The sequence below is a fragment of the Odocoileus virginianus genome, chromosome 15 (genome assembly GCF_023699985.2).
Source record: "Odocoileus virginianus isolate 20LAN1187 ecotype Illinois chromosome 15, Ovbor_1.2, whole genome shotgun sequence".
Lineage (NCBI taxonomy): Eukaryota > Metazoa > Chordata > Mammalia > Artiodactyla > Cervidae > Odocoileus > Odocoileus virginianus.
In genome coordinates, this window is record NC_069688.1 from 42,120,978 (window position 1) to 42,193,066 (window position 72,089).

The 72,089-nt window shown below is 36.2% G+C and overlaps 1 protein-coding gene across 3 annotated transcripts; it reads left to right on the forward strand.

Annotated features, from left to right (window-relative positions):
- Positions 1–10,899: 10,899 nt before the first annotated feature.
- Positions 10,900–55,196, forward strand: EIF3E (eukaryotic translation initiation factor 3 subunit E). Of its 3 annotated transcripts, none has more exons than XM_070477245.1 (14): positions 10,922–11,010; positions 14,715–14,818; positions 16,318–16,432; positions 17,978–18,095; positions 21,928–21,970; positions 23,022–23,126; positions 28,995–29,120; positions 29,765–29,889; positions 40,865–40,991; positions 42,010–42,111; positions 43,416–43,525; positions 53,447–53,549; positions 53,835–53,969; positions 55,025–55,196. In XM_070477245.1, exons 3-14 carry the CDS (start codon positions 16,375–16,377, stop codon positions 55,061–55,063), a joined length of 1,191 nt encoding a protein of 396 aa, XP_070333346.1. In that variant the 5' UTR covers positions 10,922–11,010; positions 14,715–14,818; positions 16,318–16,374; the 3' UTR covers positions 55,064–55,196. The 3 variants fall into 3 exon arrangements, with proteins under 3 accessions (XP_020767340.1, XP_070333346.1, XP_070333345.1); XM_070477244.1 differs by lacking the exon at positions 10,922–11,010 and adding an exon at positions 13,065–13,116; XM_020911681.2 differs by lacking the exon at positions 14,715–14,818 and having other exon boundaries at positions 10,900–11,010.
- The last annotated feature ends 16,893 nt before the right edge of the window (positions 55,197–72,089 follow it).

A 72,089-nucleotide genomic window follows, 5' to 3' on the forward strand; every position in this document is an offset into this window, starting at 1 on the left:
GATAGGTGAGGTGGTTTGGTATTCCCAATTCTTTAAGAACTTTACAGTTTGTTGCAATCCACACAGTCAAAGGCTTTAGCATAATAAAGGAAAGCAGAAGTAAATGTTTTTCTGGAATTCCCTTGCTTTCTCTGCTGCTGCTAAGTCGCTTCAGTCGTGTCTGACTCTCTGTGACCCCATAGACGGCAGCCCACCAGGCTCCTCCATCCCTGGGATTCTCCAGGTAAGAACACTGGAGTGGGCTGCTATTTCCTTCTCCAATGCATGAAAGTGAAAAGTGAAAGTGAAGTCGCTCAGTCATGTCCAACTCTTTGCGACCCCATGGACTGCAGCCCACCAGGCTCCTCTGCCCATGAGATTTTCCAGGCAAGAGTACTGGAGCGGGTTGCCATTGCCTTCTCCTTGCTTTCTCTATGATCCAACAAATGTAGGTCATTTGATTTCTGGTTCCTCTGGCTTTTCTAAACTCAGCTTACACATCTTGAAGTTCTTGGTTCACATATTGCTGAAGCCTAGCTTGAAGAATTTTCAGCAATACCTTACTAGCCAAGAGAACACACTGGTCAGAGCAAACACCCTCTTCCAGCGACACAAGAGAAGACTCTACACATGGACATCACCAAATGGTCAATACCGAAATCAGACTGATTATATTCTTTGCAGCCAAGATGGAGAGTTCTATATAATCAGCAAAAACAAGACCAGGCACTGACTGTGGCTCAGATCATGAGCTCCTTATTGCCAAATTCAGACTTAAATTGAAGAAAGTAGGGAGAGTCACAAAACCATTCAGGTAGGACCTAAATCAAATCCCTTACGATTATACAGTGGAAGTGACAAATAGCTTCAAGGGATTAGAGCTGACAAGAGTGCCTGAAGAACTATGGGTGGAGGTTCGTGACATTGTACAGGAGGCAGTGATCAAGCCATCTCCAAGAAAAAGAAAGGGAAAAAGGCAAAATGGTTGTCTGAGGAGGCCTTACAAATAGCTGAGAAAAGAAGAGACGCAAAAGGCCAAGGAGAAAAGGAAAGATATACCCATTTGAATGCAGAGTTCCAAAGAATAGCCAGGAGAGATAAGAAAGAGTTCCTCAGTGATCAATGCAAAAAAATAGAGAAAAACAATAGAATGGGAAAGACTAGAGATCTCTTTAAGAAAATTAGAGATACCAAAGGAACATTCATGCAAAGATGGGTTCAGTAAAGGACAGAAATGGTATGGACCTAACAGAAGTAGAAGATATTAAGAAGAGGTGGCAAGAATACTATACAAGAATATATACAGAAGAATTCTGTATATATATTGTATATACTATATATATTATAAAATATATATTATACTGTGCAATATATGTTATATTGTACAATATATATACTATTGTATATACTATATATATACTATGCAATATATATACAGAATATATACAGAAGAACTATACAAAAAAGATCTTGATGACTCAGATAACCACAATGCTAGGATCACTCACCTAGAGCCAGACATCCTGGAATGCAAAGTCAAGTGGGCCTTAGGAACCACAAACAAAGCCAGAGGAGATGATGGAATTCCAGTTGATCTATTTCAAATCCTAAAAGATGATGCTGTGAAAGTGCTGCACTCAATATGCAGCAAATCTGAAAAACTCAGCAGTTGCCACAGGACTGGAGAAGGTCAGTTTTTATTCCAATCCCAAAGAAAGGCAATGCCAAAGAAAGTTCAAACTACCACAAAATTGCACTCATCTCACACTAGCTAAGTAATGCTCAAAATTCTCCAAGCCAGGCTTCAACAGTACGTGAACCATGAACTTCCAGATGTTCAAACTGGATTTAGAAAAGGCAGAGGAACCAGAGATCAGATTGCCATCATCCATTATATTATCAAAAAAGCAAGAGAGTTCCAGAAAAACATCTACTTCTGTTTGATTGATTACACCAAAGCCCTTGACTGTGTAGATCATAACAAACTGTGGATAATTCTTCAAGAGATGGGAAGACCAGACCACCTTACCTGTCTTCTAAGAAATCTGTATGCAGGTCAAGAAGCAAGATTTAGAACCAGATATGGAACAACAGACTGGCTCCAAAACAGGAAAGGAATACGTCAAGGCTGTATATTGTTACCCTGCTTATTTAACTTACATGTACAGTATATCGTGTGAAATGTCAGGTTGGATGAAGCACAAGCTGGAATCAAGGTTGCCAGGAGAAATATCAATAATATCAGATATGCCAGTGACACCACCCTTTTGGTAGAAAGTGAAGAGGAACTAAAGAGCCTCTTGATGAAAGTGGAAGAGGAGAGTGAAAAAGTTGGCTTAAAATTCAACATTTAAAAAACTAAGATCATAGCATCTGGTCCCATCACTTCATGGCAAATAGATGGGGAGACAATGGAAACAGTGACAGACTTTATTTTTGGGGGGCTCCAAAATCACTGCAGATGGTGATTGCAGCCATGAAATTAAAAGACACTTACTCCTTGGAAGAAAAGCTATGACCAACCTAGACAGTATACTAAAAGGCAGAGACTTTACTTTGCTGACAAAATCCATCTTGTCAAAGCTATGGTTTTTCCAGTAGTCATGTATGGATGTGAGAGTTGGACAATAAAGAAAGCTGAGTGCTGAAGAACTGATCTTTTGAGCTGTAGTGTTTGAGACAACTCTTGGGAGTCCCTTAGACTGCAAGGAGATCAAACCAGTCAATTGTAAAGGAAATCAGTCCTGAATATTCATTGGAAGGACTGTTGCTGAAGCTGAAGCTGCAATACTTTGGCCACCTGATGGGAAGAAGTGACTCATTGGAAAAGACCCTGATGGTGGGTCTTGAAGGCAGCAGGAGAAGGGGATGACAAAGAATGAGATGGTTTGATGACATCACTGACTCAGTGGACATGAGTTTGAGCAAGCTCTGGGAGTTGGTGATGGACAGGGAAGCCTGGTGTGCTGCAGTCCATGGGGTCACTAAGAGTTGGACACAACTGAGCAAGTGAACTTACTAGCATGCAAAATGAGTGCAATTGTTCGGTAGTTTAAACATTCTTTGGCATTGCCTTTCTTTAGGATTAGAATTAAAACTGACCTTTTCTGGTCCTGAGGCCACTGCTGAGTTTTCCAAATTTGCTCACATATTGAGTGTGGCCCTTTAACAGCATCATCCTTTAGGATTTGAAATAGCTAAGCTGGAATTCCATCACCTCCACTAGCTTTGTTCTCAGTAATGCATCCTAAGACCCATTTGACTTCAGAGTCCAGAAGGTCTACTCTAGGTTAGTGACCACACCATCTTGTTTATCCAGGTCATTAAGACCTTTCTTGTATAGTTCTGTGTATTCTTGCCACCTCTTCTTAATCTCTTTTGGTTCTGTTATGTCCTACCCATTTCTATCCTTTATTATGCCCATCCTACATGAAGTGTTCCCTTGATATCTCCAATTTTCTTGAGGAGATCTCTAGTCTTTCAAGTTCTATTGATTTCTCTACTTCTTTGCCTTGTTCAGGAAGGTCTTATCTTTCCTTGCTATTCTCTGAAACTCTGCATTCAGTTGGGTATATTTTTCCCTTTCTCCCTTGCTTTTCAGTTCTCTCTTTCCTCAGCTATTTGTAAGGCCTCCCCAAATAACCACTTTGCCTTCTTGCATTTCTTTTTCTTTGGCATGTTTTTGGTCACTGCCTCCTGTGCAGTGTTACGAACCTCTGTCTATATTTCTTCAGGCACTCTGTCTACCAGACCTAATCCCTTGAATGTTTTTGTCACCTCCACTGTATAATCATACCAGATTTTATTGAGGCCATACCTTAATGACCTAGTAGTTTTCCCTAGTTTATTCAATTTAAGCCTGAATTTTGCAATAAGGAGCTGATGATCTGAGCTACAGTCAGCTCCCAATCTTGTTTTTACTGACTGTATAGGGCTTCTCCATCTTTGGCTACAAAGAATATATTCAATCTGATTTCAGTATTGACCATTTGGTGATGTCTATGTGTAGAGACGCCTCTTGTGTTGCTGGAAAAATGTGTTTGCTATGACCAGTGTGTTCTCTTGACAAAACTCTGTTAGCCTTCGCCCTGCTTCATTTTTTACTCCAAACTTGCCTGTTACTCCAGGTATCTCTTGACTTCCTGCTTTTGCATTCCAATCCCCTAAGATGAAAAGCACATTTTTGTGTGTGTTTGTGTTAGTTCTAGAAAGTATTGTAGGTCTTCCTAGAACCAGTCAGTTTCAGCTTCTTCAGCATTAGTGGTTGGTGCATAGATTTGGATTACTGAGATGTTGAATGGTTTGCCTTGGAAATGAACTATCATTCTATCATTTTGGAAGTTGCACCCAAGTACTGCATTTCAGATTCTTTTGTTGACTATGAGGGCTACTCCATTTCTTCTAAGGGGTTTTTGCCCACAGTAGTAGATATAGTGATCATCTGAATTAAATTCATCCATTCTTGTCCATTTTAATTCACTGATTTCTATGATACCGATGTTCACTCTTGCCATCTCCTGTTTGACCACGTTCAATTTACCTTGATTCACGTACCTAATATTCCAGGTTCCTATGCAATATTGTTCTTCACAGCATCACACTTGACTTTCAGCAGCAGATACATCCACAACTGAGCATTGCTTCCACTTTGGCCCATCAGCTTTCTTCTTTATGGAGCTATTAATAATTGCCCTCTGCTCTTCCCCAGTAGCATATTGGACACCTTCTAACCTGGGGAAGGTCTCATCTTCTGGTGTCATATATTTTTGCCTTTTCATAATTCATAGGGTTCTCTCAGTATGAATACCACGGTGGTTTGTCATTCCCTCCTTCAGTGGACCACATTTTATGAGAACTCTCCACTATGACCTGTCCATCTTGGGTAGCTCATAGTTTCATTGAGTTTTACAAGCCCCTTCACCACAACAAGGCTGTGATCCATGAATGGGGATTTTCAGGAGAGGGGGGCGCAATTCAGCCCATAACAAGGTTAGATATACATTTAGGTCATCCAAACAGGAGGGTTGATGACAGGCTTGATTGGTGCAGGACTTGGGACAGTTGCAATAATCTGTCTGTGTGAGTGATGATCAGAGCCTGAACTAGAAAGAGGACAGTGTATTGAAGTGAAATGCTAAAAGATTTATCGGGAAAAAAGAACTTGCAGGATAGAATTCAAACTCCTCAGTATGGTCTGTAGAGCCTTTGACAATTCAGCCCTGAGCCCTCAACGGAGCCGAATGTTCTGTTACTCATCATCATGCATGCTACCCTCTAGGCGTAAAGACCTTCTCAAAGTCTCTGATCACTTTTTCTCCAGGTCAAGTCTGTGTGCCTGATCTTCCCTCTTCAGGAAATATTCTTTTCCCTTTTCTTGGTCAGCTAAACATCTATTCAGGCAGAGGTAGCCCAGTGTTATCTTCCCAATGAAACTCCAATTTTCCCTGGCAGCGAATCACTTCCTCCTCCAGACACTGTGCACAGACTCTCTCACATGGTGCTCTGATTCTTTTATATTTTACAGCTTGTCACCCCGACTAAACCATAAACTCCTTTTGGGCTGGGATTCGTTCTCTTTCTTTGTTTCCCCAGAGGCTGACATGGTGATCAGCAAACAGAAATTGGGAAGGTATCTGATGAATGTATGAGAAAGTCTTCTTCTGATACCACTGATATCCTATGAGGTGAGGCCTTGCTTGTCATTCCTCTGTAACATCTCTTTTTAAGTAAAATACTAGGAAGAGACTAAAGCAAGAAAGTAATATTTTCCATATTTGGGGCTGAATCTCTCTTATAAAAAGAAGCAAGATATTTTTACGAACCAGCAAGGAAAATTCCAAGGGAAAAGCCAGGCAAATCAGCAGAGTTTCCAATTTGTCACCACTTTAATCCTTCTTGTAAATCACTTCTAGTATAATCTTAAAGGACAAAATACCACTGTCTTCATGTATTTTTCTATTGAAGAACTTTAGGAGTGACTCTCATGCCTATCTGGTTAAATCCAAGTCTCCCAGTCTGGTTTTGAAGATTTTCCACAGCGTGGCTGTGTTTCACCTATCCAATCCACTGTCCACCCAACAGTCAGAATTAACTTCCTGAAACACAGATAAGATTATTACTCTCACACTCAAAAATACTTTAAGGCTCCTCATGACCACAGATAAATTTCACATTCCTCACAGAAGCTTTCTACTATTTGGCCTTGGTCTTGTGTTTTCGATAACATCTAGTTTTCTATATAACATATAGTTTTTCATCTCCAGCTCTTACCTTTCTCCTGAATTCCAGATTCATATGCACCACTGCCTAATCCATATTTCAACTTAGATATCTAATAGACATCCAAAACATAGTATGCCCAACTCTTAATTTCTCTCCTTTAAATATGCAACTATCACATCCTTCCTTACCTCAGCAAATGGTCTTTAGGTCTAGAAAGACCTTAGAGTTACCTTGGACCCTTGTCATCTAATCTACTGGCAAATTTTGCTAGTTCTGCATTCAGAAAATATTCAGAATTTCACTACTGTCCACAACTCTTTCAGTGCTACCACTCTGATCTAAGCCACCACCATCGTGTTTGAGTTATTTAAGTAGTCCCTTAACTGGTCCCTCTGCGTATATGTTTGTTTCCCCAACTGTCTTTCAAACCCTCAAGGCCATATATTATATTACTACATTCATATGACAGTCCTAAATAGTTATGCTTTTTAAAGCATAACTCTGATTCTATGCCTTCTCTGCTCAAAACCCTCCAATAGCTTCCCACCTCCTTCAGAATGCAATCCAGTCTTTACTATGCCCCTACAAATCATTATGTCATCTGTCCCACCACTCCCTCTCTGCCTCATCTTTTTCCACACTTTCTCTTGCTCAATCAGCTACTGAATTTCAAGCCTCCTTGTTATCCCTAAAGGATACAAAGCGCACTTTTACTTCCATACCTATATACTTAATGTTCCTTCACCTGGAGTTTTTCTCCTCTAGGCAGCCACAGGCACCCTCACTTCCTTCAGATCTCTTTTCAAATTCTACTTTATCAGAAAGGCCTTCTTGGCTACTTTATATAAGTCAACAACCCTTCCCATCATTTTTTAACTTCTACCTTGCATATTTTTCTTCATAGCATTTATCACCACCAAATTATGCATTTGTTAATATGTTTTTATCTGTCTCCCCCAACTTGAATATAGGCTTCTTTAGAGAAGGCAGTTTGTTTTCTTTACTGACATATTCTCTGGACCTAGACCAGTGCACAGCATATTGTAAGCATTCTGTTTATATTGAATGAATAATTGCCCCTTATTAGAGTGAAAGCTCCTGTGGCCAGAGACTAGCTCTCACAAATTATATATTCCCTTTAACACCTAGCTTTGTATCTTGAATATGGTAAAAGTTCAAAGTGATAATCAAATTGAAGTGCATCTTATTTCTCTCTGCTTCTCAAAGATGCTTACTGTTCCTTTTTGACAAGTTTCCATACTCTACCTGCTTCCTTCCCTCCTCTGATGAAGCTCCCTTCTGGTGGAAGCCTCAGTTCCTACAATTTCTCTCTTTAATGTCCTCTTTTCCTGCATGCATGCTAAGTTGCTTCAGTCATGTGGGATTCTTTGCAACCCAGTGGACTATAGCCCGCTAGGCGCCTCTGTCCATGGAATTCTCCAGGCAAGAATACTGGAATGGGTTGCCATGCCCTCCTCCAGGGAATCTTCCCAACCCAGGGATCTAACCTGCATTTCATGTGTCTTCTGCATTGTCAGGTGGGTTCTAAAGAACCACTAACGCCACCTGGGAAGACCCCTCTTTTCCTGTCTATATTCTGTTAAAACTTTGGTCTCTTGTCGTCCAGGAAACTTCATATTACAACTATAATTTCCCAACTTTTAGAGGCTACAAAGATTATTCCCTATATTACAGCACCCTAGACTATCACTTATTCTTTGCTTCATGGAAATTCAGTTTGCTTTTCCGATAATACTGAAGTGACACTATGGCGAAGATCATGTTGTACTTTCAAATCCTTGAATATAGCTAGTACAAGGCTCTACTCATGATGAGTGATTAAACTATGTGAACTGATCCAGAATAGTATTTCCACTTGCATACCAGACAGCATCACTTGTATATCTAATAGGGATCTTATTCTGTCTGAAACAGAATTCCTGATTTTAGCACTCATACATATTCCTTTGTCACCCCCCACCCACCTGTCACCAGTAGGTATTCAGTTTTTTAAGCTCAAAGTCTAGGAATCATTTTTTTAATTAAACTTTTATTCTGAGATCATAGATTCACAAGCAGTTGTAAGAAATAATATGAAGATTCCACATATCCTTTACTCAGTTTCCTCCAGTGGAAAATTATATGCAAAATGATAGCATACTCTGACAGTTCCTCAAATGATTAAAGAATTACCATATAACCCAGAAATGCCACCTCTGAATATTAAGAGAACTGAAAACTTACATACACATAAAAATACGTACACAAATGTTTATAGCAGCATTATTCATAGTACTCAAAAAGTAGAAACAACCCAAATGTCTATCAGCAGATGGATGGGTAAACAATATGTGATATGTCTGTGTAAGGGAATATTATTCAGGTCTAAAAAGGAATGAACTACTAATATATGCTACAACTTGGATAAACCTTGAAAACATGGTGCAAATTGAAAACAGTCAGATCCAAAAAGTCATATATTATAGCATTCCATTCATATGAAAGTCCTGAATTGGAAAATCTTTAGAGATAGAAAAGTAGAGTAGTAGACTAGGGTAGAATGAGCAAGAAGAGGAGATGGAAAAGTTTTAGAGAGGTAATCAGGCCAGATGATTTAGGGATTTTTAGGCTATTTACGGGGCTTCCCCAGTGGCTCAGTGGTAAAGAATCTGCTTGCAATGCAGGAGTCACGAGAGATGTAGGTTTGATCCCTGGGTCGGGAAGATCCCCTGGAGGAGGGCATGGCAGGCACTCCAGTATTCTTGCCTGGAGAATCCCATGGACAGAGAAGCCTGGGAGCTACAGTCCATGGGGCCACAAAGGGTTGGCCTCAACTGAAGCAACTTCACATGCACAGGCTATTTAAGGACTTACACATTTTTCTCTGAGTGAGATTACAAGGCCTGGAGGATTTTGAGCATAATTTGACTTTTAAGTCACTTTGTCAGACTTAAGAGAATAAACTAATGGTTGACTGCACAAATTTAAAATGGATAACCAACAAGTACAGCACATGGAACTCTGCTCAATATTATGTGGCAGCTTGGAAGGGAGAGAGTCTGGGGGAGAATGGATTCATGTATATATATGGATGAGTTCCTTCACTGGTCACCTGAAACTATCACATTATTAATCAGCTATACCCCAATACAAAATAAAAAGTTTATTTTTAAAAAGTCACTCTGGCCGCCGTATGGAGTAAAAACCAGAGGATGGAAAGAGGGAAAGCAAGGTAAAAATCACAATAATGGTGGTCTGGAGTAGGCATTAACCTTGTAGGTGTTGTGAACTGATTGATCAGGACATGCTTTAAATGTAGAGCCAGAGGATTTGTTGGTGGGGTCAATGTAGAATAAGAGAAAATTCAAGGATGACTCAAATATTTTGTGTCTGAACTGGACAGATGGAGTGGGCATTCACTGAGATGGAGAAGAGTGTAAAAGAAGTAGGTTTTGCCCAGAGAATTACATAGGGAATTTGGTTTTGGACACATTAATGTTATATTGAGTTGGCTGTTAACTACTAGTCTTGTTGGGGCTCTAATCAGGGAGTTGTCAATGTCTAGATTGCCTTTTGGTTGGATGACACCACTTAGGGCAATGGCCTAGAGCACACTCTAGGAAGAATGAAGAGGTCAGAGACACCAAGGCACTCCCAAATGAAGAGGCCTGAAAGATGACAAGGAACTGGCAAAGGAGACAAGAGTACTTAGAATAAAGCTCACATTCCCTACCTTAATCATCACCTGGCCCTTCTCCGTATCTTTAACCTCGCTCTCCAGTCACAGAGGTTACTCAGTTTTTGAAAAACACCAAGTCCTTTCCTGTCTCATTGTCTTTGCTGTGCTTCCACCAGGCATGTTTTTACCCAGGCTCTAATTTTGTTCATCGGCCCCTGTTACCACAACTTCGGCTAAATTGTAACTGAATTTTCTCTGAACTCCATAATTAAAAAGCCCCAATCTGGCATCGCCTCACTCCATCAGCCACACACACACACACCAAGTTATGGCTCTTACTATAATCTCAAATTATTTGACTTGCTTTTTGTCTAGAAACCCACCCTACCTTAATTTAACAAATGCTTATGAAATGATTACTATACACCAAATATAAATTCAGCTGTTCCTCCTTGTGTGTGATTTTCTGGAGAGCAGGAGCCTCAGTATCTTGTCCTCCACCGCACCTCCAATACAAATGACATTGTCTCAGCCAACCAATTCTTGAGTTTTCAGTATTTGTTAATGGAACGGATCGCAACTGTGGCTCAGCCATAAAGGATCAGCCAGCAATGCCGAGACTTGTAGGAGACGCGGGTTCCATCCCTGGGTTGGAAAGATACCCTGGAGTAGGAAATGGCAACCCACTCCAGTATTCTTGCCTGGGAAATCCCATGGACCGAGGAGCCTGGTGGTCTGCAGTCCATGGGGTCGCAAGAGTCGGACAGGACTCAGGGACTAAACAACTTCAAGACATCTATTGGTCTTGAAGAAATTTCGCCTGACGCTCCACCAAGGCCCACAGTAGCCGAGAGCGAGGGAGGAACTAGGGAGGGAGGATTACACGCATGCGCTATTGTCTCTGAGCGCTCGAGTTTGAACCCCGCCCCTTTCTTTGACTGGTTTAGCCACTGCACTTGCGCAGTTCGGGACTGTTTGTTCCTTTGTCGGCGCTATCAATAAAGTTTTAGCGAGCGCACACTTTCCTTTTCCTTGGCAAGATGGCGGAGTACGACTTGACCACTCGCATCGCGCACTTTTTAGATCGGCATTTAGTCTTTCCGTTGCTTGAGTTTCTCTCCGTAAAAGAGGTAAGGGGTTTTCTGAGCGCGCGGAAGGTGTGGGAGTGCGTGAGATGCGAGGTAAGGCCAAAAAGCAGTGGCGGTAGCCTTAGGCCTGACACGTGTGAGGCGGCCGCGAGTCTGGTCTTGAGACGGGCTGTAAGTACCTGCTAGTAGTTTAGCGTTAACCCTGTCGATTAGCTACACGGAATTCTGCCGTGAGCTGGGTTAAGGTGACAACACGAAACTCGGGCCAAAGGGAGTGATCTCTGCTTCACTTTTTGAGGTGCCGGTGGCTTAGGGACTTACGCGTCATTGCTCTCGGAAGTTGACGATTGGCTGGCTCTGCTGTAGTAATGCTTGAGTAGCTGGCGTCTAAGAGCAAAAAAATTAATTTTTTTTTTTTCGGGCACTGTAGGAAAGGTGGCTTTGGCTCTGTGCTATTCCTTGCCGGTTGGTTTGGAATGATTTTCTTACGCTTAAATATCTAGTTCCTTGGTTTCCGTAAAGTTAGGAGTCTTTGCGAGGAGTTTAGTGTTTCTGTAGATAGCCACTTCCTAGAAGCGTCGCATGTTTTGTTCGATGGGAAGGGGGACCCCAAAAATAATAAACGAGCAATTTTTATTTTGAAAGTTGGTTTTCCACGTATAGATGTACGGACTTCGAGTCATGGAATTGGTCGCTAATGTTCATTTAGCTATTCAAGATACCTTGGAAAAGTATTTGGTTCTGGACCTCATTTAAAAACATGTCTCATCCCTAAAAGTTTGGAAATCTTAGTTACATTTTCGTTTATTGGGAAATTGGTGCATTTTAGTAATTACATTAAAGCGATACTGCTGTGAGGAAAGAATTAGAATATCGACCAGAAAAAATAGAACAAAACGCGTTCTGTTTCCAGAAGCAGTTTAAAACCCGAGTCAACTTAGGGCGCACTAGATTTGGGAAGTAGATTTTGTGTGTCCGAACAGCAAAAAAATTAAAAAGCCCTACAAATAAACATTAAATTGTTATGATAAGTTTTCAGATTTTCCCATGGTGCTTTGGACAGGTATAACCCTCAAATTCGTATGAACCCTTTCTAAAAACCTACAGACAACTTTATAGTTGTTGAAGTTAGAGAACAGCCAAGTTTATTTTTAATAACTGTTCAAGAACGTCTTGCCATATAAAACTTTGTTCTGTCTTGATTTTTATTTTATAGGATGTACTTAATCTGTATTATAGAGCTTGAATAAAAGAGTTTAGTTTGCCTTCTCTTTCTTTTTTGGATAATTGAGGAGAATTCACCAAAGATCAAGGAATAGAAAAATATTTTCTCTGCTTCTAAACTAGCCAGACTTCTTGTTTAATGTACTTTACACTTTGGTTTTTCAAGGCAGACAGATGAAAGGGAGGAAAACATAAGTGTAAATAAGTTTTTCGTTGGGCAAGACCAAAACTGAACAGAGCTGAGAATCAGTGGGAAATAACAGCTCAAAACATGTTTTCTTGGAGAGAATATTGGTAAGATGGCTGTAATACTTCGAGAGGCAAAAGATGCTGGAATATTTATCTATCGGCCGTTAAGTATAGGCTTACCATGGAATTATGAGAAATCCAAGATAAAATCACATCACTGAAAAACTTACCCTTTGGTGGAGAAAGGTCTGTAATTATAAGTCCAAGAGTAATAAATGTCAGAGAAGTACTAGTGGAGTGCTGTCAAAATTGAAGAGGTACTATTCTGTGACCAAAAAGGGTTTCGAGGAGGGGAATCTGAGTTTGTAGGCTGCATGGTTAGGATAGATACTCAGTGATGATGAGGGTGTTAATTAAATATATTTATAGTATGTTGGAGAACATAAGCTCCCTGAGAGCAGAGTTTGTGTTTTCTCCCTTGTGTTCTCAGCAGAGTCTGGTGTAAAGGCTTTTCATGATTATTTAACAAATGTGTGAATACTTATTTGAAGCTTGGTGTTCTTTATTCTCAAGTGAAGTAGAAGGCCAGATCATTTTTAAGAGCCTGGGGAATGAACTGAGACCTGGACTTGGATCCTGTCTGTCAGTACTCTGGTGCACTTGGGAGCTGTCTTCCCATCTTGACTAAACCTTTTCTCATGCATCAAGTGTTGGTAGTACCACCACGATCATGGGGTAAGTTAGAAAAATTCATGAACTAGTGCGTATGAAGAATTTAGCCTTCTGGTACAGAGTAGCTACTCCAAAGTGTTTCCGTATAGGAGGCTAGGCCTTCCTGTATGAGAGCAGAGTGAGTGAGGCATTCAGTTGGGGTTTTGAGGAGTGAGGTCAAGCATGGAAATGGTGACTGAAGAAACTGACCAAAGACAAGTGCAAGGGTTGGTGAGTGTGAAGAGCCCAACTTTGACTGGAAATCTTACATTTATGAGTGGTCATTCTTGGAATGAGAGAAACAGTAGAAGGTTATTTGAGTATCGTAGACAATGTGTGGTAGATGAATGCATCTCAAGATTGATGAAAAAGGATTGCTGATTTGAGAAAAGCAGAGACGTGATTGAATAATATTATTGCCTAGTTCTGAAATATTTTATAGTTAACCTTAGCCAGAACATGGAAAAGAGATAAATTTTTCCAGTGCTAGCGATTGATATTGAATTCTATTTGGTTGGAGAAAATGAATGGAGTAAATGATAACTACTACAGAGAAGAGCTTTAAGATAGCCAAAACCTGGTGGGCTGCAGTCAGTCCATGGGGCCACAAAGAGTCAGACACGACCGAGCACACATTAAAAAGAAGAGCTTGGAAATACAAACTAACGTAGAAAGTGACAGCCAAAAACTGTAAAAATTAGAACAGAGGTGTGTTGAGGGTGATCAAGCAATTCAGAGACAGTGGTAGAAGAGGTGATGAATTTAAGTTAGAAATGTTAGAGATGAGGTACTGGATGAAAGTTGTTATAATTTGCAGGATAAAGAAGCTTTAAGGCTTGAGTTTTTGAAGAATCATCAGTGTAGATGTTGGATTTGTAGAGGATGATAGCACGAAGTGGTGTTGAAAGATTTTTAGTTTATTAATAAGGAGGAGTTGTTTTCAAGAGGTAGATAGACTAAATTGGCCGACTGTAGCATGTGAACCAAATACAGCCCTCTCTGCCTGTTTTGTATGGTCTGAGCTAAAAAAGAAATTAACAGATGAGCATTTGCAACTGTTCTCAGCTATAGAACACTAACTGTATACCAGTTAAGTGAAATTCTTCCTGTCTAGAAAGAATTCCATTCTCATTAATAGAACTGTGTTGCAAAAAATTTTTATTCTGTTATATTTTTTAATTTCAAGAAGAAAATTTTAACTTTTCTTTCTTATGGTACTTATATATAATATTCTTGATTTTTGCATTTTGGCTCATAAAATCTAAAATGTTTACTGTCTTTTCTTAACAGAATAAGTGTGCCTGTAAGATAAAATTTAGAGAGAATGATACAAGCAGGTGTAGATTTAAGAAAGGGGCCATTGAGGTCTGACACAGAGCAACAATACTTTGGATCTACAGTTGGGAGAAATATTACAAATTAAAGGCTATTGATGAAGTGATGAGGACAGGTGACATGCCAGGAAAAGGATGTATTCACCTAAGGTTAGAGTTTCCATAGGGCAAACTGAAAGGAAACTTTGTTGTTGGTTTTGGTTGTTTTTTTTTTTTAAGTAAACTTTTTACCAAGTATAACATATGTACAGAATAGTGAGCAAATAAAATGCTTTTTTTCCTCCCAAGGAAGCACACTTGTGTGTGACTACCATCCAGATCAAAAAAATGTTGCAAACATCCTAAAAATCTTTCTTCTGACCATTCTTAGTCATTACTCACTTTTCCCAAAGGTAAGCACTGGTTTGATTAGTTTGGCCATTAAAAATTTTATATAAATGGAATTAAGCATTCACCAGCACCTACTACTTTGTATGACTTCTTTCAACATTGTGAGATGTATCTAAGTTGTTAGGGTGGCAGTAGTTCATTTTCAATCGGGGATGTTAATCCAGTGTATGAGTATACTGCTGTTTATTCGTTCTAATGTTGATAGACTTGGCTATTACAAATAACGTTGCTGGGAACAGTGTTGGTAATGTCCTTTGAATGTATACACCCATTTATTTTGGGTACTTAGGAGTAGAATTGCTAGATTAAAGAATACTTTAACTTTAGAAGGTAAAAGCAGTTTTCCAAAGATGATGTAGTTCTGACAGCAGAGTAATTGTTCAGTTTCTCTACATCTATACTAACACTGATAATGTCAGTTTTTTTAGATTTTAGTGTGGTTTTAATTTATATTTCCTTTTAATGAGGAATTAATGAGGTTGAGGACCTTTTTTGGTGTTTATTGGCCATTTGGGTATACTATTGTGGAGTGCCTACTAAAATCTTAAATCCATTTTCAATTGGATTGTCTTAATATTTTGTGGGTGTTCTTCATATAGTTTGGAAGGTTCAGATTTGCTCTCACGGCTATACCATTTGACCACCTTTATCTTTTCTTTCCATGGATAGTAAAATGTTGTAGAAATTATGTGCACTTTTCTTTGCATGGCAAAATAGATTTAGTACAAAAATCTTTTGCTGAAATGTTATCATCTTGACTACTTGATTAAAAATTGTTTTTGAATTACATTACTGTCTCTCTCCCTGAATGCCATTGTGTAAAATCCTTACATGTTGCTCAGTACACATCATGTTTATGTGAGTTTGCTTATGTATCTATTTGGTCCCAGAACTGTGGGCTAAATTAGTGTTTATTGAACTTATTGCCAAAGTGTAAATCTGTTATGACAAGATTGACAGAATAGGTGCCAGTTTTGTTTCAGGGGTGTGGATGGAAAGCATTATGAAGGATTTTAACTATTTGGAGAAAAAGTATGTGTAATATAAAGGAGAGACCACCTCAAGGAGAAATGGGTAGGCATCTTGTGGATGTGAGAGTGACTAAGAAGGTAAAACATTTAAGAGTTGATTCCTAATTACCTGATTGTGGACAGCTGTCAGCTATACCATGTGCTTCTCAGTGGGGTTGGTGTGGTTGGTTTCTGTTTACCCATAGCCTTGTTCTTTCTAAGCTAAAAGATGACTTGTAGGGACACAGAAAAGAACAGAAGTTGGTGAGAATGGTTTTGCTTTATTTTAAAGTTGTTAGGTAAACAAAATATTTTGTCTCTGTAAGTTGATTGCTTGCCTTTCTGGTAGGAGCATGAATTAATAGTATATGATATTTTGCTAAAATATTGTAGGTTAGGATATATTTCCAGGTACACTAATCTTACTATTAACTACTTTTTTTGAGGGAACTTCAGTTTATTCATTAGAAAGTAATTTTTTTTTTTTGCAGATATATAATGAAAAGGAGTTGTTACAAGGGAAATTGGATCTTCTTAGTGATACCAACATGGTAGACTTTGCTATGGATGTGTACAAAAACCTTTATTCTGATGATATTCCTCATGGTAAGTTTTGTCATTACATCTGAAGTTTGACATGTGAGCTGAGGGCATGTGTATTAAACATTTTGTGATTTATAAAAGAACTTTAGCCAGAAGTTTTAATAATTATTTGAATGATTTAAAAGTTGTTTGAGTGAAAGGTAATAAATATAAAAGCTACAGGTCTTCAAAAAGAGTATTTTCTTACCGTAAAAGGTGTGAATCTACTTTAAAATACGATCATAAGTGCTTTCAGTTCATAGTATGCATCATCAGAGTTGTACTTACTAATCAGATTGTTTCCTTAGAATTATTTGGGAATGTTGCAGTTTTTTTGGCTTGCTGACTTTTTTAGTTAGCATCTTCTGTGCCTTAGAGATTTCCTTTTTGTCTTGAAGGATCTGAGAATAGCCATGGTTCTCAAAAGCTTGGTCCCCAGAACCAGCATCTTCAGCTCACCTCGGAGAGCTTGTTAGAGATGCAAATTCTTGTGCACAGATTTACTTAGCCAGAGAAAGTTGACCAAAGACCAGCACTTAAATTAGGGAACTACTATACTGTGGTATAGTGTTTTCTAAATCCCTGTTTTCTGTAGTAACAAGTATGTAAAGTCGCTCGTGTCTTTGCCACCCCATGACGGTAGCCTACCAGGCTCCTCTGTCCATGGGGTTTTCCAGGCAAGAGTACTGGAGTGGGTTGCCATTTCCTTCTCCAGTAGATATTCTTTAAAAACAAAAAAAAACCGCTGCAAGTAGTATTAAAAGATTCTAAGAACTCTTTAGTAGAGAAATAACAATTTGCCCTATTTAAATTGACATTTCTCAACATTTGATCACAGATTCCCTCTGTGTTAGAAACACTCTTCTAGTATATACTTTGTAATATATAACGTAGAAATTATTGCCTTAAACATAATCACTGTTTTGACTTCTACTAAAATTTCCTGCAAGAACCATAGCTCTTTAAATTTTAATTTGTGGTGAGAAAGTAAACAATATTTCTCTGAAACTTTAAAACATGCTAACAGGATAGGTTACATGCAGGTTTTCTCTGACTTCATAATGTAGTAAAAAGAAACTATAGTATTGTTTGTGAGAGATGGCCGAACTAGATTTATAGTGAAGAAAGAAGTCACTGACTGGATTTAAATTCCATTCAGTCTAGTTAAAAACCTGTAGTAATAATGTATGTAAACCCTTTGGGGCCTTTTTCAGAAACTGGGATATCCATCTCCTGAGAGAATGCAATGACAACGAATATAAAAACATCGAGAATGAAGTTTCTGAAATGTAGAGTTAGGTAGTTGTTTCCTCAGCAGCTTCTTTCAGACTGTATCTGTATATTCCTTAGTTTTCTTTGAGAGTAAGAAGAGGATTCCCTCTGAGTTTGCGATGCTAGAAAGAAACCAGTTGGATCTGGGGGAGTTACTAAGTTGGTGGTTCCTGGCATATGAATATGTTGGGGAGAAATAAATATGTGCACAATTTAGGTAGATTGAAAAATGTCCATGTCCTCCTCATAGTTAGCAGTATACTGTAACTTCGCAGTACTCCTTTGCATTTTTAATAGCTTTGAGAGAAAAAAGAACAACTGTTGTTGCACAGCTGAAACAGCTTCAAGCAGAAACTGAACCAATTGTGAAGATGTTTGAAGATCCAGAAACTACAAGGCAAATGCAGTCAACCAGGTAGCTTCTTTCTTTTTTAAAAATTATTTTATTGAAGTTGCATTGATTTATGATGTTGTGTTAATTTCTGCTGTACAGCAGAGTGATTCGATTATGCATATATGTATATTTTGTGTTCTCCAGCATGGTTTTTTCACAGGATATTGAAAGTAGTTTCTTGTACTGTACAGTAGGTCCCTGTTGGTTGTCCATTTTATATATATAATAGCTTCCATCTACTAATCCTCCCCTCTCCCCCTACACCCCCCTCCCCCGCACCTACAAGTCTGTTCTCTGTGTGTCTGTGAGTTTATTTCTGTTTTGTAGTTCATTTCTGTCATATTTTAGATTCCACATCCAAGTGATGTCATGATATTTGTCTTTCTGTTTTTGGCTTAGTATGATTTAGGTACAATCATGTTGTTACAAATGGTGTTATTTCATTCATTTTATGGCTGAGTAGTATTCCATTGATTATATATACATCTTTATCCATTTATTGGACATTTATGTTGTTTTCATATCTTGGCTACTGTGAATAGCCCTGTTATGAACATAGGGGTTCATGTATCTTTTTGAACTACAGTTTTGTTTATATATATGCTCAGGAGTAGGATTGCTGGATCATATGGTAGCTCTGTTTTTAGTTTTTTGAGATGCCTCCATACTGTTTTCCACAGTGGCTGCACCAATTTGCATTCCCACCAGCAGTGTAGGAGGGTTTCCATTTGTCCACACCCTCACCAGCATTTATTGTTAGCCTTTTGATAATGGCCATTCTCACTGGTGTGAGATGGTACCTCATTGCAGTTTTGATTTGCATTTCTCTAATAATTAGCAGTGTTGGGCACATTTTCATATGCCTGTTGGCCATCTGTATAACTTCTTTGGAGAAGTATCTATTTAGACCTTCATCCCTTTTTCAGTTGGGTTGCTTGCTTTGTTGTTGAGTTATATGAGCTGTCATATTTTTTTGCTTGTTTTTGCCACATTTTGTGGCATGTAGGATCTTAATTCCCCAACCAGAGTTCAAACCTGTTCCTCCTGCAGTAGAAGTGAGAAATCCTGAGCACTGGACCACCAGGGAATTCCCTTATGAGCTGTTTGTATTTTGGGAAATTAAGCCTTTATTGGTCACATCATTTGTAAATATTTTTTTCCAGTCAGTGGATTGTCTTTTCATTTCACTTATGGTTTCTTTTGCTGTACAAAAACTTATAAATTTGACTAGGTCCTCTTTGCTTTTTTCTGTTTTTATTTCTGTTGCCTTCAGGTAACCTCTCCTTACTTTGAATTCTAAAATTCTCTTTTCTGGATTAATACAAATGTTAATTCATTCTTTATCTAGTAACTCAGTCTAAAAGTTCATGGTCTAAAAGATCACTTTGTCTATTTACTTTCATTTATCCTTATTGTGTAGGGACCAAGAAGTCCTTAATTGTAACTGATAATACTAAATGTTTTTAGAACTTCTTGACCAGTTAATCCAAATCTCACTATACTGAGCAGCTCCACCGCTCTTCCCAGGGACTTCTGGAAATGTCTGGAGACATTTTCGGTTGCCACAACTGGAGAGGTGCTGCTGGCATCTAGAGAGAGGCTAGGAATGCTGCTGTACATCCTACAGTGCATCAGGCATTATCCTCCTTTCCCCCTAAAAGAATCTCCCAGCCCAAAATGTCAGTAGTTCTGTGGTTGAGAAACTCTGTGCCTATGGAGGACCTGTTCGGGAATCCTGAGCTCTCTTTATCACATTGCATCACATTACCCAGCCCAGGGAGGGTGGTGGAGAGCTGATAGGTTATTTTTTATTCTTGACTTCCTCTTAGCTAGAAGTAGACTTATTGTTTGGTTTCCAAGGAAAGCATGTTACCTTCCTCTGACTTTACTAAGTGAAGACCTTTGTGTCATTAAAAATGTTTAAAGTCTTCTACTAAAATTGAATATTGCCATCATGGAAAATGTTTTCTATCAGTATTTTCACTTGAGGAGTTGTTCAGGACTTTACCATGTTGCACTTTGAGTTCTTACGATACATCATTGAACCAAAGTTTTAGAGTGATTGACTCTATTTGTGATTTGAGAAAGTGTTACCAGATATTTCTTTTTAGAAAAGCAGCAAGTAATATATGATTACTGTACCATACTATAATGTACCATATTATACTGCGTAAATATACTCACAAAGATAGTTATATCTTACAAAGCTGTTATCTGTGTTTTCATATATTTGTATATAGCTTTCTCTGTTTGTCTGTGTTTATTTGTATACACTTAGAATTAAGTCCCAAGTAAGTGCCCACAAAGGGACAGCTGAAATAATCTAGATGTTAGGGTACAAAGAAAATTTAAGATTTAAATTCTAAGCTTAGTCTAGTCACTTAATAACTGGGAAGTAATTGGATTAGGGTATGAATAAGATAATATAGATTTGTTCACCAAATATTCAAAAGAGAGAACTCTTTGTGTCTTAATAAACAATAAATTGGAAATAAATGAAAGAATGGAATTGTGGGTTAAAATCATAATCTAAGTTTATAACCTTTTCATTTTCACATTAATAACCTCTCCCTGCCAATTCCCCATTTTAAAATGTCATTGAACATATAGTACTGTACTTCTCATACTTGCCCAGAAATACCCAGTTACCTAGAGGACAGTGATTATATACTTTATAATATAAAGGGTGTAACACAAAGTTCTTCACTGTGATCTACAGCAAGTGTTAAGTGAGGTTATTTTTTTAATCTTTTTATGTTAAAATTTTGGAAATGTTTCTATTATTATAATATGCTCATATCCCCTCCCCATTAAATCTTCAAGTAAAATTATGCTCCCAAAGACATGCAGCAGTATTCATCCTTGCAGTAAACATAAGGGAATGGTTTCATTCTTGAAAATGCGCGCAGAAGGTAGGCACCTCTGCCAGCTGTCACTTGTCCCTTGGTGTCTTCATCACCAGTTTGTGTTTTTCCAGGCTGCCAGCATCTCAAGTTATGCTAATTTTAGAAAAGTTAAATTGGGTTTTTTGACACTTCGGTATGAATTTTATATTGATAGAATGCGAAATCCCATGGATGGAGGAGCCTGGTAGGCTGCAGTCCATGGGGTTGCTGAGAGTTGGACACGACTGAGCCCCTTCACTTTCACTTTGCACTTTCATGCATTGGAGAAGGAAATGGCAACCAGTGTTCTTGCCTGGAGAATCCCAGGGATGGCGAGCCTGGTGGGCTGCCGTCTATGGGGTCGCACAGGGTTGGACGCAACTGAAGTGACTTAGTGGCAGCAGCAGAATGTGTAGCATAGATAGCATGTAAGTTAAGCATGATTTATTAGTTTTATAAATTTGCCAAATCACTGTCCTTATGAAAAATGCTAACATTGTGGAGGGGGCAAAATTAATACATAGCATTAATTCGTGCTTGTTTGTATCGTACATTTATTTCCTTTTCTGTTCTAATATATTATCAGTTAGAAATGTGTCCTCAAGAGAGCAAAAATAACTTTCATTTTCAGTAGGTTACCAGCTAAATAGATCTCACTGATGTCACTGTAAGAATAGTCAGAGTGTTCTGGTTTTATTACCTGAAAAACTGAGATCATGTGGTGAATCAGAACGTATGGTTTTCAATTAGGGCTTAAGAAATCTCAAAGTGAAATTTTAAACTTTAGTTTTCCTTCAGTTCCTATTCGTTATGTTCAAAACATGTAATGTTCTGTTTATCTCTGGAAGTCGTATTTTTAGTGTTAAATATTAAAGTAATTATATGGCTTTATGTGAGTAATAAGAAGTTGAATATGCTTGTTTTCTGTGGCCTGTGAAATACAGTAATTTTTAAATTTTTTTATTAAGGGATGGTCGGATGCTCTTTGACTACCTGGCAGACAAGCATGGTGTAAGTGGTCTTTTAAAAAACTGTTTAAAAAAAAAATAACTGTTTAGTTGTCATGTTGTAATAAAGGTAATTAAAGAACAGTGCTGAATAGTTAGATTCATGGCTTGAAAAGAATGTAATTCCCCGATTAATGTGTTAGACATACGACCAGGTATGTTTTTGAAGTTTTAGTTTTTAAAAATTAGTCTTGGTTGGAAAATAATATGCTTGTAATTATCTTTAGATAACATGTTAGCTTTTTGTATTTCTGATGAATTAATGAGTAGGTAAAACAGAACTACATTTGAATTAAAATGCCTTGAGGAATAGCATTAAGTAACACTTTGACTGCCTTGTGGAATGCAGTAGCCCTTGACATTATCAAGACCTTTATAAATCCTCAGGTAAAGGAATGTTGTTATAGGCTTGCCTACTCATCTTCCAGTCTCCTTCTGTTGTATTAACTCAAAGTGTGTGTATAATCATTTGCATATAATTACTTAGCGTGCACTCAAGTTTTATCTTTTCTTTAGCACACAGTTACTCTAATAGGAGGCATGTTGACCACTGTGCGTGATTACTTTTTCTATTTCTATGTAAAATGTTTTGATAAATTTGTTAATGTTCTAGTTTGGAGCCTTTCTCTTAGATTTCTTCTCTTTCACTTGGTTTGCGTCATAAACTCTGGGGGCCAGTTTTTGCAGAGAGCTGAAATTTACGGTGCACATTATTTATACAGAATCAAAAAATCTTAACAGGGATGCGTATGCTAGGTAGTTGTCTAAGCTCCTTTACCAGCTAAGGGATTCACACATCAGACCTTCGGCTGTAATTCAAGTTTGTATCACAACAATGAATTACAATTCATAACTCAAGGTCAGAACTGTGAATGTGAAATTCAATAATTTCTAATATATATTTTAAGGGTCATATGGTTTTCTGATATTGGGCTGGGTGGGGGAGGGATCAATTTTTGAAAGAATTGGTATCTGGGGACATTTGAAAGAGTAAATGGTTTGAATCTTAAAACTCAAATTAAGAAGCATAACCTAAGCTTTTTTCTTTTTTTTAGTTCAGGCAGGAATATTTAGATACACTGTACAGGTATGCAAAATTCCAGTATGAATGTGGAAATTACTCTGGAGCAGCAGAATATCTTTACTTCTTTAGAGTGTTGGTAAGTAATCTTTTCTTTTCCTTTTCCCTCTCTTTTGTAGTTGCCTTGGTTCTTCAAAATGGGTCTATAGTTTTGGGTCTGTCCATTCAGTTTTCAGCCGTCATTGGCCAAAGAAAAAATAAACTTTCAACAAAAGCCAGAGAGAAACAGGAAACCTTATGTCAGGGCCTCAAAATTTGGAGGTAGATTTAACTTGTCCTTGAAATCTAAAAGTAAGAACCACTAATTTGTCATTTTATATATAGCGTAGATTTTAACATTAGTAGAGTTCTATCATGTAATAGATTTGTTATAATAATACTGTCCGGCACAGTGAGTGGCACATTGTGGGTGGCATATTACTTAATTTTTAGTGAGTAAATCTATTATTGCTAATTTTATTTTATTATTTTTTTTCTATTATTGCTAATTTTAGAGTGTTTTATTCCTTGAACTTGTTCTAAACAGCTGTGGAATTCTAATGATATTTTTAAAATATTTTATGCCTTAGTAGTAACTTTTTCTACTTACTTCCGCCCCTCAGGTATTAGACCATAAAGTTCAGATTTTTTCCCCCATTTTGTAGGGAGTAGATGAGTTAAAATGGTATTGCTAGATAATAGCAGTTCTTTCTTATTTGACAAGTTCTAGTTTCATTGCTTTTGTCAGGTAAAGAGAGTTGTGTGAAGCTAAAGGAAAAATCAGGCTTCACACTGACAGATTTCTTTCTCATCCTGCCTTTTGTTTAGGTAATTACATTAATAAATGCCTTCTAAAATTTCCAAAATTCTCATTTTAACTAGCCTCTCATTTGAGAAATTATAATTTGTTACTTTGGTTTAGTAAGAAACTGCTTACATCTCTGATAACTCTGGTTAATCCTAGAAGTTGGGAAATGAACTCTTAAGACAGGGACTTTTTGTTTTCCAACCTTGGAACAGTCCCTTCTTTCTGTCTCTGTTTTCTGGTACCTTTTTCTTTTAGCCCCACATGTCACAAAGAAAAGATTCAATGGCTGCTATCTTTGGTTGTTTTCTAGGAAATTAAATTTTGCTTTTTTTGCAAGGGAAGGAAGAGTTTGGTGTTATTAAATCAAATAAATCTTTAAAAAATTACTAAGACAACTTTGTTTTTTAAAAGTACCATCCTTTCAAAGAAATAGATTTCACTTTATTTCTAAGTTTGATTTGAAAAAAAAAAATTTTTTTTTTTCCTTTTACTCATTTGTAAACGAATTCTTAATTTGCAGTTTAGCTGTGGTTAGCTTGCAAGTGCGTTGAAGGTAATGGATGATGCTAAATTTGTAGTGGCTTATCAGAAAATTCCATCAGTTTTACTTTTAATATTATGAAGGATTTAAGAGAGCAAAAGTTGATTACTTTGGAAATGTAAACAGCTTAGAAGAGGATTGTAAAATCAGAAGCCTGATATGATTACAGGTACATGAAAAGAGTTGGTTATTCATATCATTTGTTAATGCTGGGAGTGAATTTTGAGAATGAAGATTTAGTGTCGTGTTAGAGTTCTAGCACAGTAAATTTATTGTTGCTGGTCAGTGAGTGAATGTGCCATTTTGCTAAGACATGGAAACTTAAGGTAACTGCTGGAAATTCAGATATTGAAACTCTTCTAGCATATCCACCCTTGAAAGCAGGTTGGTATGAAGAGCCAACTGTAATGACATGGACTTGAGCCAGAGTAGTATGCATGAACCTTTTGGGAATTAAAAAACTTGCTGCGCTGCTACAAAAAGCTTTTTCTCCTAACATATATTACAAATTTTAGTTTTAATAGCATTATTGTATTTATGTAGTGTGGTTTAGTCTGAAACTTTCTGCATGTGATTCATGTATGGGGCCTCCCTGGTGGCTCAGATAGATGGTGTATACTTAAAAAGTTTTCAGAGTTTTCATATTTACTTTTGTAAAATATGAAGATATCAGTTGATTTCCTGTCTTTAAAAAATTCTGAATTGATCTTAAGCTTTTGCATCTCCTGGCATACTTTATGATAGAATTCAGATGACATTCCAGTGGTTGAATACCATGGTCTGGATACAAAATTAATGTTTTATGTTAAGAATCAAAATACAGTGATTGAACAGTACTCAGAAATTAGGTGCAATTCACCTTAAAGTTTTTATCCCATCTTGTGCCATAGAAAAATTGAGTTACATGGAGTTGATTATTTCATGTTGGCATATTGATAAAGGCTAATAACCAAGCTAAGTTTTAAGCTGGTTTATTTTAGTTTTTCTTTTGATATAGACAGACACCATTATAAAATTATGCATTTGTTTGAGATCTTCTTAATAGCAAAGATAAAAATCCTGTATTAGATTTGGGATAAATAATGTCAGTGTTTTTGCTTATTGGTTATTTAATTTTATTTTTTTGCAAAGGACCTGTTTTCATTTCTGAATTCCTTCCTAGTGGTTGATTATTCTTTTAACTCTATGGTTAGGGAAACATAAGCTATGAAAGAACCATTGTAACTATGATCTGAGATTAGAATTTGACTCTCTGAGTGACCTATTGTAGGTTAGTGTTGTATAAATTAAAGCTGTGTGACCCTAGAATCTACTTTTATTTTTGAAAGATTTGGTGGCTTTTAGAAAATACCAGCTAGTACTTAAATGCACCCTCTTTGATTGTGAAACTTCTTTGAATAATACTATAAGAAATTTATTAGTTTAAATTGAAATGGTGGAACAAATTTGGTAGGAATTTTGGAAATTTTTTTTGGGGGGGAAGTTATTAGCACAGTATTTTAATTATTTTGTTAGAATTTGCCTTCACTGTGGTCTTTGGTCTGGCTTCAATATATAACCCCTCCCCTCATCCAATAGCTATTTGAAATAAAAGTAATTTTAAGATGCTGGGACTGTTGTGATTTTAAGATGCTGTGATCATATTTGTGTGTGTGATTCACTCAGATTTTAAAATTTGCTACTCTTAAGTATTTGTCATTCAATTTAAAGGTACTTTTCCTTGACTCAAGAAAGTTTGAGTAATGATTTGGTGGATTTTAAAATCTTTTCATTTCTTTTTTTTTAGTGTATTTATTTGTTTATTTTGAGTTTTAGAATCTTGACTGAAGATCTGGATCTGATGGTGTTCTGCTTGATAATGTCACTGTAAAAGATGTGTATTTCATACATTGTTCATCCCATTTTAACGTCTAAAATTGGGATGTGTCCTAAATTGACCTAAAATAATACACCTTAAAATTGATGACGTCTTAAATTTCAGTGAAATATTAGTACTTAGATTTCTTTGTAAGGATCAAACATCTTATCTTTTGTAATTTGAACAATAGTTTTATGGATATTTGTGTCAGGTTTTTAATTTCAGTAAGGTTTAACATGCAAATACCTGTGCAGCTACCACCAAATCAAGATAAAGAATATTTTACCCCAGAAAGCCCCCTTATTTCCATTTGCAGTCATGCCTCATCTCTTGTTCATCTACTGATTCGTTTCCATCCATATTAGAGTAGCCTTCTAGAATTTCATATTAAGAGGAATATTTATAAGCTTGTGCCTGGCATATTTTGACTAGCAAGTTTTTGAGATGTGTTTGTTATTGTATGTATCAGAAGTTTGATTCTTTACATTCTAGGAAAATATCCTAGTTTTTCTGTTCATTCATTAATAAACATTTGGATTAGTTCTGGGTTTTGTTTGTTTCAAATAAAGATATGAATACTCATATACAAATTTTTTGTGGACATAAATTGTAACAATAATAAGAACCAGTGGTTTCATTATATTTCCAATTTTAATTTGCAAATTCAGTCTCTGCTATTTGCCTGTTCTAAGAGTTTGTTATATATTTTTCAGTATATTTGAATTAGTTATTGCCATCAAAGGAAAAATCTCAGTATAGGCCAAGTCTGAATTAGGTGTGGTTTTAATCCTCATAGCTAAGGCAACCTATAGTACTGTGTATCGTCATTTCTATTCTCATTATCATTTTGGTAATGACTCACATTTTCTGAGTTTTTATTATGTGTCAGATGATGATGCAATCTTCTTTACATGTATTATGTCTTCTAACTCATAGAACAATTGAGGTGGGTTCTGATTGCATCTTTATTCTATAGATGAGGAAGCTAAAGCACAGATGGTTCAGCTGTTTATAGTGGTATAGCCAAAATTATTGGTGGTTGGATTTCCAGTCCTGCCCGTATGATTTTATTTAACTTGTAATTATGATATGTACTAATAGTACTTTACAATTAATACCACCATATAAATACTTCAATGAAGAAGGTATTCTGCCTCCAGTACACTCACTTGCTTCTGCTGCTCTAGAACAGTTCAGAGTCATTATATAATCCACTTTTCTTTGCCTTGCTTTTTGAGAGTCCGGCTTTACTTGTTCTGGTTGTTCAGTCAGTTCAGTTCAGTCGCTCAGTCGTGTCCGACTCTTTGCGACCCCATGAATCGCAGCATGCCAGGCCTCCCTGTCCATCACCAACTCCCAGAGTTTACTCAAACTCATGCCCATTGAGTCGGTGATGCCATCCAGCCATATCATCCTCTGTCGTACCCTTCTCCTCCTGCCCCCGATCCCTCCCAGCATCAGGGTCTTTTCCAATGAGTCAACTCCTCACATGTGGTGGCCAAAGTATTGGAGTTTCAACTTCAGCATCAGTCCTTCCAGTGAACACCCAGGACTGATCTCCTTTAGGATGGACTGGTTGGATCTCCTTGCAGTCCAAGGGACTCTCAAGAGTCTTCTCCAACACCACAGTTCAAAAGCATCAGTTTTTCGGCACTCAGCTTTCTTCACAGTCCAACTCTCACATCCATACATGACCACTGGAAAAACCATAGCCTTGACCAGACGGACCTTTGTTGGCAAGCCTAGTCCTTATAGGTGTTTGGGTTTGTGATACTCTTCCACGAATGGCAAGAGGAGATGGCATGGCCCTCATTTCTCTTTTTTTGTAGGTTAAAATTGCAGTGTGAAATTTATAGCTTTTATGAATAGAGGTATAATTTTCAACAAGTGAATGCTCTCCATGCATCATGTCTGCCCTCTTTTTAAATGAGGATTAAAAATTTTTGTTTACCTTTCACAGTTTTAGTATTGCATAAGAAAATGAACTTTTGTTGCTCACTGCATATTCCTTTGATAATTACTAATGTTATTAGCCAATACACCTTCTTTTCTATGACTTTTCCCATTTGTAACATAATTTGGAAAGTTTTTGTTCTGAAAATTTTTTCTAAATTGTAAATGAGATCCACAAGTCTTTATTTCCACATCTTTTACTCCAGGAATTTTTAGCAACAAATTGTTTCTGAATCTTAACACTCGGCAAAGATTTACGTCTCTAAAATTCGATTAATTGTGTATGTGCTGTGCTGTGTACTTAGTCACTCAGTTGCGTCCAGGTCTTTGCAACTCCATGGACTATAGCCCACCAGACTCCTCTGTTCACTGGAATTCTCCAAGCAAAAATACTGGAGTGGGTTGCCATGCCCGTTTCCATGGAATCTTCCCAGCCTAGGGATCGAACCCAGGTCTCCTGCATTGCAGGCAGATTCTTTACCATCTGAGCCACGAGGGGAACCCTGTTTAAATTATCTGAAATGGATTATGCTAAAACACTGGTGCTGTATCCTAGTTTTAAGTTACTCTTTATTTTCTGATCTAGACTGAATATCAAAGACCTGAGTATTTTTGGTAAATTAAGTTAAATGAAAGCTGTTTGAGTCAGTTTAACCAGTGTGATCCAAGTAAAGGGCTTATATATCTGCAGTTTTGGGACGAGGGCTTTAGATTTTTTAGTAGGCTGGATGGATATGTAGGATATAAAATACACATTATCAGGTCCTCCAGAGTATTCAGAATCTAATTAATTATATGGCTTCAACAGGTTCCAGCAACGGATAGAAATGCTTTGAGTTCACTCTGGGGAAAACTGGCCTCTGAAATCTTAATGCAGAATTGGGATGCAGCCATGGAAGACCTGACACGGCTAAAAGAGACCATAGATAATAATGTAAGTTACACCTTTTTAAGGTGATTCTCTGAAATTTCTATTTATCCTTCATACTTCTTGATAGGAAAAACACTGTGTACTTTTAAAAGGAAGGAAGAATGGGAGGGAGGAAGACTAAACTAAAATGTTGACCTGACTTAAAAATCACAGTGGGTTAGTGGGTTGATTAATTTTACTGAATCTCCTTGAAGAAAGTTGTCCAACATCTTTTGGCTCTTAGAGAAAATAACTCAGCTTTCATTTTTGTTAGACCTATAATGCCTCTTTTACCTGTTTCAGTGGAAATGACATAATACTCTTAGTGCTACCCTTTATTGAAAGTCCTATGCAGAAGACATTTTTCATCTCCTTTTAGTGTCTAATAAAACCTCTTTTTATGGAGTATTTAATTTAGCGCTTGCTTTTAAAAATGTTTTCTGAAATGAGTGTAACTTGGCAGCTCTGTAAAATTGGCTTAGTGGACATTGTTGAATTTGTCTCTGAGAATAGGGAAATTTTGAATGTCAAGGGTCATGTAGAGAGCAGAGTAGTCTAGGGGATTGGACTTACCATTTTAACTAAAATTCCAGTATCAGCAATGTTTATTCCCTTTCCTCTTTCTCATATATTAATATTTCCTTTGTATACATATTTTAATCCTTTAGTCTGTGAGTTCTCCACTTCAGTCCCTTCAGCAGCGGACATGGCTCATTCATTGGTCTCTGTTTGTTTTCTTCAATCACCCCAAAGGGCGTGATAACATTATTGATCTCTTCCTTTACCAGCCACAGTAAGTTATTTCACTGTGTTTTTTTTAATATTTATTTGTTTGTTTATTTGACTGCACTGGGTCTTTGTTGTGGCATGGGGGAGCTTTTAGTTGTGGCATGTGGGATCTAGATCCCCAACCAGGGATTGAACTGGGCCCCCTGCATCCGAGCTGCAGAGTCTTAGCCATTGGACCACCAGGGAAGTCCCCACTGTATAATTTCCACTTTAATTATATGAAATCAAATGGAATTTTCAAAATTTAAAATGTACTTCTCTCTAACATTTAAATTTGTTTTCACGTTTTTTTTTTCCCTTCATGTGGTAGATGTGCTTGTTCATGGAAAAAGCTTACATATAACTCTTAAGTAAATTATTTGATGAAAGTATATTCTGAGCCCTTTAAAGTATTCTTTAAGTGTGGTCCCTGGGCCACCAGCATCAGTATTTAGCAGAATCTCAGGCCTTATCCTAGGAGAACTGAATAGAATCTTCTATGTAACAGTAATCCAGGTAATTCATACTTGCATGAAAGCTTCAGAATTAAAAGGCTTTAGGCTGTATGATTTGGAAGGAAGGTAATACATCCCAGGAATCCCTTTTATATCATCTTTGCTCTATCATGCAGCTTTTGGTAACAAGAAATACACTGCTTTGTGAACTATACTGTTATATCATTAGGTAGAAATCATTTTTTAAAATTTATTCTTCCATTTGAGATAAATGCCTCTGAATCTTCTGCCTGTTATTTCTTAATATTTTGGTTGGAGCAACAGAAAACAGGACTTACTTTATGAAAATATTTCAGATACCTGAAGATAATTTTCCTTATTTTTCTTTCCTTCAAGCTAAATATCTCCGGTTTTATCAAGTAATGTAGTTTGTTATGTTCTATAGTATTATGGCTGCTGTTCTTAGATAACCACCATTTGTTTATCCATAGCCTTTTAAAAATCTGGGTGTTTAAAATTGAAAGCTTATTCTAGAATTTATCTAAGCTTTATAGAAAGCAGTGGCAGTACTAGCTTCAGTGACGAGTACATGTGCTTTTATTAATTTAACACAAGATTGCATTAACTTTTGTTTCTGGGTATGACTTATTAACTGCATTGTTGGCTAAATCACACATAAATACTTTGAGACATATTTCTTTTATTTTTCACCTAAATTAAGATAGAGATCCTAATACATTTCACTTGACTTCTGCTAATTGTTGTCTGTCAAATTAAGGTTTTAATTTCTTTCTAAAATGTATATTTACTTTACAGAAGTATAGTTTAGGAATTGATGGTGTAATACCCTTTTAATATAAAATCAGTGAACATTGAACAACCTATTTTTTATTTTTTTGTGTGATTTTCTGAGTTTTAAAAATAAGGCAGTAATACTCTAGCAATATTTTTGCGTAAGTTGATGAAATATAATCATCTAAACTGATCACATTAGCAACCATGTTCTTTAAATGCTCAGGTTATAAGATTTTTAAGACTGAAATATTTGACCTCTTCAGTTAAGTTGTTAACGTGAACATCTGAACTTGAAATTTAAGAGAAATTAAGTTATTGATGGTGATAGAGATGAAAAATATTTGCCAACCAAGAAGTGCCAGTAATTTTTAAATGTAGAAACAGGGAGCCATTTTTAAATGGTATGAATTGTGTTTTCTGCATTAAATGCTAAATATTCCCCTGAATCTGGCAAATAGAAGCACTTTTATCAAAAATCTGCCTGGCTTATTTTCTGTATTAATATTACAACTTAAGTTCAGTATTAGTGTATTTAGTCAGTATTGCATGGTAGTGAAAGTCACTCAGTTGTGTCCAACTCTTTGCGACCCCATAGTCCATACAGTCCATGGAATTCTCCAGGCCATAATACTGGAGTGGGTAGCCTTTTCCTTCTCCAGGGGATCTTCCAAACCCAGGGATCAAACCCAGGTCTCCCGCATTGTAGGCGGATTCTTTACCAACTGAGCCACAAGGGAAGCCCTTGTATCATGATACACTAGTCCAGTTTGTTAAAACTGAACACAGGCAAGGAAGTTTTTGTGACAGGAAATTATTTTGATCTTTCCTTGAAAAAGCAAAAACTACATGGCATTAAGTGAGGTAGAAGACAGTATATGATTCCAGCATTAAATTTTAAATGTAAATTATAAGAGATAAAATTTTTTATAATTTACATGGTTTACAGTTGTTTATTTTATTAGAGATGTTTTATAGCATGCAGGTATGCCATCTAGATTTACAGTAGTTGCTAAAGCGGACATAAAAGCTTGTTTCTATCTGAGCTGCTGTTCCTCCTTAAAGAAACCCTCTTTGTAGGAAATTGAAAGTTGCTCAGTCTTGTCCGACTCTTTGCAACCCTAGGGACTGTACAGTCCATGGAATTCTCCAGGCCAAAATACAGGAGTGAGTAGCCTTTCTCTTCTCCAGGGGATCTTCCCAACCCAGGGATCAAATCCAGGTCTCCTGCATTGCAGGTGGATTCTTTACCGTCTGAGGCACCAGGGAAGCCCCAAAATTTCATAGTTGCATACTGTTTGCTGGATGTAATAATAGATTGTAATCTGGAAAGTTAAGTTATAGTACATTTGTTGCATTAAGTAAGCTCTTAGAAAAGGTCAAAAAAGGAAAGTCACTGTGTACTAAAGGGAGATCCTATAAGGATGTTATATCTTTTTCTGGCTTTTGGTATAGGAAGCCCACAACTTTATTTGGTAGTATTTTAGGGGTTTATTTGCAAAGAAAAAAGCTGAACCAGCCTCAAAAAAACTGATGTATAAATTCAACATGCCATCATTTGCTATGAGAAGTGCTAAGAGGACTAAGAACATGAAACATTGACCAGATTGTTCTGACCCTATAGGTTTAATATTTATATAGGAAGCTATGGAGTACAGAAGATTTCTTTATGAATACTTGGAATCAGGATAGAATATTAATTTATGTGACTAGAATGTTTAATAGCACCATCAGATTAACATACCCATTTCCACAATATTTTTGTCACTAGGTCTATCCAGGATCCAGGTCATAAACATGTTTTGGTGTGTATATCAACCTAAATATTTGAGTGGGCTTTTCCAAGATTTGCTTTTTTTCTATACTTCTCTTTTTATGATTCTGTTTCAGATCACTACCTCTCACTTTGCTCCCATCTTCATTCTTTCCCGGCCCCCAATGTTGATTTAAATATTTTTTTATCAAGTTCTCAAGTCTTCCTGATATGGTAGTTTTCTCTTACTAAATTGATGAGTACTACCTATCTTTAATTTTCAACTATCCATGCATGTTATGAAAACAGATGTTTTATGAGAATTTCAAATTCAAGAATTAAGGATATATTTCTCAGTATTTATGGAGGTTAATCAGACATGCATTCAAATGAGAAGAGATTAAAAATAAAATTGTCATGTAGTGTTTTGCCTCCATTCTGACTAATAAACCTGAAAGATTGTCTTACAAACTTATTAATATCTCTAAAGTCATGAGTGGGAGTATGAACCTTCCCTAAATGAGCAAATCTGATTCAGACATTGGACACTGGAATAGCTGGTTCTAATCTTGATGCCTGGCAGGTGGGTTATAAGGACAGGTTTTCTAGTACTCAGTTACAGGGATCCCTAGGAATTGGCTTTCCATGCTGCTACTTACAGGTAGACTCACTCTCCTATGGTTTTTGTAGTTACATATGTATCCAGAGAGGAATATTATTGAGCTGATTTAAAAACACATCTTTAAGAAAGTAAACAAGAAAAGTAAAAAATATTCAAACCCATTCTAAAAATTGTATAATACAAATCAAGGAGAAATAGTATGGATTCATTCCTGACAACCTTATGGCTTTTATATAATTAAAACTATTTAATTCCTTAGTAGAATCATTTATTATAAATACTAGAAATATAAAGGTAGTGGTTGAGATAGCAGAAAGTTTTGTTGAAGATAAAAAATCAAACTTTTATAAAGGAAAACAATGCATAAAATAGATTTGTTTTTTTAATTTTAAAGTAAGATAAAGGTTCATGGTTATAGAAATATAATTGGAACAACAACTTAGAATTAAGATAGTTAATTATGAAGCTATATTCTGTAAGTTGGCTTAATGCTTTCATTTGTATTTCCATGGGTTCATGTATAAAAAAGAATACCTTATGCCATTAAAAATCAATGAATAAGTTTTTAAAAACTAGAAATTTCATAGCATGTGCTTCCTGGACAAAAATACAGTAAAACTGGGCATTATGAAAAGTTTTATAAATAACTGAATCAAAGAGATTAAGTGTTGATAATTATGAAATACCTGCCAAAGCAGCACTCAGAAATTAGTTCATACCCTTGAATACTTGTTCAACTTTTAAAACCTTGATTAAAAGTACAGAAAAACAGAACAAAGGCAGTGAAAATAAAATTAGCAATGTATTAGTAAATGTTAAACATTTTCATCCTCCCAACTCAGTATTACAACTTTAAAATTACTCCAAAATATGTTGCTTATCATTTTTATTTGCCATAGGGTCAGGTTGCCATCATATTTTCTTCCTCATTAGTAATGTCTTAATGACATATTCTCATTTTTGCCTGATTATAACTTTTTCATGTGAGAATACACCCATTTGGCTTGACAGATTATTGTTTCATTCCTTTTCCTAGGTTGCATATTCTTTAAGTAGAGTAGGTTTTAGTAACTGTGTAATTTGTATTTGTGTCTCTACAGTCAGTATGTCTTTTTCAGTTGTCATTTATATATAGTAGGTATTAATGGAGAAAGTATATTTTTCTGTTTTTAATTTCTGATAGCACAGGGATATAGTTTAATGTGGTTCATTGAGTATATGTTAAATTGATAGTTTATATAGATTGTGATTTCAGGCTTTTTTAAAGTACAAAAAGTACTGTGAAGATTATTTATACTTTTGTCCTTGAAGTGAAAGTTTAGATGCCAGTGCCAGTTGAGTCTCTTACATCATATACATTATCATTTCTGCCATAATTTATTCTGAATCTAAAGTGGAGATGATTTACACATTTGAAAAATGTTGAACTTTTAAATGTAATATGATATATAAGATGAGGTATCAAGTATAAGCTGGAACAGTGTTCGTAGGCTATTAGAGATGAGGCTTTGCCACCAAATGTAGGTGCTATTAGGAAGAAGAATGCATATGTAATACAATGCTCTCGTTACTCTCCAGTTGTAAAAAAAGATTTAAAGTTCAGTTAGCAAAAGAATGTTTGATTTGTTTTCTAAATAAAACAATGTATATTTCCTGAGAAATTTCAAGTTTTACTGTTAACAGTCAACTAGATTGTGTCCAGAATTTGTCCTCACTTACCATCTGCTATTATTTTTCTGAAACTTTCTAATTGTTCCTGACAATAAAAGTTTTTTATGCAAGTGTTTTACTTGCTTTAGCTTAGGATGATCTCTAAAAATCCATCCTCTGCAGTTATACTAAGTCTAGCCTTTTTGATTTTTTTTTTTAGCCTTTCTGGAAATGCCCTTCTCTTCTTTTTTGTACCAATTCAAAGCCTCCCTGTTTTTCAAGATCCAGCTCAGGTTTACTTCCTACATAAGGTCCTGAATATTGTGCCTGCCTTATACTTGAAGTTTAATTCAGTTCAGTTCAGTCACTCAGTCGTGTCCCAACTCTTTGTGACCCCCTGAACCGCAGCACGCCAGGCCTCCCGGTCCACCACCAACTCCCAGAATCCGCCCAAACCCGTGTCCATCGAGTCGGTGATGCCATCCAACCATCTCATCCTCTGTCGTCCCTTCCCCTCCCACCCCCAATCCCTCCCAGCATCAGGGTCTTTTCAAATGAGTCAGCTCTTGGCATCAGGTGGCCAAAGTACTGGAGTTTCAGCTTCAACATCAGTCCTTCCAATGAACACCCAGGACTGATCTCCTTTAGGGTGGACTGGTTGCGTCTCCTTGCAGTCCAAGGGACTCTCAAGAGTCTTCTCAAAAGCATCAATTCTTCTGTGCTCAGCTTTGTTTATAGTCCAACTCTCACATCCATACATGACCACTGGAAAAACCATAGGCTTGACCAGAGGGACCTTTGTTGGCAAAGTAATGTCTCTGCTTTTTAATATGCTGTCTAGGTTGGTCATAACTTTCCTTCCAAGGAGTAAGCATCTTTTCATTTCATGGCTGCAGTCACCATCTGCAGTGATTTTTGAAGCCCAGAAAAATAAAGTCAGCCATTGTTTCCAATGGTTCCTCATCTATTTCCCATGAAGTGATGGGACCGGATGCCATGATCTTAGTTTCTGAATGTTGAGCTTTAAGCCAACTTTTTCACTCTCCTCTTTCACTTTCATCAAGAGGCTCTTTAGTTCCTCTTCACTTTCTGCCATAAGGGTGGTGTCCTCTGCATATCTGAGGTTATTGATATTTCTCCCAGCAATCTTGATTCCAGCTTGTGCTTCATCCAGCCCAGCATTTCTCATGATGTACTCTGCATATAAGTTAAATAAGCAGGGTGACAATATTCTAAAAAAAACTTAAAATTACCTTATTGCCCCAACTAGAGTATAAGCATGTTTGAGAGGAGAATTTTATTTGGTGGTTTATTTTGTCTTATCCTTTGATTACTAAACACTCTGACTTTTTAATTAAAAAATACTGTAAGAACACTTCCATAAAATGATACAATTAGAGCAGGGTTGTGCTAGAGAAAAAATAAACTTTCTTATTTGACTATCCTGAAATTGCACTTCGGAGCACAATAAATACTGAACCTCTTATTTAAAGGAAAAATAATTTTTTAAGTTAGATTTCAAAAATAGAGGAGGTATAGGCTCCTTTCTTACAAGTTTATAATCCAAACAAATAACACAAGTAGCTTAAGAAAATATTTAACTAAATATAGCTGTATTGTGCGGTTAAACACTATAAATTTATGACACCAGTGAGACCTGGAGAAGTTAGAAGGTGAAAATTGATTTGACTTTTAAATTTTGATTGATAAAGAAGAAAGGAGATGAATGATAAAAAAGAAGTACAACAGAAGAGCACAGTGGTTACTGGCAGGCTGTTAAATAGCGATACCTGTGGGGTTTTTTTGTTTTGTTTGTTTTTTCCTGTGGTTTTTTTATATTTGAACTAAATCATGTAATTACTGATCCTACAGAAGTGTAAATGAAGATGACTTGCCCAGAATCACCCTTAATCCTTACTCCCTTCCTTTTTGTACTGATCAATATAGATAACTTCCACCCATACATAGACAGGATCACTTCTGTCCTAGCAGGTAGGAATTCCCTGCTGTGTTTGGAAGTCTACTGTGGTAATGCTGTATACCAAAATCTATGGACCGTGAGCTAAAAATTGTGGTCCATTGCCTTTTTTCTCATGGCCTGCAATCTGAAGATGACTTTTGCATTTTAAATGGTTAGGAAAAAAAAAATGAAAAGAAAAATATTTTGTGATATGAAAATTAAGAAATTACAGCTTTAACGTCCATAAGTTTTTATTGGAACACATATTCATTAATCTATATTGATTGATCTGATCTGTGCATGTGTAGAGATAGATGGACATAGAGAGATGCAGAGATAACCTGTGTCTGCTTTCAGACAGTAAGGGCAGAGAAGAACTGCTGTGACGGAGATGGTCATACGTTGTTGCACTCTGCTCGCTTCACTGCTGCTCAGTGCTCTTTGGATCCCAGTGATGCTGCCCTAGTTACCTGGACCTCTTCAAGTGTCACGTGTATCACTACACTGCAACATTTTACCAGTGCATACTCATCATGCCAAAACAATAGGAGAAAAGTGGATTTCAGATGTGCTTAACTTTTAAGGCACAATGCAGTGGAAATATTTTGTTTCAAATTAGAAAGCAAAGCATTGAACTGACAGTGTACATATGCTAAAAGTGTACAGTGTTCATCCATATAACCAGGCTGTAAGCACTTATTACAATAGTCCCAACTGATTACCAAAAGCTCTCAGAAAAATTAGGAAATTTAAAACAATATTGCAGCAGAATTTCCTCACAAAATTAAGGAAAATGAGCCTTCAACCAAAGTAAGTTTCTGAACAGCTCTTTTGTTAACCAAGTAAGGAAAGCCATTTCCTAGTTCTGTTCATTTGCAGCAGCCAAAAAAATAACGTCCAGAAAAAAAGAATTTGTTTAAAACTTATAGCCTTCTACTGAGAACTGTTCTCAGAATTGAAGATATTGGAAGCAGCAGATCAGTAGTCAATTAAAAAATAAAGTATATGATTTTTTAGTGATTTCTTAGATTCTGTTGATAGATGTTTATCAATGTGGCTAGTTGTTGGTTTGAGGAATCACTGTTGGATTTGAAGTGTCTGAAGAACATGCCTTTTTGAATAGTTTGTGGAACAACTACAGTTGAAAATATTTTCAGAGTTTAAGAAAAGACTAATTTAGTACAACCTGAAGTGGAATCTGCTAAACTGTATTAAAAATATTGGTGGCAAATATATGTGGGGGAGAAAATTGCTTCTTATTGGACAAATTTACAAAGCTTGTGAAAATGTGAGGTGTTGAAAGCCTATAGTTATCTATTGCACTATACATTTCCATGTATTTTGTGGAAGATTCCTGAATCCACGGTGTATTATTAAACCATTAGCATCAGCAGTGAACTTCATTTTCTCTTGTGAGCTTAACTGTTCTTGGTCCCTGAATTTTTGTTTGATCGATAGAATATCTTGACTTTCCCTAGTACCACAATGATAAAATGGTTTTGCAGTGGCAAAACTTTTATTATGACTTTTTCTAGGTTGGAGTAAGATGGAAATTTTCCTAAACAAAAAATTTTCCTCAACTACTATGAGCAAGCCCTGAATGGCTCTGGAAGTTAAATTTTGCTGTAGATTTAATGTTTCCTAATTCAACCTGAAATTACAAATCTGAACAGTACTTACGTGCAGACTTACACTGCAGCAGGCATTTGATGATGAGTAACATAGCATGAATCCTAAGTAATGTCTAGCTGCTTTAACCTTTCCTGTTCTTTCAGAAGTTTAAAGAAGAAATGAGACCTTCATTCCCACACAGATTTGTAGCAGACACATTTTTTAAGCTCAAGTTACATTTCCAAAAACTTTTAGATCTCATTATAAGTACAAAGGAAATTTCTGTGTATGAAAATCTGTCTAACTGTGCAATTGAAATGATTTATTTGCAATGTAATGATAGCTAAAAGGCAGTATCAAAAGATGTTAACAGAATTCTATAAAATCCTTCCCCAAGTGATAAATATGCTAAATTAAAGTCTTATCATTGATACCAATGTTTGGTAGTACCTGCATACATTGAAAAATCATTGTCAGGAGTTAAATGTATAAGTAAAATCTTGTTGCAGATTAGCATTAACAAATAAACATTTGTAATAAATTTTAATAGGGATCTCTAAATTTGAACCCAATTAAGCAAAGTTACCCTATTAAGGGAATTTTACTGTTTTTATTGGTAGACTTGAATTGTAAATATTTGTAGTCAACAATTATATTTTGAGTTTCTATAATAAAATATTTTAAAATTTTGTTTTATTTTTATATAGGTGCTTGATTAATATTCTGAGTCTTGCCTCTTGACTTGAAAAACCTAAAATATTCATTATCTGGTCCTTCGCAATAATTTTCTAACCCTGCTATATACTCACATAGAGAGAGATGATTTCTTAAGGACATCATTTTCCAATAAAAACAGTGAAATTATACATAATGCAATAATATAAAGAAAGGATAAGTAAAAAGGGGCAGTTTACCATCATATAAAATAAATTTTAATCTTGTATGAATAAATCTATGAACGAGTTCCATAGATGTATACTAAAACTACCTACTTCAAATCTGATTAAGAAAACCAGTCATGGTCTCCTATACACCGTGTCTCTGTTAAGAGTATTGAGGCAGTCACTTGTGCTGAATAACGAACATTGCATTTAAAATTTTCTGCCTAAAACTCAGACTTAATTTTTCAGATAATGAAGCTTTTAGCTGATTTATTTAGTTATCTTTTCTTAGAAATTGTTTTGTTCTTGAGTTAATGTGGGTTATTTTTATACCTTGCCTTGTTTAGAGGGAATTTAAAGAGGACTAAGTGGAACTAGATTTTATCTAAATGTTAGGTTATTATCAGATTCTAGGGTCCTCTGATGAGTTCAAACAACATTTTATGGGGTATCTACAATATGGCAAAGTATAGAGATTCATTAACATTATAGTCTGGGAGAACTTGGGAGATAAGGTTTCCCTGCTGGACCTTGAAGAATGGCTAGAATTTAGACTTTCAGGGGGATGTGTCTGGGAGAGTAGTTCGTGTGGAGTGAGCTTTAAGAAGTGAGGAAAGCAGGAGGCAGTCAGTGGTGTGCTGGGAGAGAGAGCTGAATGGATACTTTGGAGCTTGAAGATCCAACTCAGAGAAATGGACTTTATTGACAAATATTTTCAACCTGGTGCTCAGAGGTTCTTACTGGATAAAAATTAGGGAGCTTTAAGAGGAAATTGAGCAGGAAATACAGGATAAGCACCGAATGACCAAGGGTGGTCAACTGCGATCATCAGAATAGTTTCCAGTCTTCCATCCCCTGAAGTTAATTTTTTAAATTTAATTTGTGTAAGCGCCTGATTCTCTTAATTACGAGGAGTGTTTTGCACATAGCTTTTCTCACATTTGTTCTTACAGGTAAATGAAATCTTCTGAAACAGACTGATGGCTTGTATAAGGGCCTTTCAAAATCCTTTTACTCAGCAGTGGTAATAGAATTATTTACCTCTTGAGTCTCTTATCTCACTCCAATTTGAGAAATACCAGCTGGCATTCTTACCATTTAAACTTTTTCTTGGTGAAGATGGCCCTAATAATACTTATTTGTAATTTTTTACAACCCTTGGTTACTGAAACAGTGCAGTCTAATGGGCTGCTCAAGTGATTTCCTTAAATCACAGATGATTGTAGATCTAGAAAACCTGGATAAGTTATTAAGTAAATTTCATACTTTTATTTAGGTATCTTAATGCAATTCAAACGATGTGTCCACATATTCTTCGCTATTTGACCACAGCAGTCATAACAAACAAAGATGTTCGAAAACGCCGGCAGGTGCTAAAAGATCTGGTCAAAGTTATTCAACAGGTAAAAACTAAAATCTTATTGATTTTTAAAATGTGCCTAAACTTTAACCTCTTTTTCTTGAAGAAGTAGGACTCTTAGGTCTTAGGATGAAAAAAGTGAAAGTCGCTCAGTCGTGTCCAACTCTTCGCAACCCCATTTGACTATACAGTCCATGAAATTCTCCAGGCCAGAATACTGGAGTGGGTAGCCTTTCCACTCTTCAGGGGATCTTTCCAACCCAGGGATCGAACCCAGGTCTCCCACATTGCAGGCAGATTCTTTACCAACTGAGCTATCAGGGAAGCCCCTGTTGGTAGGGTAAAAATCTTTAAAAAATAGGAGGAAAGTATACATGAAAAGAGCCCCAAATGGGGCTGCCAAATACACTGCCTTTCAGTTCAAGATATATTTATGGTAGATGTGGCATGAATGAATACTGCTCTCTGCTAGCTGGATACTTAATATACATTGTGTATTAGTGTTGCTCTTACTGCAAAGAGTAAAGGAGATATGGAGCCTGGAATTTTTTTTTTTAAGGGCACTGCCTATATACCAGAGTAGTTAATCTTTACATAATTTTAATAGTACCCATGTTGTGCAAAAGCTATAGCACTACTGCTTGGTTTTTAGTGAACTTCTCGACAAAAACTAACTGTGGGTTCAAAAAGAACTTAGATATTTATTTTATCTAAGAATAATTTAGATAGAAAAAGGCAGTTTTATTCATCAGAATATGAATACACTTTTACTTGGAGAAGTTCATCACTATTTATTGACTAAGGGAGACTTTTCGCAGTAGAGGAATTTGAAAGCTTTTGGAATGGTTCTAGGATGACCATTTAGAGAACTTGGTTTAGAAGGCATTATAAAGTTAAGATGTGGCCTTGAATTAGGATATGAGCAATTGCTTTGAGAAGATAGTATTTGGTAATTTGTTAGAAACTAATGGTAAGAGAGGAGAAAATAGGAAGATTGGGGGCAGCCTACTACTGAACAGTGTTGAATCAAATCTAGCTTAACCTTTGACTTAATTTTACAGGAGTCTTACACATATAAAGACCCAATTACAGAATTTGTTGAATGCTTATATGTCAATTTTGACTTTGATGGGGCTCAGAAAAAGCTAAGGGAATGTGAATCAGTAAGTATAAATTTTTGCTTAAAAATTAATAATAATTCTTTAATTTGGTGGTATTATAAGAATTAACAGGGTTAGGTTTTATTAATTATGTCAGAAATGTTTATTAATCTTAAAATGGCACACCATTTAGAAATGTATTGGGTCGAAGACATTTTTAATGTTATTACTATGTGTCTGTCCCTTTTGTTAACAGTTAGTTAAAACATTAAGCACTTTATAAATTCACACATAATTTCATGTCTTATCCTGAATGAATAAATACGTGAAATGCTTTATGTGTATGAGCAGATTATATCAAGTTTTACATCACAGTTGTGATTCCAGCTTATTACATAATCAGGCCTAATTTAAAATTTTTCTTATGATTGTATTTTAACATTTGCTATAAATCAGTCAAGCTAAGAGTGAATTTTAAACTGTCTTCTGTTAGCTGGCAGAAACTAAGGTACTGTCACAGCATCCAAAAGAGTTGGGCTTACAATCTTTTTCTTTAGTGAGTTGGTTGCAAGTTTTGAAAAACTAAGAATTACCTGTTAAATGCATTTACCAAATCTGTAAATTATTAGCTCTCAGTTTCATTTTTGAACACAATTACTAGCCCAGAGGGGAAGAGTTTGTTGAAGGACTAAGATCTTATTTGTCTAAGGAAAAGAAAATTACATAAGTATACCTTTAGAGATGATTTTCAAACATTGAACAAAATTTGTAACAACTTGTGTATATGTGGTATAATAACTTGTGTACATGCAGTCAAATGTGACATTATTAAATATTGGTGTTTATTGTAATACTAAGTATCTATGCTGTGCCAGGCGGTGGGGCACTTGGTTGCTGTTCTTGAAATTAAAATATTCTCTTTTAATTATGATACATCTGTGAAATAGGTGTCACCCTTTGAAATTTTTTCTCCTGTGGCTTTCCGGTCTACTTATTATCACAGAAGTATGCATATCTTTAGTCCATATCTACTTTAAAAAGCTGGAAATACATTATCCACAGAGCATTTATATAAGTTAATGACAGGACAAAACTACTTTGTCGTAAGGTTATTTAGGTCATCAGTTGGACTAGGAAACATTGTAGTTCTTAGCTCTTTTTCTTGTAGCATTCATCTTCTTTGCATTGTTAGAGACTTGAATATAGTGTTCTGAAAAGTGCTATGAAGTAGAACCTGTGATATTAGATGAGAGAGTTGTAGTGAATGGAATAATGAGTAAAGAACAAAGAACATATTTGAGACAATTTTTTTAAAATTGCTCATTGGCACTTAATAATTTTTTTCCTCTTATATTTTATTCATAAAGGTACTAGTGAATGATTTCTTCTTGGTGGCTTGTCTTGAGGATTTCATTGAAAATGCCCGTCTCTTCATATTCGAGACTTTTTGTCGCATCCATCAGTGTATCAGCATTAAGTAAGAATACTGATTTAATCTATACTTTCTACTTTTAAATCCTATAAGCTTTCCTTTATTGTAAAGTTACACTTACTAGGATTCCAGTTAATTGTATTTCTATTTTATTTCTCTGTGCTATAGTAGAAAAAGGAAATGTTGTCATAGGGATTTATTAGAAATCCTAACTTTTGGTTGAATTCTGGGATGCTTCAGATCCTTCTTATTTTCCATATGTGTGGTAAAGCATGATTATTGAAAATTACTTCAAGGCAGTATTATGATTGTCAGAGAGTTACCTTTTAAAAGAATACTATTATACCATTACATGGGGAGAAAAGAGCAATGACCAGTTTTAGAATGGTTTTCAACAGGAGTTCACTTAAGGAATTAGTCCTTAGTAAATTGGAAATGCTGTTGAAAAGACCACACTTGGTAATTATTTTAGTTAATTGAATTTATTTTATTTAATTATATATTTGAATTCTCATAGTAAACTCCTGTGACATCCTAAAATGTTGAAACATGGAAAAGTTATGGAGAATTTCAGTTGAAATTTTCTCTGTTGTGTGAGGAAATTGTTGGGAAAAAAATTGTGAAACTTACATAACTTATTAGAAACTGATTTTATGTATTAGAATTTGAAAAATAGCAGTGCCCCTTGACCACAGATGAAGTCAAACAGTAAATGCAACTTAAATGTTTAAAACTTCCTACGTTAATGTTTGCCTCTTAGGCATTGTATGTACACCAAAGTTGTTCTTTAGTGCCTTTTGTTTTCACTAAGCCATCCATTCTTGCTTGCCTTATTTTAGTGGGTTGTCATTGAAGTGGTTATTCAGAGTTAGAATTATAGTGTGAACATGGGTCTTTTCCTTTGGGAGTTGAAGCTTTGACCTTATTTAGTACTTAATTATAGCTAGCAGACATACTGTTATAATTTTAAAAATCTGGTTCCCAATCTAGTTCCCTTAAGGAATACATGGAAATTCCTAACAGTCATTAGTCATGAGATGCAGTATTATCTATGTAAGTATACATATTTATGTATATGCACAAGCAGATAAAGGACGAGCCCTTTCCCCTTGTTTTGCCTGTACTTCTGTTCAGCTTTCCTCCTGACTCCGTGGAACCATATAACTGACTCTGGAAACCCAGTTTTCTGAAACACTGATTCAGTACAACTCCTTTGTTTTGTAGCTCCCCCTTTATAGCTGAGAAACTGAAGGCTCAGAGACGTTGAGCAGCTTAGATCTTACTGAATGCAAGATTCTGAGCTAATAGTTCTCTGACATTCATTGTCTTGACCCTGGTTATAAATTCTTTCTTTTTCATTGTGAGCAATTGATATTTTTAGAAATAGCCGATTTAGACTAATTTGTCATTAGTGTATCATTTCAGCCAGAGGATAAAGATGGAAAAAACCATGAGTCAGTGTTTAATTTTTTGTCCAGAATCTGTAGAGTTTTGTTTTTTATCTTACAAATATAGATTCCCTGAAGCCACCACAGACTTTCTGAATCCAATTTTCTGTGTTATGCTGTGTGGGGCTTCTGTGTTACACTAAATAGGGCTACTTTACTGTTCCAGTTAGGGTGATTATTCCAAAGCACATCCAAGATTGAGAACCATTGCATCAGGTAACAAAGTTTTTTTAGGCACATAGTGATAGCCTGCTCGGGTAATGGATTGAAAAATGAGTGACTTAATGTTTTTAGTATGCAGTGAATTAACAGGGTAGAGGACAAGCATAATAAAGTACAGCTTCATGTGAATAAACAGTTCTTCTTAGTGCAACAGTTATATCTCAGGTTGTAAGGTTTGGGGGTGGTACCAGAGATGGGGGCCAGTAGGACTCAGTCCAGTGGCCTAGGCCTCTTCATGTTTTTAGAACTGCTTTAAGGGGTTAGAAATATGACTGAAAATAATGTTAAGCATCTAAGTTGGGCTTTTATAAATAGAGCAAATATCTTCAGTCAGACACCAGGGACTTGGAATCCATGATAATGACCAAACTAGCTATTGTTTACATTCAAACAGTACATAGAAAAAATTATTGTTCTCTAGTTCAAAGGTTTTTAAACCTAGCTATATATCAGAATCATCTGGAGAACTTAAAAAACCACCAATAACTTAAACTTAAGATTTTTCTGGCTTTACCACAGACCTTCTGAATCAGAATCTCTGGGATTAAGACTTGAGAATCTGGTTTAAAACTTCCCAGGTCCAACCCCTAAAAAATTAAAGCATTCTCAGAATGGGAAGGGGCAGATCTCAGCACCTGTAATTTTCAGAGCTCCTCTCAATAATTCTGATGTAGGAATTAATGAAGAAATCCTCTGTGCCCTTTACGGTTTCCTTCAATGGTAACATTTGGTGAACCATAGTAAAATACCACAACCACCCTATTGATGTTGATACATTCAGATATAGAACATTTCTGACACCACACAAATTCCTCAGATTGCTCTTTTCTACCCATACCCACTTCCCTCTCACCCCTTATGAACCCTTGGTAACCACTCATCTGTTTGCTCTTTCTGTAATTTTGTCATTTAAAGGATGTGCAAAACTTTTTAAAAAGTAGTGTTCAAGGTAATCCTCTTCTTTCTGAAGAGGATAAATACATATGATACGGATTATGATCTAATTAGTTAAGAGCAGTTTAGCTATGACAGTTTCTGAAAGAAAAAAATATTACAGATGTGAATGAGTGCCAGGCACTGGATAGAAAGTAGAGAACACAGCCTCAGAGCTTAAAATCCAGAGGAAGAAACAGATATTAAATAAAGATAAGATTATAATTAGGATAGGCATTTTGAAGAAAAATACAGAGTAATTAGAATAACATGGACATAATTTGTATACAGAAAAGTCAGAGAAGTAATTTGGATTGAAGTTTCACTGAACCCTGATAGCTCTCTAAAATATCTTCCATCATTTACTAAGAATAGATTCTTCCATCGTATGCTAATTATGACAGATCACTCCATTTACTAGTTTACGCTGGCCTATCTCTGCTTCTAATTAATGTAGTTATTTGACATTTGATCTTTTTTAGGGCTGGGGGAAGGATTTGTCTCTGTCTTCCTTTCTTTCCCCTAGTGGACACATATCATGCTATTTAGCATTAAAAAACCCATGGTTGTTTATTAAATAACCCTTTCCATTTGTGATTTGGAACATTCTCTGTTGATAGGATTCTTCACTAAATGGCACATGTGATAGTCTTATCTTTATAAAAATGCATATTAAGAATGTTTCTATCAGTTTATACACAGCCCTATAGATTTATAGGATAAGTTACAAATCTGTTTACCATGAAGTATGCAACATCTGTCAAAAAAGATTACTGTGGTGGGATTTAATTTAGTATAGCTGAATAGTTTATCAGATATGGTGTGTCTGAAATGTAAAAGCTGTTCTGGAATAATTCTTGGACCAGTTTTCAGTTGTAGATAAAAAACAAAGTATGGAAGTAATATTTTGAATGTGTATGATAAACATGTTGGAGCATACATTAATATAATTTTCCTATGGGGGTTAGTTTTGGCTTTTCACAAAAGTATGTATTTGCCAACTGCTCTTGCATTTAAGTTATGAAGTCATTCCACTTTGCTTATTTTATTCAGTAACATTTGAGATCTTAATATTTTTCTTAAAGGCTTTATTACCATATAGCAATTCATACTTAATTATACTTTGATATTAGAGATAAAAGGTGTGTTTCCAGATGGAGATTATTTTTAACAGCCATTATCATTGTATTTCTGTGTTAATTATCAAGTAATATAGTGTGATTTTTGACCATATGAGATGTTGGTAGATTCAGTGAGAATTTTCATTTGTCATACAGAGCATTTCATTTCTCAGTTTTCTCCTGTTTTTTTTTCTCCTATTTCCTCCTAATCTTACAGTTAAATACAGTTTACACTTAATGCTTACTTTTTAATTACTTGCCATAGGATATCCTTATAAGAGACTGGAGCTCTTTGGATATATAAAATAGTCAGCCACACTCTTCAGTGGAAAACAGGCCAGAGATTTCCATAACTTAATGGCTTAAGTCAGTGTTTTTTTAAATAAATTGCTTATCAACTAAAATTTGGAAAGCCAGGTTATTAAACAGGTAATTGATAAGCTTCTGAAATTCTGGACCCCAAATCTTTATTGGTTAAAATACATCAGGGTAAGGGCTATGGAAGGGTTCAGAAAAAGGAGACTGTCAAAAAGATTAGTCATTGAAAACCTGATAGACAATCAGCCTAGAGTTGATGAAAGCCTAATTGGTTCTCTAGATTAGCTTTATATACCTTATGTTCTTAGGTGGGATGACTGATCTTAATGCCTTCCCAGAAAGAAGAAAAGTATCTGATTTTGTGCTCAGAGTTATGGATATGTTTTACTAATGAAATCAAATGGAGGATAAAATAATTTTTTTTAATGCCTTAAAATAGCACTTAGAATTCTGTTTTTTCCCCTCTGCCCCAAAGGAATGAAGGCTTCCCAGGTGGCAAAGTATTAAAGAATTTGCTTGCCAATGCAGGAGACACAGGGTCAGGAAGATCACCTGAAGTAGGAGATAGCAACCCACTCCCAACATTCTTGCTTGAAAAATTCCATGGACAGAGGCGCCTACTGGGCTAGTCCATGGTGTCACAGAGAGTTGGACGTGTCTGAGCATGCACACACATGCCAAAGGAATGATTTGCATATTTATTTAGTCAGTTATTACTAAGCTTTTCCTTTATGGTACTAACTTTGTATTTTATTTAAAAGTTCTTTCTCATAATAGGTTAATATGCGATTTACCTATTTTCTTCTAGGACCTCTGTGACTTTATTTCTTCTGTTTGAATCCATCAAGGACTTATTTGGAAATAGAAAGTAGCTCCTCTCTCTGTCCCCAAAATAGCCAACATGATTTATTGAAAAACTGTTTTCTCCCACTTATTTGAAATGCCATCCCTATTGTATTTGAGATTATTACTTGTTTATGGGACTTTTTCTCAACTCTTTAATCTTTTATTAATTGTGTGTTCATGTCTGAACTTAACATCAAATAAGTGCTGGGTTAATTTAGTACCTTGTTTCAAATAAGGTAGATTTGTAGTATGTTTATCTAGTATTCAGTATTTTGTTTTCTCTGGAATTGATAATTGCCACTTTCCTACCATTTGCTTTGTTGTTTTCCTTAATGACTTTTTCATTAACTCTGCTTCAGACTCTTTGCCAGTTTATAAATCTGTTTTCAAAATCGATTATTCTATCAGTTTTATTTTCCTCAAAAAAATCTGGACTTGGGCATAATATTATGCCTTCCTTTATTATCTTACTTGGTAAAGCATATTCTTTAGTGGCTTTATAAGGTAGGGTACTTTGAAGGTAAACTTTTTTCACATCTGAAATTCTGTATTTTACTTTCATACTTGAGTAGTGGTATTGCTAGGCATGGTACTCTCATTTGAAAACTACTCCAGAATTTTTTTGTAGAAGTCAGAAGACTTTTTTATTTTTTTAATTCCTCATCTTTTATACCAGAGAAGGCAGTGACAACCCACTTAAGAATGTGTACTTAAGGCAAAATTGATCATAAAAAGAGAATAGAACTTCACATGTAAATCCAAGGAGTTTTATGGTTGAGTTGGCTCATACTCATCATCATGATGTTTCTTAACTTCAGGCTTATTTTAGGGGTAAATTTTAAATGATTATCTTCATTGATTTAGCAGTAACTTTAATGATAGCCTAACGTTTTACATTTGGAATGAAATTCTTCTCTTTGTCAGTAAACATGAAATAGAGATAGCACACATTATATTATTCCCATAAAGGTATTTTTGTTAACTTGATTGATTAGTTTTGGATTAAGACCTCTGCAATTAGATAGCTATATGATTTCCAGGGTATTAAAAATTTATACTTTAAAATTGGGAGTGCTATCAGATTAAGAATTTTGATATTCTAGTTTTTTCATTAAAGTAGTGATAATATTAGAAGATCTGGCAAGTGTATAACATCTTCATTGAAGACAAGTGAAAGAGTTAATATTTGTGTCTAAACATCTGTATATGCATAAATGTATACTGTCCTTTTAAATATTATACATGCATACATAGATACTCTTTCATCATTTGACTGACTGACTTACCTGCTACGAAGGCTTGTGTTTGTGTTAATCCTGGTAAATTAAGCCCTGCAGTGGCCTCTTTTTCAAGAGGCCTCTGATCATTGATTAGAAAATGCAAATTGGTTGATGACATCAAAGACTTTAAATCAGGGTCTTGGTATCTGTCATCTTTCTCCTCCCCACCCCCCCCCCCCATTCATGTTTTCTCTGTGTGTATGAATGTCTCTTTTTCCTTAAACTCAGAGGCCATTTAGGTATCTACAGTGTACAGTTCAAGGGTACAGACAGTGCAAGTGCAGTGTCAGTGCAGACACAAGACTGTGCAGAAGACAGTGAAGTTCAGCAGCCCTGAATTTTAGTTGTGTGCTGCATTTTATTGTTCTTAATAACTAATGCTCCTTGTAATAGGTTTAATGTCTATAATCATCATACATCATACAACATTTTTCTTCCTTAGATCATTAGTAGTGGAGCACTACTAAGTAAGATACTTTTATGGAAGCTAGAAGGATTTGTGTAAATACAGAATATGGGGCCCTCCCTTCAAGAACCTTAATTGTTTTTTTTCATTTATTTTTATTAGTTGGAGGCTAATTACTTCACAACATTGCAGTGGGTTTTGTTGTACATTGACATGAATCAGCCATGGAGTTACATGTATTCCCCATCCCGCTCCCCCCTCCCACCTCCCTCTCCACCCGATTCCTCTGGGTCTTCCCAGTGTACCAGGCCCGAACACTTGTCTCATGCATCCCACCTGGGCTGGTGATCTGTTTCACTATGCTGTTCTCTCGAAACATCCCACCCTTGCCTTCTCCCACAGAGTCCAAAAGTCTGTTCTGCACATCTGTGTCTCTTTTTCTGTTTTGCATATAGGGTTGTCATTACCATCTTTCTAAATTCCATATATATGTGTTGGTATACTGTAATGTTCTTTATCTTTCTGGCTTACTTCACTCTGTATAATGGGCTCCAGTTTCATCCATCTCATTAGAACTGATTCAAATGAATTCTTTTTAACAGCTGAGTAATATTCCATGGTGTATATGTACCACAGCTTCCTTATCCATTCGTCTACTCATGGGCATCTAGGTTGCTTCCATGTCCTGGCTATTATAAACAGTGCTGCGATGAACACTGGGGTGCATGTGTCTCTTTCAGATCTGGTTTCCTCAGTGTGTATGCCCAGAAGTGGTATTGCTGGGTCATATGGCAGTTCTATTTCCAGCTTTTTAAGGAATCTCCACACTGTTTTCCATAGTGACTGTACTAGTTTGCATTCCCACCAACAGTGTAAGAGGGTTCCCTTTTCTCCACACCCTCTCCAGCATTTATTGCTTGTAGACTTTTGGATAGCAGCCATCTTGACTGGTGTATAATGGTACCTCATTGTGGTTTTGATTTGCATTTCTCTGATAATGACTGATGTTGAGCATCTTTTCATGTGTTTGTTAGCCATCTGTATGTCTTCCTTGGAGAAATGTCTGTTTAGTTCTTTGGCCCATTTTTTGACTGGGTCATTTATTTTTCTGGAATTGAGCTTCAGGAGTTGTTTGTATATTTTTGAGATTAATCCTTTGTCTGTTGCTTCATTTGCTATTATTTTCTCCCAATCTGAGGGCTGTCTTTTCACCTTATAGTGTCCTTTGTTGTGCAAAAGCTTTTAAGTTTCATTAGATCCCATTTGTTTATTTTTGCTTTTATTTCCAATATTCTGGGAGGTGGGTCATAAAGGATCCTGCTGTGATTTATGTCGGAGAGTGTTTTGCCTGTCTTCTCCTCTAGGAGTTTTATAGTTTCTGGTCTTACATTTAGATCTTTAATCCATTTTGAGTTTATTTTTGTGTATGGTGTTAGAAAGTGTTCTAGTTTCATTCTTTTACAAGTGGTTGACCAGTTCTCCCAGCACCACTTGTTAAAGAGGTTGTCTTTTTTTCCATTGTATATCCTTGCCTCCTTTGTCAAAGATAAGGTGTCCATAGGTTCGTGGATTTATCTCTGGGCTTTCTATTCTGTTCCATTGATCTATATTTCTGTCTTTGTGCCAGTAGCATACTGTCTTGATGACTGTGGCTTTGTAGTAGAGTCTGAAGTCAGGCAGGTTGATTCCTCCAGTTCCATTCTTCTTTCTCAAGATTGCTTTGGCTATTCGAGGTTTTTTGTATTTCCATAGAAATTGTGAAATTATTTGTTCTAATTCTGTGAAAAATACCGTTGGTAGCTTGATAGGGATTGCATTGAATCTATAGATTGCTTTGGGTAGAATAGCCATTTTTGACAATATTGATTCTTCCAGTCCATGAACACGGTATGTTTCTCCATCTGTTTGTGTCCTCTTTGATTTCTTTCATCAGTGTTTTATAGTTTTCTATGTATAGGTCTTTTGTTTCTTTAGGTAGATATACTCCTAAGTATTTTATTCTTTTTGTTGCAATGGTGAATGGTATTGTTTCCTTAACTTCTCTTTCTGTTTTTTCATTGTTAGTGTATATGAATGCAAGGGATTTCTGTGTGTTAATTTTATATCCTGCAACTTTACTATATTCATTGATTAGCTCTAGTAATTTTCTGGTAGACTCTTTAGGGTTTTCTATGTAGAGGATCATGTCATCTGCAAACAGCGAGAGTTTCACTTCTTCTTTTCCTATCAGGATTCCTTTTACTTCTTTTTCTGCTCTGATTGCTGTGGCCAAAACTTCCAACACTATGTTGAATAGTAGTGGTGAGAGTGGGCACCCTTGTCTTGTTCCTGATTTCAGGGGAAATGCTTTCAATTTTTCACCATTGAGGGTGATGCTTGCTGTGGGTTTGTCATATATAGCTTTTATTATGTTGAGGTATGTTCCTTCTATTCCTGCTTTCTGGAGAGTTTTAATCATAAATGAGTGTTGAATTCTGTCAAAGGCTTTCTCTGCATCTATTGAGATAATCATATGGTTTTTATCTTTCAATTTGTTAATGTGGTGTATTACATTGGCTGATTTGCAGATATTAAAGAATCTTTGCATTCCTGGGATAAAGCCCACTTGGTCATGGTATATGATTTTTTTTAATATGTTGTTGGATTCTGTTTGCTAGAATTTTGTTAAGGATTTTTGCATCTATGTTCATCAGTGATATTGGCCTGTAGTTTTCTTTTTTTGTGGCATCTTTGTCTGGTTTTGGAATTAGGGTGATGGTGGCCTCATAGAATGAGTTTGGAAGTTTACCTTTTTCTGCAATTTTCTGGAAGAGTTTGAGTAAGATAGGTGTTAGCTCTTCTCTAAATTTTTGGTAGAATTCAGCTGTGAAGCCATCTGGTCCTCGGCTTTTGTTTGCTGGAAGATTTCTGATTACAGTTTCAATTTCTGTGCTTGTGATGGCTCTGTTAAGATCTTCTATTTCTTCCTGGTTCAGTTTTGGAAAGTTATACTTTTCTAAGAATTTGTCCATTTCATCCAAGTTGTCCATTTTATTGGCATAGAGCTGCTGGTAGTAGTCTCTTATGATCCTTTATATTTCAGTGTTGTCTGTTGTGATCTCTCCATTTTCATTTCTAATTTTGTTAATTTGGTTCTTCTCTCTGTTTCTCAATGAGTCTTGCTAATGGTCTTCAAGAACCTTAAATCTGTTAGATGGAATGAGCTAGATTGTGAACAGCTTAAGAAAATAGCACAAACATGAACAGTGCAGTTTTAAGAGTCATAATACTTAAGAGAAGATGACCCATAAGTACTTAAGTTCCCATATAGAGTATAGATCAAAGACTGTGTATATAAAGCTAAGTTTTTAACATAGTTAATGTCATTTTATTTCTTTTTTCTTTTTCATTAGCATGTTGGCAGATAAACTGAACATGACTCCAGAAGAAGCTGAAAGGTGGATTGTAAATTTGATTAGAAATGCAAGGCTGGATGCCAAGATTGATTCTAAATTAGTGAGTGTTATCTGTGCTATGTACTAGATATCAGTTGCTGATTATATTATACTTTGGGGGGAAGTTGTAGTTAGGACGTTTATTCTAGAATTTTTGTTTTAATGTATAATAGTTTTTTTTTTGAAGGCAGCAACAATCTCCTTTTTTGTTGTTGTTGGATGAATATTGTCATCTGTACTGTGCATAAAAATATTTGCAACATACATGTAGGTTGTGATGTCATACTTATGACTTGAGAAACTCAGTTGTTAGCGTTATAGGACCAATTTTTCTGTCTCATTTTAGGGTCATGTGGTTATGGGTAACAATGCAGTCTCACCCTATCAGCAAGTGATTGAAAAGACCAAAAGCCTTTCATTTAGAAGCCAGATGTTGGCCATGAATATTGAGAAGAAACTTAATCAGAATAGTAGGTCAGAGGTAAGAACCACACATCTTTTGTTGTCTTGAATTTGGCAGTAAGTAATTTAATATAATTGTTACATGGGCATCATTTGAGAACAGATTAATTTTGCTTGTATCTGATTTTGTATTTGGGGATAATTTTATTTAAGAATCACTAAACTGAAAAGATTTTTCTTAGATGTTTTATGCATTAGTTAGGAAACAAAAAAATTAAATTATGTGTTCCTAGTTTTATTACAATTGGGTTTTTTTTTTTTTTCTTTTACCCTTCCTGTGTGCCTTCATTATCTCATTTCCTTAGTTTTCAACACATCATTTTGATACTGGCAGATGATAAGTTACATGTGTTATCTTTCTTTCAAGTGCTTGAAATTTGTGTTCCTTTTAAATCTAAAGAACTGCTTCTGCAAAAATGATGATCTTATTATTTGTTAGTGTTGATTTTACAAAATTTGACTTTATCTGATACTCATATATAAGTGTCAGAAAAATAGATTTCTACTTTTGGTAAAAATCCTGCATATTAGATTTAAAGGAATTTGAATAACCATGAAATTTTGGGATTCCAAACTACCTCTGATACTTTTCAGGCATTATGATTACTTATAGCTAGAGGGTAGAAAGTTTTTAGAAAACAGTCGAGCTACATTCAAGGATCTCATCTGATTGAAGTTTTAGTAACAGATTTGTGTCCTTAGCATAGTCCTTCAGTTTTAAACATTATTGTCCTTGCCTATTCCATACAACTGTAGAATTAACTGAGCCTGAAAAATAACTATTGTGTAGTTGTTATTTCTGTATGCTTAAAGGTCAAGTTGTATTGATTTGGGTTATAATATTGGTGATATTGTCATTGTTATACCTTATAATTGGTCAGAAACTATATCAGATGGTATTTTGTTGTGTTGTTCTGAAACACCTCACATTTAGTAATTGCAGAAGTTGTTAAAGTCATAGAGAATAGATTGGCAGAAGTATGGCTAAAAAAATGCTAGTGTCACTTTTTTTCGAAGTTGGCTTTTCAGACATTATTTCTTTTCACCCTGTTGACTTCTCTTTGTGTATTTTAGGCTCCTAACTGGGCAGCTCAGGACTCTGGCTTCTATTGAAGAACTTGCACAGGAAAATTGAAAAAGGAAAGGTGAAATAATAAAACCATTATATAAAGGTGAAACCTTTTAGAAACAACATACTTAGTATAAATTTTAGAGAATTTGAATAAAATTGACTGTTTCATTTTATTTCTTTGTGTATATAAGTGTGTGATTTTTTTTTTTTTAACCTTTCATTTTGGAATAATTATATCAATAGTTTTCCAATAAGTTGTAAAAGTAGCAGCGAGAGGTCTTATGCAACCTAAATATAGTTTTTCCCAATTTTTTCCTTGTATGTTACTATAATCCAATATCAAAACTAGGGTATTAACATTGGTACAGTGGTATGAATAACTCTGTGCCGTTTTATCACTTTTTGTGTTACCATCTCTACAGTCAAGATACAGAGCTTTCATCATCATCAGGAAGGTCTCATGCTACCCCTTTGGAGTCATGCCTGTTCCGGCCAGCTCTAATCCCTGACAACCACTAATCTGTATTCTTTATCTGTAATTTTGTTATATGAAAGTGTTAGTTGCTCAGTAGTGTCCGACTCTTTGTGACCCCATGGGCTGTAGCCTGCCAGGCTCCTCTGTCCATGGAATTCTCCAGGAAAAAATACTGGAATGGATAGCCATCCCCTTCTCCAGGGGATTTTCCTGACCCAGGGTTGGAACCCAGGTCTCCCACATTAAAGGCAGATTCTTTACCATCTGAGCCACAGTGAAGCTATAATCTTGTCATTATGAGAATGTTATAGCAACAGTATATGACTTTTTTTGAGGTTAGCTTTTTCTAATAATAATAATTTATCATTTTATTATTTTATTAATTTATTATTATTAATTTTTATAATAATCCCCTTGAGATCTGTCCGAGTTATCATGTATGTCTGTAGTTTGTTTCTTTTTATTTCTAAGTTGTATTCCATGATATTAATGTACCACATTGTTTGATCTGTACCTCTTTTAGAATAGTTTGATTGTCTCCAGTTGGGGCTATTAACAAATAAGGCTACTACTTCTTAATGTCTTAGTTAAAGTGGCTCCTTAGTCACTCACTAGGCTACTACAGAGACTTAAATATGAGTGTAAGCTGAATTTTATAGATACCTTATTGAATATGATGTGCATCTGTCTGTGTACACATACACACACAGAGTTAAATGTAAAGTATTCAAGAAGTATATACAGTCTCCTTTACCTAGAAATGGTTTGATTTTCTACTTTGTTGAACTAAAACCCAGTCACATAACAGAAATATCTGTTAACTGCTCTCAACAAATGGTACAAAGATAAAGATACATGCATATTTTTCTTTTATTTGACACCTGATCAGGCTGCCATTAACATACAGTTAAGTTTGGAGAACACAGGTCAGATCTGGTGCTTGTGTTGTGATTTCACATCTCTGGTTTATGGTATTGGTTCTTCTAAACTATAATGCAAAGGTGCTGAAACTAGAGGGGAGGATTCCCTAAGAGGGTAAGTTAAATGCTAATTTTTGACTCATCTATAACCAGTGTTGTGAGAATGCCAAGTTTAGAGGACCACTTACAGTACAAAATGATCAAGCTTCATAGAGAAAGTAACAAAAAGTGGCATATCAGTAACTAGATAGAAGCAGACCCTGTTTGCCTTGTGTAGGGGCTAATTCCTTGGGTCAGAAGTACTGGTCTGTAGTAAATGGAGCAATAATTATATAAAATTGCATGTATTGCTCAGGCTATATTGAAATGGGAAGGGTGTTAAGATGCCTGTGTTTCCATCTTCACCAGTGACCTGCGGGCAGAATGTTCTGAAAGACGTCATTAATACTCACTTTTTAAGTCAATTGTTCAACCAAGGTGTTAATAGCAAAGATTTCTAGGTGATTATATCACTAGCAATTAAAAGCAAGTCTGACAGTTACTTCATTTGTCATAGTGGACCAGTAAAACCTGTAGGGAGGAAAAAGAATGTGTCAGGCATTTTTAACACCTATATATCTAAATAACCTTAAGGAAAGAAAAACGAATCCAACAGTTGACTGCCTCACTCATGCGTGGAAGCACTGAAAATTTGGTGTTACCATTTATATATTGTTGATGAGGAAACATACACAGATGGTTTACTCAAGGTCATACCTAGTAAACGTTAAAGCATGAAATTGAAAATAGATTTTTTCAGTTATATCACACTACCTCTCCTTACATCATTATTGCTTTATAAATCCTTTCAGACTAAGTTTACATAGAGTTAGAGGATATATGTTTAGTAGGTTGTAAATGAGGATCTTGATTCACTAAACCATCTCATCATTTGATACTATTTGGTTCACAAAAGGACCTACTGGAATATGTAAAACTTTAATGACTATCTCTGATTTTATTTCTATTTAAATGTTCTTTCAAGATTATACACTATATAAAGTTCAGTTCAATTCAGTTCAGTCACTGAGTCATGTCCGACTCTTTGCAACCCCATGAACCGCAGCACACCAGGACTCCTGTCCATCACCAACTCCGGGAGTCCACCCACACCCATGTCCATTGAGTCGGTGATACCATCCAACCATCCCATTTGCTGTCGTCCCCTTCTCCTCCTGCCCTCAATCTTTCCCAGCATCAGGGTCTTTTCAAATGAGTCAGCTCTTTACTTCAGGTGGCCAAAGTATTGGAGTTTCAGCTTCAATATCAGTCCCTCCAATGAACACCCAGGACTGATCTCCTTTAGGATGGACTGGTTGTATCTCCTTGCAGTCCAAGGGACTCTCAAGAGTCTTCTCCAACACCACAGTTCAAAAGCATGATTTTGGTGCTCAGCTTTCTTTATAGTCCAACTCTCATATCCATACATGATCACTGGAAAAACCATAGCCTTGACTAGAGGGACCTTTGTTGACAAAGTAATGTCTCTGCTTTTTAATATGTTGTCTGGGTTGGTCATAACTTTCCTTCCAAGGAGTGTCTTTTAATTTCATGGCTGCAGTCACCATCTGCAGTGATTTTGGAGCCCAGAAAAATAAAGTCAGTGACTGTTTCCACTGTTCACCCATCTATTTGCCAGGAAGTGATGGGACCGGATGCCATGATCTTAGTTTTCTGAATATTGAGCTTTAAGCCAACTTTTTCACTCTCCTCTTTCACTTTCATCAAGAGGCTCTTTAGTTCCTCTTCACTTTCTGCCATAAGGGTGGTGACATCTGCATATCTGAGGTTATATTTCTCCCAGCAATCTTGATTCCAGCTTGTGCTTCTTACAGCCCAGCATGTCTCATGATGTACTCTGCATATAAGTTAAATAAAGCAGGGTGACAATTTACAACCTTGACAAACTCCTTTTCCTATGGAACCAGTCTGTTGTTCCATGTCCAGTTCTAACTTGCTTCCTGACCTGCTTACAGGTTTCTCAAGAGGTGGGTCAGGTGGTCTGGTATTCCCATCTCTTTAAGAATTTTCCACAGTTTATTGTGATCCAAACAAAGGTTTTGGCATAGTCAATAAAGCAGAAGTAGATGTTTTTCTGGAACTCTCACTTTTTCGATGATTCAGCAGATGTTGGCAATTTGATCTCTGGTTCTTCTGCCTTTTCTAAACCCAGCTTGAACATCTGGAAGTTCACTGTTCATGTATTGCTGAAGCCTGGCTTGGAGAATTTTAAGCATCACTTTACTAGCATGCGAGATGAGTGCAATTTTGTGGTAGTTTCAGCATTCTTTGGCATTGCCTTTCTTTGGGATTGGAATGAAAACACCTTTTCCAGTCTTGTGGCCACCGCTGAGTTTTCCAAATTTGCTGGCATATTGAGTGCAGCACTTTCACAGCATCATCTTTAGGATTTGAAATAGCTCAACTGGAATTCTATCACCTTCCACTAGCTTTGTTCATAGTGATGCTTTTTAAGGCCCACTTGACTTCACATTCCAGGATGTCTGGCTCTAGGTGAGTGATCACACCATCGTGATTATCTGGGTTGTGAAGATCTTCTTTGTACAGTTCTTCTGTGTATTCTTGCCACCTCTTCTTAATATCTTCTGTTTCTGTTAGGTCCCTACCATTTCTGTCCTTTATTGAGCCCATCTTTGCATGAAATGTTCCCTTGGTATCTCTAATTTTCTTGAAGAGATCTCTAGTCTTTCCCATTCTATTGTTTTCCTCTGTTTCTTTGCATTCATTGCTGAGGAAGGCTTTCTTATCCTTGCAATTCTTTGGAACTCTGAATTCAAATGAGTATCTTTTCTTTTCTCCTTTGCTTTTCACTTCTCTTCTTTTCACAGCTATTTGTAAGGCCTCCTCAGACAGCCATTTTGCCTTTTTGCATTTCTTTTTCTTGGGGATTGTCTTGATTCCTGTCTCCTGTACAGTGTCACAAACCTGTCCATAGTTCATCAGGCACTCTTGTCTATGAGATCTAGTCCCTTAAATCTATTTCTCACTTCCACTGTGTAGTCATAAGGGGTTTGATTTAGGTCATACCTGAATGGTCTAGTGGTTTTCTCCACTTTCTTCAATTTTAGTCTGAATTTGGCAATAAGGAGTTCATGATCTGAGCCACAGTCAGCTCCTGGTCTTGTTTTTGCTGACTGTATAGAGCTTCTCCATCTTTGTCTGCAAAGAATATAATCAATCTGATTTCGGTGTCGACCATCTGGTGATGTCCCTGTGTACAGTCCTCTCTTGTGTTGTTGGAAAGGGGTGTTTGCCATGACCAGTGCATTCTCTTAGTGGCACTCTATTAGCCTTTCCCTGCTTCATTCTGTACTACAGGGCCAAATTTGCCTGTTACTCTAGGTGTTTCTTGACTTCCCTACTTCTGCATTCCAGTCCGCTGTAATGAAAAGGACATCTTTTTTTGGGTGTTAGTTCCAGAAGGTCTTGTTGGTCTTCATGGAACTGTTCAGCTTCTTCAGTGTTTACTGGTCAGGGCATAGGGTTGGATTACTGTGATATTGAATGGCTTGCCTTGGAAACGAACAGAGATTTTCTGTCGTTTTTGAGATTGCATCCAAGTACTGCATTTCGGACTCTCTTGTTGATTGTGATGGCTACTCCATTTCTTCTAAGGGATTCTTGCCCGCAGTAGTGGATATAATGGTCATCTGAGTTAAATTCACCCATTCCAATCCATCTTAGTTTGCTGACTCCTAGAATATCAATGTTCACTCTCGTCATCTCCTGTTCGACCACTTCCAGTTTGCCTTTGCCTAAAGTTAATATTCATATTTTTACTACTTGACTTTTCTAATACTGCTGCCCTTTGAATTTGAAAGATGATATCACTATGGATTACCAGTATCAATCAGAAAAAAACTGTATATAACTAATGGTCATATTTGCACATTACCAAAATGTATTTATTGATGAAATGTATATTTGAAGTGTGTATAAAAACAAATTACTTGGTTCTGGGTTTAACATTAGGTTTTGATAACAGTAAATTGTCCTAGTAAGATGTTGTTGACCACAAATGATGTACTAATTAACGTTTTTGTGCTCTTTATTTTTTTCCATTCAATAATAGGCACTTCTTTGTGTCAGCAGCTTTTACAGGCACTGGGAACACATCAAAGAAACTTAATTAGTTGCTTGTGTGTCTTTTTTAAAAGTTTCTTCATATTCATCAATATGTGTATGTTTTTTAAAACATGAAATATACAAAAGACTGTATTTTGCATGTCCAGTTTAAAGAAAAATAAAACCTATACCCATTAACTAATATCTCCTACCTACTACTTGGCTTAAGAAATTGAGTGGTTCTATTAACTTTGAAGAGCTTGTGAGCCCCTCACTAATTGTATTCTCCTCTTTGCCCCTAAGAAGTAGCCATTAACATGACTTTGTGTTATTTCTTTATTATGTATATCCCTACAAAAAGACCTGTTTTTTTCTTCGTATTTTTGATGTATATTTAATTGAAATGCTTTGTATTCTGTGACTTTCATTGTCAGCACTGAAACTTACCATGTTAATTTGATAAATTCATCTGTAGTCTTTTCTTTTTCACTGCTTTGTAGTATTCTCTGGTCTGATTATACGATAACTAATTCATTCAACTGTTTATGAACAGGGGATGTTTCCAGCTTCTTACCTGGAATTTATGAAACTAGGCTGACAGTCATGTGTCTGTTAACTGATTAAATCCATTTCCTCTTATGATTATAATACATGAGTTTATTTCTACCATCTTACTATAACACTTTCTATATGTTCCACTTTGGCTTTTTTCACCTCCATTTCTTGCCTTCTTATGGTTCCATTTTTTCTTTCATCTTCTATTAGTTGGGCGACTAAGCATTCTATTTTTATAGCAGTCACCCTAGAAATTTTAATAACCATGTGGAGTCTTAGCTGTCACTGCATACAGGCTTGTTTTAGTTGCGGTGAGCAGAGGCTTCTCTTGGGGGGCATGGTCTCTAGGGCATGCCGGCTTTAGTAGTCGCAGCTCAGGCTCTAGAATGTGGGCTCAGTAGTTGTGATGCACAGGCTTAGCAGCCTCAGGGCATGTGGGATCTTCCAGACCAGGGGTAGAACCTACGTCCCCTGCATTTGCAGGTGTATTCTTAACCACTGGACCACTGGGAAGTCTTTAACATGTAGTTTTGACCTTTGTGTCTTAGATTAATATCTTTGCTCCCTGCCAACAATATGAAGAAAGCTGCTACTGCAGTCATCTTTCTCTCCACTTGTTATTTGTGTCCATAGTCTGTCCTTTTCATTGTAACTTCATAAATTAAGACATTATTTTGTGCAATAATATCCATTTCCTTGTTCATTCTTTTTTGTGATTAGACTATTTTTCCTCAAATTGCGTTTAGCATTTCCTTTCCATTGGTGTTCTTCAGTTTTACAACACTGTGGATAAGTGAATTTTATTTATAGTATTTATTGGGCCTCCTGATTCTGAAAATGGCTTTTGTTTTGCATTAGTCCTGGAGAAGTAACTCTTTGGATATTTCTCCGTTTTCAGTTCCTCAGGTTTTGAGTTCTCACACCAGATAAACCTCCCTACCTTCCATATTTTTTACCTCTGTCATCTGTGCTACATTAGATTTTGGGTAATTTCTTCAGATTTGTCTTCTGATTCATTAATGATCTCTTCAGCTGTTTCTGATTCTGTTTAAACATCCATTCAATTTTTTATTTCAATGGTTTTCATTTATTTTGTATTTTGTGTTTTGAATCTACTTCTTTGCCACTACTCTTAACCCATGCTGGCATCCATTGTTTAATGAGTACAGTAGCTTCTGAATTACTCTCTGTGTAAGTATTCTTGACATTTCCCCTCCCACCATTCCCAGCTGTTTTCCATATGGGAGTAAATTTAAATTTTTGAATTTAAATCTGATTGTTTTTCTTCCCTGTTAAAATTCTTCAGTGGCTCCGCATCGTTAGCCTAAAGACTGAATCCCTGACTGTCATTATCTAATACCTGCTTGCTGCATCCTCCTTGTATACCAGCCTCAAGCCACACTGACCTTCTCTGCCCTTTAGAGCAGTAACTTGCAGCTATTTTGGCTACTGAAGAATAAGAGAAACATTACATTATAACCCAGTACTATGAAAACATATTTGATGCAAAAGTTTATAAAACAGTACCCACCCTTTCTATATGTGGTGATCTCTTTTTCTATTCTGTTGGTATTCATAATCTAATTGGTATCAATTCACATTTGAAAAATACTTCTTTAAAGAGCAAGAGTCCTCCCTGTGCTTTAATGTTTGTAATGCTCTTCCCTCTACCTGGGAATAAATTTTTTCTCCTGTCTCCCACTTTCTAGAAGCACACATGTTCTTTTAGTTTATTTTTTCTCCAGAACTCAACTCAGTTAGCAAAGAAAACTTGACATTTCCTTACTAAAGGAAAATTTCTTTTACCTCTAGACTAGGCTAGATTCTTCTATTACAGTTTTATCTCATTTGTATTACTTATGCTCAGAATTCTCCCAAGTTGGGCTTCAACCATACATGAACTGAGAACTTCCAGATGTTCAAGCTAGATTTAGAAAAGGCAGAAGAACCAGAGGTCAAATTGCCAACATTCGTTGGATCATAGAAAAAACAAGAGAATTCCAGAAAAACATTTACTTCGTTGACTACGCAAAAGCCTTTGACTCTGTGGATTACAACAAACTGTGGAAAATTTTTAGAGATGGGAATACCAGACCACCTTACTTGCCTCCTGAGAAATCTGTGTGCAGGTCAAGAAACAACAGTTAGAACCAGACGTGGAACAATGACTGGTTCCAAATTGGAAAAGGAGTACGTCAAGGCTGTATATTGTCACCCTGTTTATTTAACTTATATGCAGAGGACATCATGTGAAATGCTGGGCTGGATGAAGCACAAGCTGGAATGAAGATTGCAGAGAGAAATATGAATAACCTCAGATATGCAGCTGACACCACCCTTGTGGCAGAAAACAAAGGGGAACAAAAGAGCCTCTTGATGAAAGTGAAAGAGGAAAGTGAAAAAGCGGTATTAAAACTCTCAGAAAATTAAGATCATGACATCTGGTCCTATCACTTCATGGCAAATAGATGGGGAAACAATGGAAACAGTGACAGACTTTATTTTCTTGGGCTTGGGCTCCAAAATCACTGCAGATGGTGACTGCAGCCATGAAGTTAAAAGACGTTTACTCCTTGGAAAAAAAGTTATGACCAACATGGATAGCATATTAAAAAGCGAAGTCATTACTTTGCCCACAAAGGTCTGTCTACTCAAAAGCTGTGGTTTTTCCAGTAGTCATGCGTGGATGTGAGTGTTTGATCATAAAGAAAGCTGAGTGCCGAAGAATTGATGATTTTGAACTATGGTGCTAGAGAAGATTCTTGAGAGTCCCTTGAACTGCAAGATCAAACCAGTCAATCCTAAAGGAAGTCAATCATGAATATTCATTGGAAGGACTGATGCTGAATTGGAAACTTTAATACTTTGGCCACCCAATGTGAAGAACTGACTCTCTAGAAAAGAACTGATGCTGGGAAAGATTGAAGGCAGGAGGAGAAGGGGATGACAGAGGGCAAGAAGGTTGGTTGGCATCACCAACTCAATGGAGTTTGAGCAAGCTCTGGAATTGGTAATAGACATGGAAGCCTGGCGTGTGTAGTCCATGGAGTCACAGAGTCAGACATGACTGAGCAACTGAACTGAACCCCACTTACATTAATAATTTTATAATTAATTGGTTAATATTTGCCCTAGACTATCAGTTTCATTTGTGCATGGATAATATTTGTCTTATTCATTGCCAAATTCCTAATGCCTGGCTTGTATTAGGCCCTTAATTACCTATTGAATAGACTCTGCAGGTGGTGCTAGTGGTAAAGAGCCCGCTTGCCAATGCAGGAGACGTTAAAGAGGTGAGTTCAGTCTCTTGAGTTGGGAAGAGCCCGTGGAGGAGGGCGTGGCAGCCCACTCCAGTATTCTTGCCTTGAGAATCCCATGGGCAGAGGAGCCTGGTGGGCCACAGTCCATAGGGTCGCAAAGAGTCAGACGTGACTGAAGCAACTTAACATACACAAACTATTGAATGAATGAGTAAATGTTGTTCAGAATGGTACAGAGGAAAAATTGTGGACTTGGAGGGAGAGAGTTTGATAAATGTACCTTTTCAAAAGTTTGCAAAAGAGTTCCCCAGCACTTCATGAGTTTACAATTGATGTCTGATACACAGACACAAATGTAATACAGTTTGTTGGGTACTGTTGTATTTGAAAATAGACTGATGAAGTGTTATAGTATCCTTTTTTGTTTTTTTTTTTAATGGTTAAGGTCACTGGAAAACTTGTTAAAATCTACATGATACTGCAAATTACGAGAAGTTTCAAAACTTTCTCTTGGTCTTGGCTCTTTCTTGGTAGAAGCAAAAATAGAAGCAGATATTCTAATGATCTCAGATATTTTCCTTCCTTTGTACTTCACTAAACAACATATAAAACTATTGACTTCCAAAGTGACAATATTCTGAACTTGGAATTCTGTTTGTCAGCCTACTGTTGATCCCCATATCTAACCAATATTTTGTTTTCCAGTTGGATGTGTGGACAAAGAAAGAGATACAGTTATCCTCAAAGATCTTCATGCTTCTTGAAGAGGTCACTTGGAAAGGAAACTCTTTTGCTTTTAGTACCACTACTAATACAGGAGCAGTGGAAGCCCTAAATCAGATTTGCCTCAGCCTTAGATGTCAGTGGTAAAATACTGAGCAGTAAAGACCATCAGTAAGAGAAGTAAACAAGGTCAGGGCTAGAGTGAAATGTTTAAAACTTCCAATGAGTCTTTAATTAGACTCTTAGAAGGAGCCTGCTGTTAAATTGTTTTATGTATTTTCCATGCAAATAATTTACTCCCACACATTTTAATTCTCTCTGAGATCAAACCATTCTCTGGAAAAGTGTTAACTTACTGGAGAGGTAGCACAAACACTGTTAAGTTTTGTTAAGTTTTCATCTCCTGTATTTAATAAACTGTTTGACTCTTAGAATCTGCAAGAAATAACATTAAGCATCTCCTATTTTGGTTCTAAAACTGTGACTCTCATGCTGACTTCCATTTAGCCTAATGAGACTGGGAGAACAATGCCAGATTGATATAAAAAATTTTGTTTTTAAGTATTGTGAGGACAATGGAGAAGTTGACATTTTGAACTGGGAAACAGCATGGGTGCTTAGGAACAATTCCAGGTAAATAAATGAAGTATATGTCTGTGTATGCATAAGTCTGATGACTTAAAAGTATACTTCTAAGTTTTCATGTGCATCAGGGTTAGATAGCAGCTGTTTGAGGACCAGAGGCTGACTTATGTGCAGAATAGCATGGAAAAAAACAAATGGATTGCAGAAAGACAGTCTTACTTGATCAGGGCTTGAAATGTGTTCTGAGGGAGTAAAACAGTATTCGATTGCATTTATTTGTAGATATGTTGTTTTTCTTAACTTCTGCGTTCCCTTTTAACCTGGTAACCATAATTTGTTCATCTTTGTACTCCCTAAACAGTAGACATAGTAGTAGATACTTAGTAGATATTTCCTCCACTACCTATTTGTTTATTCAGGTGATTCCCTCTGGTTTCCTCAACTTAGGGAGTATGTCTTTATTTTAAAGACAAATAGTCTGCACAGAGAGCATGCACTGATTAGTTATGTCTGTTCAGTTTGCTAATTAGAATGGAGCTGTTGGTCGTCTGTGCAGAAGTCAGTCAGTTTCTCTACTCCTAGTCAGAGACTTGCACCTTGAACCTTTGCCAGTGTTTCCTAAGCGTGTGCCATTGGATGCAAGAAGACCAGTAAAGGGTTCACGTAGATCTGCTTAAAATTATCACAACTTTTAAAAACAAATTATGAGTCTCCTAGCGGCAAGTCAGCAGCTTTATCTTTGTGTATTGAAAGGTCAGTACATTGGTACCATATATGCTGCCGTAAGTGTAAACACTACATTAATAGGGACAACTTTAAAAGCTGTGACAAGTATTGAAACTTGTTATCATTCTTACTTAAAAATTAAAATTCCTGCTGGTGAGTTAGTATAATCAGGCCTACAAAATACTGGGCAGAATGTGTGAATAGCCATCCAGAATTGTAAGTGATCTGTATGTTTCAGTAGATGTTTTGATGTGCTGTGCTACATCACTTCAGTCGAGTCTGACTTTTTGCAGTCCTGTGGACTAGCCTGCCAGGCTCCTCTGTCCAGGGGATTCTCCAGGCAAGAATACTAGAGTGGGTTGCCATGCCCTCCTCCTGGGGATCTTCCCAACCCAGGGATCAAACCTACGTCTCTTACATCTCCTGTATTGGCAGGTGGCTTCTTTACCACTAGTGCCACATGGGAAGCCCATTTTTTTTTAATTTATTTATTTTAATTGGAGGCTACTTTACAATATTGTAGTGGTTTTTGCCATACATTGACATGAATCAGCCATGGGTGTACATGTGTTCCCCATCCTGAACCTCCTTCCCACCTCCCTCCCCATCCCATCCCTCAGGGTCATCCCAGTGCACCAACCCTGAGCACCCTGTCTCGTGCATTGAATAGATGACATAATTAGAGATCATTCCTGGTTGTCTAGACATAACTCCCTTGTCTTGGGACTTGGGCCTTGTTCTCTGAAGATCTGTAGTACTCAAATGAAGTTTCACTGACAGCCAGTAATGCCTCATATTTGCTTCATTTTCCACTTTTAGTTAACATTCACTTGTAATGATTTACATAATTTCAAGTGAGTCTCAAAACAGCCTTGTATTGTAACTTGGCCATTAGTTTTCAGGTTTACCATTTGATCACCTGGCAGCCATTTCTTATCTAACCAGTAGTGACTTAAGGAACTCTGGGAAGAACAGTTGACTGTATGGTTTATTATTTGTTTTCTTTTTAAGTAAGTCCCATACTGACAGTTTCTTTTGTGAGATGCTACATTCTTTTACTACATAACAATGAAATTTAAGTTCATCATTCATCAAAGTTTAAAAAATGGTGAAGTGATTTTCTTCCTTTTGGAGCATCTAAGGAAAAAATGAGAGAATTCCCTTTGGCATCTCTGGGTGTTTGAAAAGACAACAAGGAAGAACTGTAGCTTTTTTCCTCTTTTTTCAGCTAAATTATCCTAAGAACACTCTGCTCTGACATAGGAATGCCAGTGGAATAAGAGATGGTAACCTAAGATGTACCAGGAGACTCGAGGTTTTGTGTGTTTGAAACTTATATTCTACTATAATGACTAAATTGTAGAGAAGCAGAACTAGTGTGTGTGTGTGTGTGTGTGTGTGTGTGTTTTAATTTACCCAATGTTTTTTGGGTTCTGTCTTCTGGAGTAGACAAACTTCTTTTGTTTTTTGTTTGTTTGCTTATTTTTAAAAGTTCGCTCTTAAATTATATAAAACAATGAACGAAAAAACGTTCAAGTTTTACTACATTAGAACAATGTATTTGCTCAAAAATGCCAAAGACATAAAGGTATAAAGTTTTATGCAGTGTTTCTCTCATATAACTTATTTACATTTATATTTTTTTTGTCTTTCAACTTTTAATTTCACTATAAACAAAAATGAAGTGAATACAACTCACTGAATTTCTGAATACTAGATGGAGCTTCAGTATTTTAAAAGAGCATAACTCTTACGAACTTGCTTTTGGTTTTAATTCAAGAATAATTATGCTAGGTTCTTATGTATGACTGGACCAAAAAACATGCAGTTGTGTTTTGGCATGTGTTCTTCCAGATTTTTCAGTGATAATCATGATAACCAAGAAAGGGAATTTATATCAGAAGACTTTTTCTGTACAAGATTCTAATCAATACCCTAGGAATAATTCCAACATGCGTAGGTTACTTTTACTTGAAGTCCTTCAATATATGTACATGGCATGAAGTCAGTGACACTTAAGTGGTGGAGAACACCAACGTGGAATTAAGAATAAACTCTCGGAACAAATATGTACAATGCCACGCTCCTTTCCAGCTTCACTGCTGTTAACCAGAAAAATATTTGGGTAAGTAATGAAAGCAGTAAAAATATAATGGTTTCTATAACAGAATTATTTCTATCAGAGTTTTCCCCCCTATCCTTCATGTTTAAAGCTTTCCTCGGTGGAATAAAAATTGTAGATCTTAGCTTTAACATACATTATTACCATAAAGTAAAGGAATCTACACACACACACACACACACACACACTTGTAGAACAGAGACATGGGTGTTGTGCAATCAACAAAACACAGTTGTGCAATAATTAAAGAATTTTTAAACTGAAGATTAAATTGGAATGTTGTTATAAACATAAGGGAAATGGCCAACATTTTTCTTTGTATCAAAAGAAACTGCATTTCTAAAAATAAGTACCCTCTTTGTGATGACCCTTTAAAATAGTTTTAAGTGATTCCACTCACAGATGAGCTTTTGAGTCTGCAGCACTTTGCTGTAAGTGGTTTGCTCTTTGATCCTGTAGCCTTTAATCAGGTGTGTATCGAGAAGAAGAAAGCACTGGCTTGGCAATATCACCCTCCAGATTCTGCATCTCTCTGAAAGTGAACATGCCATGACTAAAACAGGCTGCTGGGTCCTGAAAGTTTTCCTTTGGTGTATGAATTTAAGAAAACAATGGTTAAAGTTAATTCCCACTGGTAAGCTTTATTTTATCAAATTGAGGCAAACATGGACCTTTCTAAAATTACCAAATTTAAAAATCACCTTGACTGAAAAGAAAAAGTGTTTTTATCTTCCATGTTTCATTTTACATTCCCAGCAATTAGAATTAAGTAAAAGAAACGATTGAGAATGTTACCTAGTCTTTTAAGTGTTGCTCTTGACCTTTACCAGTCAATTCCTTTGTAATGCAAAATTGATTTAGTGTAATCTAAAGGTCTTTGTACATATATATGTATATATATATATATATATATATATATATATATACTTAGAGTGTCTTGGATAATGCCTTCAGAAATGCAGAAAGCAAAGAATTATTTTTATTCTCTACCCACTCCACTCAAATTCACACTTATCTCTACTCTGTCATTTAGATTCCAGACCTTCATCCTTACCTAACAGTTTTTCTGCCTAATAATAACTTAGTGACTAAGAACTAGGTTTCATTTCTTTTTGGCCAATTAAAAATTGTTACAACTTGGTCCTGGATAAGTTTCTTAACTTCTCTAAAGACTTTTTCCAATACCTGTCTCACAGGGTTACGAGGTTAAATGACGCAATCTGTGCACAGTGCCTGCACTCAGTCTGTGTTAGCCAGCACTCAGCAACTTTCCTTCTTGCCTTTCCCCTCCCTTCCCCCCTTACCTGCTCCTCATCCCCCCTTCTCCTCTCCCTGCCCTTCCTCCTCCACTCTGAGTGAGTAGTTGGCACCCGGTTAACTACTCAATAAAGTGGTGGTTTCCATTGTTGCGAAACTTCTTAAGAATCAAACCCTCATCGTTTCTCTCTGGGAATACTGAACTTTGTTCATTGATCCACATGCCCTATTAATATTTTTCACAATAAAGTTCTGTATCCACTGATTCAAATTTCTAAAATTCAGTGTTTAAATAAAGTCACACACTGAGGACAATGAAATATTGCAAAAGCCACTGTTAATAACTTAAGCTTTCTATCTTTGTGTATATACTCCATATAATTGCTGTCTTCATATAGACTTATTCTGGCGATTTTTAAATGACAGAGAACATATATAAAGTTTTACTTGAAAAGACTACCATGTGCCAGGCACTGTGACTTAAGTGCTTTACATACATTATCCTGTTTAGTTCACAGCAATCCATGAGATGTTTAGTGTTATTGCCATCCATTTTACAGAGAAGGAAATAAACAGTCATGCTCAACGTCATATGGCTATAAATGGTATAGAAGGATTGGAACCCAGATGCTCTGATTCCAGATCCTATGCTCCTAAACACTAGCCTATACTGCCCCTCTTCTTCCAGAAGTAATTATATAATTTAATAAAATGCATCATTAACCTAGTATTTTCTGAATACTTGAATTACAATGAAGAATAATTCCTGGAAATTAACTTTTAAAAGGAAAACTTTTTTCCTAATAGTACTAAAAAATAAACCTTTACCATTGACTTTTCATCTTTTTGATGGCTTGTCAATAAGTTTTTCTCATTCGCTGTGTCTGAAATAAAGGAATATGTCTGAAGGATGGTATCAGTGTTGTAGAGGCAAAATCATGACCTATGAGAAATAGTTGAAGGATCTGGAGACATTCAGACTTGAGAAAACCCAGGGGGGATAAAAAGTTTTCAAATATTTGAAGGGCTTGTATGTGAAGAAATGATTAGACATATTCTTGAGAGACCCAAGAGGACAGAATTGGAACCACTTGGTGGAAACAATTAGATGAGAGCTATCTAACAATTAGAGCTATTGCACCACTGAAAAATCCCATTCTGAAATACAGTGATAAAACCTTTACCAATCACAGTTAGTTTTTACTCACTTTCTTGCTCACACTCAGGAAAAGGAAAGGCAGGTCATTTTTGGCAAGAGCCCTCAGACACCTTAAAGTGTGCTCAGTTGGTCTTCTGAGATGAGGCTATAATGTGAAAAAGATGATTTTCATGAAAAGTCAAATTATAAACAATACATTTAAAACCAGAATTTCATCAAACCAGAAACCTGCCCCAGATCCTACTATCTAGGGACAATAATTTGATATATTATTAATAGCATCTGTATTTGTGTGATTATAAAATGAATATCATAGAAAATGTAAATGCAGAAAAGCATAGAAAACAAAAGAGAAAGAGGGACTTCCCTAGTGGTCCAGTGGCTAAGACTCCACTCCCAATGCAGGAGGCTCAGGTTTGATCACCCTGGTTGGGGAGCTGGATCCCACATGCTGCGACTAAAAAAGATCTCATGTGCCACACTAAAAGATCCTGTGTGCCACAACTAAGACCTAGCACAGCCAACAAGTAAATAAAAATAAAACATTAAACAAAGAGGAAAGAAGTAAAAGCGATCACACAATACATATAATCATCACTTAATTTTGACATATTTGTCTTCTAGTCCTTTATTTTACTATTTTTATAGATGTTTTAATGAAGCAATACAAAGTTTTGCAGGCCATTCTTCTCATATAGCTTTATGTTATAGACATTGCTTTATTATATTAATAATTCAAGTGCGTAATTGTTAATGGAGACCTGTGGGTCTATCTTATGAATGTACTGTGATACATTTAACCAATTTCCTATCACAAAAATTACGTTATGCCGCAGTTTGTTAGCTTAGTGACATTGCTGTGAACATCTTGATTTATTACTAATTATCTAAATGCTAATTGTGCTTGTAAGTTAGATTTCTAGGAGACAAATTATTAATTCCTCCAATGATTTTGATGTGTCTGACCAAACTGACCTCTGAAAAACATGAAAACCATGTATCATTCCAATTATTTCTTTTAGCTTATTGAAAAGAATGCTATTACTTTTTAGCATATTTATCTTCTATTCTGCTACTTTGCTGAAAATCCATTAATTTTAGAGCTTTGATTTTCACTAGTTTTCTAAGCATATAGTTATATATATATATATATATCTACA

Bases quoted from the DNA above. Each gene is read 5' to 3' on its own strand.
- EIF3E (XM_070477244.1), top strand. From the start codon at position 13,080: ATGCATCAAGTGTTGGTAGTACCACCACGATCATGGG. The intron at 21,971-23,021 runs GTAAGTGGTCTT...TCTTTTTTTTAG, and splicing joins ACCTGGCAGACAAGCATGGT to TTCAGGCAGGAATATTTAGA. The intron at 29,121-29,764 runs GTAAGTTACACC...TTAATCCTTTAG, and splicing joins AAGAGACCATAGATAATAAT to TCTGTGAGTTCTCCACTTCA.